The 72,089-nt window shown below is 34.6% G+C and overlaps 1 protein-coding gene across 1 annotated transcript; it reads left to right on the top strand.

Moving 5' to 3' along the window:
- Positions 1-22,253: 22,253 nt before the first annotated feature.
- LOC127851034 (bone morphogenetic protein 3-like) lies at positions 22,254-49,443 on the top strand. The gene is made up of 3 exons (XM_052384485.1): positions 22,254-23,209; positions 39,970-40,952; positions 46,357-49,443. Exons 1-3 carry the CDS (start codon positions 22,912-22,914, stop codon positions 46,546-46,548), a joined length of 1,473 nt encoding a protein of 490 aa, XP_052240445.1. The 5' UTR covers positions 22,254-22,911; the 3' UTR covers positions 46,549-49,443.
- The last annotated feature ends 22,646 nt before the right edge of the window (positions 49,444-72,089 follow it).

The following is a 72,089-nucleotide window of genomic DNA, read 5'->3' as shown; positions in this document are numbered from 1 at the left end:
CATTCAAGTTTTCAACTTCAAATAGCGGTTTTAATTACAACAAAATATAAAAGAGTAAGATAAATCTCAAAGAATAATAATGTACTAGCTTCACAAACCCATACAATAAACGTATATAAATTATTGTGAATAATAACTAATGACATATTTAAACTTCTTAATTTTTTTTATTCCCAGTGTATATATTTTCCGACTTTTATTTAAGTGTTAGAGGTATTCAAACGAAGTGAGACATAAAAATACCCGATTAATATGTTGATATAATTTATGAACCCATATAAATGTTTTACATCATTCATAAAACTAACGAAAACGACAGGTAAAGTCATTATCTTATGTATTCTTTTTCAAAACTGTCATAAAAGAAAAGTTGCTGATGTTTACATACCGCCTGCAGGGTATTTTAACTTTATGATGATTATACAATTACTGACAGCAATATTTATTCTAGTACCCGGTATATTCTTACAAGTTATACTCTACAATACAAAACATGAACATGGGAGTATAATTACACGTATAATACAGTTTGATTTACTGGTAATAATAACTTCTAAAGCGAATATTTAACTAAATTTCACTTAGTCAAGTGATTATTTTTCGACTGCGAAAATGGCAAAATATATGTGCTCTGTTGAGGGGGGGGGGAGGTTAATGCATGTGCGCAAAGTGTCGTTCCAGATACGACACTTTCCGCTTTTATGATATTTTTCGTTTAAAGAAAGTCTCTTCTTAGCAAAAATCCAGTTTAGGCGGAAAGTGTCGTCCCTGATTAGCCTGGGCTAATCTGGTACGACACTTTACGCACATGCATTTTATCACCTTACACAGAGCAAGGCCCACTTAACTACCTCAAGAACAAGAAATTCCACCTCATGCAAGCCCTTAAGTGCCCCTGTGGAGCCCCTGTGGAGAAGCCAACGAGACGTCGTAACCCTTGACCACTAAGATACGTAGTTTTACGCATTTGTAGTCGCTTAGAAAGTTAAATTTAATGTACGACCTTTCTTACTAGATTAATGTTAAAGGCTTCGTTTCCAACCCTAAGAAACTGACGAGCAGCAAACAGCATAAAACCTGAACAGACTGCGAGTCACTCGCAAGCGGTTCTGGTTTTATGCTTTTAGCACATTTAACAACTTATAAAGGTATTCAAGATCCCAAAATTGGTTGGCATGGTATGTTTCTGTACATTTGTGGATTAATTTTTAAAGAAAAAAAAACAACATATAAAATTTAGTCACTTTATCATGTTTAAAGAACATAGATTTCAGCAACATATCCGAAAACAAAGCTCTTAGCACCATTCCTAAAGTATTGTTTGCATGTTTATCCTAGATGTGGATCCAGATATCTACGTCTCTGCAAAGATAATCCCTTTTGGATGTCGCTGTAACATGTTTAAAATAAAACGCCATTCAATGAATCTCATGAAAAAGTGACGCACCAATGCCATTAATTGTAAAAACACATCTGTTATGTCAAGAACATTATTCTTTCTCGAATTCAAATGTTGAACTGCATTGCATAAATGACCTCGTACACTCCATCAAATAGGAAATATGTATACATCATTGCATACGTCAATAAAATTGCAGAAAGCGCCAACATACGTGACCTATCATGTCACTGCCTTTTATTTATGCTCAAATAATGTGCACGTAGTATTAAAATGGCTATTAATCATATTACTTAACGACAAAGTTATTAATTTTATTATTATTAAATCTGACCGAATTTTAGAATGAATACAAACCAATGAATTCTTTATTTACGTCTGATTTTTCAAGGAAATACACTATTATTGTCTGATATGTTAATTCCTTTCGAAACCTGATGGAAAACCGGATCTTCGGCTTGAATGACAAGTCAGAGAGTCGATCCGGATCTTTTTAATAAATGTATAACAGAAGCATTGACACACAGACTGAGCTGCCCTCTAAAATAGGTGTAAGTCAATTTTCAAACAGTTACCACTGTACTAATAAACGCCATTTCCGTATTATGATTTAAAAAACCGTTTTAGTTGTCTGCTACAGTCATATTCCCACTCAGCGTTACAAATCAGAGACACTGTCATAAATAAAATGGGTATTTTATTTGAACTCCTGCTAATTGTATTACAAAACAAATATATCTATGCTCCGTACACTTAATATTGTAAATCTCGTTAAACCCTCAACACATTAGACAGCTAGCATGCGAAGCGATATATTGCGGACATAGCACTGACATTAAATTCACAATTTTTTACAATCGGGTTATAACATTCCTTTTGGTTTGCAAAGTCATAGCTTTATGGTCCGGCATATTGGTGTACAGATTGGCAATTTTGTTAGAGCACCATAAAACTGTCCGCTCGCAATTTTGTTTTATGATCTGTGAAATTAAGGACCAATTCTACTATGTAGTTTATCTCGGCCGCATCTGAATATTACTACTTCTAGCAGAAAATATATTTTTAGTTATACTTATAACGTTTGAAAACGTATTATTACTAGAAATATTAAAAGTGATACATGGTAAGGAGTTATTCATTTGCTGTGGTAAGAAAATGACAACTCCTTAGGTAGCCCGGTGGAGTAAAAATAATATTTACCATGCATATGACAAATGTCTGCCACACAAACGAACATTGTCTTCACACATCAAAACCAGGTGGTCCTGTAAATATGTTAACATGTTGTGCGATTTCACATTCATAATAATGTATAGTATATGTCGATTATTAACTGTGTTCCGATTGTTTTCCTGATCGAATTTTGTTTTTGTTTTTTAATTTCAATACGATGCTGTAGATTAAAAAGGGAAATGTATGCTTTATTGAACATTTTTGCAACAAGTGACTCAAGTTCTAAATGAAAAATCATGATGCGTTTTGGTATTTGAAAACCATAACATTCAAATCTATACCGACACTGATTATAATTAAGTCGATCAGGCATCAGTGACGGAAGTAAAAGTGTATGTATGTGCGCTATTGTCAATTGATAGTTAATATACATAAACTTAATAAAACTATCGTTTATCAATAAGACAAATGGCTATTTCTCTTACACTGTACATGCTATTAACATATGATTGGAAGACACCACACACTGTCGTTTGTTGTAACAAATCGCTTTTCTTGTGCGTGAAACAACTTCGATCTACGTCGACGAATGATATATTGCAAATTTCTCAACGTTATATGACTGATTGCACGATTTTCACCCACATTGTTTCTACCGCATGGAAACTAATCGCTTTGCATCAACAGTGTAGACACGTTTGCTAAATGGTAAACAAGAAGTATATATGATCTGGCACGAGTTGTCATATCATACCATATTTTATTAAACGAGTTCAGGAATTTTGTAAGTAAGCGAGCCTTTGGCGAGCTTACTAACGAATTTCCTGGACGAGTTTAATAAAATATCGTACGATATGACAACGAGTGTCAGATCTTTTTAATCACATGCTTATTCATGAGCAAATTAAATAAATATTTACGCAAACATAATAATAAATCCCGAATGTTGTTTAAATTTCGTGACGTCATTTGACGTCGCAACGTCATTCAGCAAAATAACAAAATGCGATTGGTCAATAAACGAAAACTAAGCCAATGAAAACGCTTAAAAATGTTGTATTACACATGTGTAATATAAAATATATGTAATGGTTGTATTACATGGGAAACAGGGTATAGGATGTGATAAATAAATAAATAATAAAAAAATAATATATATATATATATATATATATATATATATATATATATATATATATATATATATATATATATATATATATATATATATATATATATATACACGTCATTTCAGCAAAATAACAAAATGCGATTGGTCAATAAACGTAAACTAAGCCAATGAAAACGCTTTAAAATGTTGTATTACACATGTGTAATATAAAAAATATGTCATGGTTGTATTACATGGGAAACAGGGTATAGGATGTGATAAAAAAATATATATATATATATATTGTTGCATTGTTTATAACGTCCTATCGCAAATTCTCCACCATGACTGTAAGGCCGTAATAGATTGGACCGAATGCATCTACAATCTTAACAGCCTCGCATATATAAAACAAGTATAAAATAAGTCTATAACACGTTATGTGCCTTTCCGTTTTGTAAAGAGATTTACGTTTCTTGTTAACGATATGCAATATGATATTTTTCAGCAATCAACCTGCAGGGGGTCGACACAGAGTATCTTTATTATCATCTGACATTTTCTTTGTAAATCCTTTAAGCGCTTTACATGGGATAATACCAATTATGGGTAGTTTGCTGTTTGAAATACCGATTGACTACGTGTTATGGGTTATCGCTTATTGTACAAAATGATCACTTATTTTCTTGTGAAACATGCACATGGAAACCTGGTAGGTAGTTTGATAGAGGTTGTCTAGTTCGTGAGATCATTTTTTAAAGTAGATTTACAGATTTCCGAAGCGCTTACATCGATTGAAAAATATCGACATAAGACAGCAAATGATTTCATTAGTGACACAATTTCAAAACTAAATATCAATTATACTTTCCCGCTCAGTAAGCTGTTTACAAAAGCAAGGATTGCATAACCATTCACATACCAGTCATAGTTTAAATGTTTGTATATTTGAAATGAATAAAAGCCAATAGGATACAGGACTCGAGTTCGTCGATTATATGAATACTATTACTGTATTGCACGCAAGGATCCAGACATATATGCATACCATTCTATTTATGTGAGCAAGCATCAAAATAGTTTTATTAACAACATATTACATAGTTAATAAAGTCTCATAAATAGCTCTTTTTCTACAATTTGAACAACAACAACAGACAATTATCACGTGTTTGACAAATGTGCACAAAATTAATTTTAAAATGCACCAACAGGAGAGAAACGTTATTATTCACTGCTTTGAGAATGAATGGCAAGAATCACATTGCCAAACAACGAGACAGAAAACTAATGCAGTAGAATAGACACGCAAATACACCACAACTTTATAACGAACAAAACTATGGTCGCCGCGTTGAAACGGTCAATCAAAAGTATTGATGTTTTAAAGCGGTTTTAAGGAGCTCAAAACCTTTGCCCAGAATTTTTCTGTAAAAAACTAATTACATTTCGAATTTAACTAAACAGCAATAAAATATAATACGTTTTGTGTTTTACCATTTAACTACTACGTGGTTATACACACACAGGTCAAAAGCACGATTAAATGAAACTAAAACGGGTATCAACTACATCATGTCTGTATTTAAAGCTTTGAAAATGCAGGAAGAAGCCGTTATAAGGTGGTCAAGGACCAAACTAGATGGTGTCATCCTTTACGTTTATGTTTGTATGTTTGTTTATTTTGGTTTTGCCGCAACTCAAAACATTCAGGTCATCGTGTGCCGTTTACAAATGATGATATTCAAATCAATAATGCATATTATAATATTTGTTGATGTTCGTGGAAATAATTAATATATAGGACATCACGTTGGGAACAGCTCTTTCAATCAATAAAATTAAAAAAGTCATCAGGAATAATATTCTAGATCGGTTCTATCAATAAGCATATACCTAACAGAAAAGTATTCACGACAGGGTATACAATAAGGTGCTTTTTCTCTTTCAACAAGGTATGAATGTGCCAAACGGTTATACACTATTCTGCAGCGTTTCAATACAATTTGATAATGTGTGTCCGGAAAACCAAACGATTTTCTTGAATCAAGAGTTGGCTTTATCTCGTGTAATTTGTTAAAGATTTTAGTAATCCAATGCATTGAAATTTTGATTGTATGGGTTTAGTTATTGCTGGTTTATAATAACTATCATATAACTGAACATTTGTAATCGGGAGATCAGGAGTTTATTTTGCTCGGGCATCAGATTTTTAATTTCCATTTTTGTCTAAACGTGTTGACGTTCGTCGAACAATGATGCATATAAAATAATAATTGTTATTAACGGATTTGAAAAATGTATTTTTATCTCACATCCTCATCATCCTTATCATCATCATCATCAACCATTGGCAGATCAAAGGGGGGGGGGGCGGACGCGGCGTACGACCCCCCCCCCCCCCCCTAAAATCGCCTAAGTCAATTCATTTGATGTTTCACACTTAACTAGATCTAAATGACCTATTTAAACACATTTTTCTTCTTTTTCGTGAACAACATTTCCCACTTAAGTTTCCTAAGCCTTGCTAAATAAACGTATCTGGGTTAAGTAATAGCCTAATATTCATTTCTGCGTTGTTCTAATGCATGGATATTAACCATATTTACATGAAAAACATATTAATTTTCGCAATTATTCGATTGGTATTTGACGGTTAGATGTTGCCATTTCGAAAATGATGACTAACGTCTCGTTGAAATAAATCACATAGGATAAAAATCCCTTATTCAAATGATTTTCAATCACTCTGACTTTTTTTAAAGATCTGTTTAAAGGCTTTTTAGATTAACGGATTTTCCGCTTTGAAACAGGACAAAATATGCATAAATAGGTCAAACCTCAGTAAGTCACAGTTGTTATCCAAACCTCTTTGAATAATAATTAATGTTTCCATACCACCCGGTATGTAGCAGGGGGGAAATACAGGAATGAACATAAATGTTTGTCTGTCTGTCCATCTGTCTGCCAGTCCGTCAGTCAGTCTGTCGGTGGATCAAAACATTGAACGGACTCGTCCCCGATAATGTCCCACGTACAACATTCAAACTTGCAGACACTATTCCTTATGATATGTATAAGTTTATCTTATAAACATAAGAGGTATCAATTTGAAACATTTATCTCATTCCGATGTGACGTGCACAACAGCCATAACTGTTGATTACAAGTATTACAATGTTACGTTTAAGGGCAAACTTACCATCACTGCATGTCCGCCGGATGAGAACCATGGCTCTAGAAACTTTTAAAATAGTCAACAACATTGCCCCTCCTGTGTTATCAGACCTTGTTGTAAAAAACTCTACAGGTATTAACTTAAGATATTCGAATTTATTGAAGGTACCAGCGGTTAGAACCACAGCTTATGGTAAGAACTCCTTCAAGTACGCTGTGCCGGTGCTGTGGAACTCACTCCCAGATCACTTCAGAACCTGCTCCAGCTTTAGTCAGTTTAAGACCCTGATCTCTACCTGGAGCGACAAAGACTGCAAATGTATAGCCCTGTGATTCTGTGTAGGTGAGCACCACCAGCACCGACGAGCTGTTCTTGGAGTTCATACTTCACGTGCTTATATGTACTTATATGTATGTTATTTTGCTTGCCGCATGTTTTTGCCAGCCATCTTAATATCTATTTATTTGTATATTTATTTTTTTGTTTAATGTCTGTACTTTGTGTATTGCTTCCCCCATTTTTGTGTCTCAGCTTGTGTATCCATTGTGTAACTTACATTCTCAACATTGTAGATGATTTACACTTGTTTTATTATATACCCTTGTTGTACAATAGTCGGTTCAAAAGCTCACATGAGCTTATGTTTGTATATGTTGCCTGTCTTGCCGACTTTAAATAAAACTTATCTTATCTTATCATATCTTGATTCCATATTTTATAGCTATTGTTCTTTATTATTTTTCATACTTACATTTTTATCAAGAGCATATCTTAAAAATCAGAGGTATTAAATTTGATCGTGGACATGTCTTTACTTTAATATGAGGTATCAAGATTAAATTCCATAAGAAGGTAAGAAGCTTGAATTGTTTGGAAATCAGTTCTTAAAACTGAACTGGCAATTCAAGTTGATTATAAAACGTCAATATTTCGGAAACAAGGGCAGCACAGGCCGAATACGTAGCATGAGAAGATGTGCAAAGTGTTTTGTTTAAAAGAATCATTTTCTAATTCGATAAGACAAGTTATGACCACACTCCAGGTTAATGGCGTTACAGTATGTTCGCTTAATTTGTTTCTAACGAAGTGCGGGTTGCCTGTCATAAAATGACCCATCACCATGGAAATACGGATTTATGGACATCATTTTATTGCACGGGAATATTCGTCATTGTACTGCTGAGCTTTGCAAATTGACCAGAGCCTGTCTACTTAGAACTGGATTTCATCATTTCTGCTTGTTTATGTATATGGAGCGGCTAATTCGGGCTATTGATGCAAGAATATATTCTTTGGACAGATGTTATATTTCTTACATAATAACATTATGTTGTTCGATGTTAACTTTAGTTTAAAAGTTTTATCTTTTATTACCGTATTTATATCTTTATAGTTTAATTCAAAGTGATTGTGCCGTATCATAAAAATGATTTTTATACCAATTTAAACCATTTTGTTACGTGTGTACAGTCATTTATCATCATGCCAGCTCTTGTGATACATTTCACAACAATATCAAAGCGCTGAAGGCACTGAAGTTGTTCGCTGTTGTCGTCCTTGATGAGCTTGTGCGCATTGCACAGGCTAATCAGTGTACACATGCTAATCTTATTTGACGTGCATTAAGTCGTGTTTTCCCTGAAAGCAGCCAATATGTACAGATTTCAATGATAAACACTAGACTGGCCAATGTCGTCTAACAAGCTGGTATATACACTCACTGCTAGAGCAGAATCATTTGTCGTCTGCTGCAGACAGGCAGCGGTAATCGTCCCTAGCAGAGTGAGTTGCGGTTCTTACCGTAGCTAAGGCTTCTAAGCACATACTGATTTGCAAAATATGCTCTGTAAATTTAGTCGGCCGCTAACGCGACCAACTAAAAACGAATACGTTGTTGTTGTTTGTAAGGCTGGTTTGTTCTCACGTGAATTCTCTAAACATCGTAAATTTAAGTTTAGAAATGTTTGGTAATACATATAAACAAAGCTTGTTTGAACGTTATAAAATGATTGTTGTTTCGGCCTCGGGGAGTTGTCAGAAGCCAGTTCTCAAATCGTTAAATTGTTGCTTATCATATTCACATACTTAAATTTTGTCAAACGTTTTGAGTTATAACAAGTATACATTTAAATATTTGCCAACCTATACTTAAATATTCGTGTATCAGTGTACAATCGTCTTTCTATACTTTGAGTATCGTTTAATAGTATTTATTTATACATTAAATTAACTTTCGTGAAGTGGTCCTTAATTTGACTTTTTTGGTAACATACAAGAATGTTAAACGAAGTGGTGATACTTATGTCTCGCTTCAAGTATAACTTTGTCATACACATACGACCTGACATTATCACGTGAGTGATTCAAGTGTAAATCAGATAATTGAAACGTGTTATACAAAGTTTGTCCAGTTTCTTACCGAGAATTAGTCTCATACATTCGTTTTGAAATATGTACGGGTGTACGTGCAAATCTGATGTTTTGAAAAATATGAAAAATAATCGAATTATAATGAAAAATCAAATTCGCTGAAACGAGTAGGTCACATGGGTTGTGTATCGTGTTATTTCTTAAAAATTTACCCAGCATTAGTAATAATATTACAAGCTATGTACATTTCCAGAAAGGAAATTCATTTCTGCGTTAAATAAGATAAAGCTTATGGAAATCGCTGCACAACTGATGAAGTTATTGTTGTTCAAAGCGATGCACCCTGTTTTCGGGTTATTTTGAGTTCAATACATTGTTCTATAAATATTTGATAGTAAATTTTGTTTTCAGAGAAGTTGGTTTTGCATTATAATTTGATTATTTTTTATTCAAAATGATGTTTTACTAATTAATATCATAGCCACACGATAACCACCTGTGACTAAATGCAAACGTTAGTTCAGCCATTCACGAACATCCAGTTAGGGTAAAGTGATCGTGAGTCGGACAGTGTTTTCCGTTTCGAATGATTTGAGCTATATTTAGAACTGTCAGGACGGTTTCTTCATACTGATACCCAGCATATTATTCCCGCTACGCATTTCAACCGTTTTTGCAGGCAAAACGGTTTAGATTTCGCCTATATATGTAGTTGACTACAGCTACTCCAGTTCGATTGTGAGTCGGACAGTTTTGATATTGAGTCGGACAGTGAGAGATGTCAGAGTAAATGACCATGTATTATATGGTTTAATACTATTTTAAGTCAATAATGCAAACAATATTTGTTCTATTAATGTTTTTCAATATTTGGTTTATATTGAAATGAATTAATCTTATTATATTAAGAAAAATTACTTATATACTTACGTTATCGACCAGTGGTTGCTACACGCGCTTCTAAGCTCGGCGACCCGGGTTCGACTTCGCTCCCGGTGCATACAAGTTCGATTGGTGATTGCCATACTAGACCAGCGAGGTTTTGCTAAATTTATTTTCACACTATTCACGAGTATCAGGTTAATATTGGGCAACTATATAGTTACGATGCCTTGCTAAATGCACTACGTGTGTTAGCGTGTGTGGACATGAACGTCTATGAAGCCCATCGGGTATCGAAAACACGTTGAAGATTGAAGATTCATTTTTCAAGCTAAAGACAAATACAATGTACAGCATAAGTTCTAATTCGTATTTATGAGTAATCCAGTTACAAAACCAAAACCACTCAAACATGTGTGTACGCGACTTTTTTTTTTATTTGGTGCATTACGTGTCATGACCGTGTGCCTGTTAGCTGCAGTTACCCGAGGGCTTCGCAAGGAGAACTCAGGGTTCCGAGCTTTGAGCTTATCAATATCCACCACATATCCGAAGGTCTGCCACGCTTAAACGATGCGCCTTTCTGATCGGCAAAAATCCCCACGTACCTTAAAATGTTGCCTTTACTAAACCCAAGACCCCTGGCCGCTTATGAAGTGGCGGCCACAATAAGAGCCTTTTCATCAGTCGAGGACATTTTGGGCTTTTTACCCCAGGTAGCGCCGTGCTTTACTCGTCACCCTATCAGGCAAAGACGATTAGGGAACATTATATTCATCGCGGCGAACAGACACCCCGATTATATGGAGCCACTTAAATATCAAAAATTTAGCCGATACGTTTTAAATATATTTTTTTTATTTATTGGCAAATATAAACAAACATAATGAATAAAACATTGAAAATAAGAAACTGTCAACTGTAGCTGCACTGTCAAATTTCACAGAATGTTAATAGATTTTATATGTATGAACTAATATCTCAGGCTCAGCTATGGAGTCTGCATCTGTTTCGCAGCAACGGAATCCGATACTGCAATTCTGCATCGGCACGCGCAGCTTTGAAAACTTTTCTGGAGACATTTTGGCCCGAAGGTAACACGACCCTTTGCAAAATTCAATACAGTTTTGAGCATTAGGGCATCTTCACGCCGAAGATACTATCGGCGCTGGCGCAGGTGTGAGTCTCCATAAACTGCAATCGCATTACATTCCTTCCTGTTCATGACGACAATAATGCAATGGACCGACTTCTAGCTGCTTCGCACCTGTATGGTGCATACCGACAACACAAAACTTGCGGATTATCACGTTCTTCATTCTATAATTAAACAGTGAAATACGACAGCACAAACTATTAACTACAAAGTGCAAACAGTGTAAAATAGTGGTAAAATCCTATTATTACCAACGTAGCCCAATTTCTCACATGATATTTTTGTATGAATTAACATCGTTAGATATTAACGAATTTCGGGAAGCGCAATGTGTAGGAATTTGGTTGACGTGCTCATTTTGTGCTGGAAATAAACTTTTAAACAAAAGTAGTAAAAAACACACACTTTGCATAAATTAATTAGAACAATCTAGCACAGACCGAGTAAACTGTTTAATGAATGGAACATATAAGAGCCATTGGACTTGTCAACATTTGCATTTAGTTCCACGTAAACACGTAATAAAATAGGCTTATTTCTGTATTTTAGACCTATCTGTAAACTTTCATATGTAAATATAGGTTAAACATTGTTTATTCAAAACTTACAATGAGTCTGACAGTGTTCGACTCAATATCAAATTGCGTTGTTTTGCTGTCCGACTCAATATCTAAAATGGTTCATGTTGTCGGTGGGGAAATTTGTTGATCAATTCAAAGAAACTACGATTAAACTTTAATTTAGTTTACAAAATGATCATAAATCTACAGCTTAAACAATGATGGAAATTGCTCAAACAGATGTCAACACTGCTAAACTGTTTCAAACGCAAACAAAACATTCTTCTTTTGCATTGTCAATTTTGAAATTCGCGCCCGTGAAGGTATTTTTAGAAATGAACTTCAGGAATGCTGGGAAGAACGCCACAACAGACAAACGACTTATATGATTGGTTTAAATATTTATTTCGGTTAATGTACACTTGTTTACACGCTGAACTGTCTAAAATCGACAGAAAAACGGGTCCAAAAACGTCCGACTTCAGATCGTGTCCGACTCACGATCACTTTACCCTATATGTTTACTATAAAAACTGAATCTGAGGTGGAAATATTTATAAGAAAAAATAATCTCGTTGTTGCATTATAAAGGTTCCTAAAAGTCTGGTTGAAGATTCAAGAATCCGAAAAACCCTTGTTTCACCTCAGGAAACCCGATACCTTATGAGCAGCATAATACCATCCGAGCAGCTTTGTATATTTAAGCGTGAACTTACAAATGGTAAGTAAGTTGGAAAAATAAAACAAATTCAAAGTCCAATTTCAAACAACTGTGTACAACATTGATAACAAAGGTATTGGCCTACATGTAGAAAAAATCATGACAAATTTTCTTAAAAAATGAGCGAAATGTGGCTCCCTGAAGTAGAAGATCGGGCAAAATGGGCCATGTTCAGGCATTTAAGGGAGAAAATCTGCTTTAATTTGCAAGCCACTACAATATTTAAAGGATTTATACAAACTTACACATGTCTGCCATAATTTCTCAGCAGGGTTTATCCGGAAAACTATTTTTTGTGGAGAAATTTGCGTTTTTAATGACCATGTTGGGAAAACATGGATACCATCTGGAGAAGAATAGGAAACCTTATGTGAGCAGCAACTTTATAATTCTTTTTCGTGACAAAAACCCTAATTTCCAGCCACTGTGTTGCAATTTGTTTGCTTTGTAGAGGCCTATAGTAAGTGTTTGTGAGCATATATGCATACTAATGTACTTTTAATGCATTATATATTATCAATAGTGCCTTTTCAACATGCGCCAGTTTTATTTCATTTTACCAACACTATTTTGGAAAATATAAAGAAAGACTTGACTACTTTGTCACATAAATTAATTGGTTAGGTACACAGAATGATGTTTTATTAAGTGTATGTGGTGGTTGTATGTATTATATTTAGTTGTGGCGTGTTCTGAGATTTGTTTCTTATATCAGTTAATAAACAAAAAACTATTTTTAGTCACAGTTTTAAAGTAGGTGGTAGTGATATCGCAATCCTTACTCATTGATTCACTTTTTTAAGAGCCTCAAAAAACTTGTCATTACTTTATTACCGAAAAAATAAGAACTTTTGTTCAACCTGCCATAGATAGGAGTTGGGTGGTGTAGAGAGATTGCTGTTGTTTTCAGATGGTTTGCGAAGTTTAGCGACGTCATTTTAAATGAGTTTTTCTCATTATGACGCTTGCCGAATTAGTACCAAAAGCCTCAGAACACGCCACAATTAAATATAATACATACAACCCCCACATAATTTTTTAATTTTTCCAATTTACTTACCCTTTGTAAGTTCACGCTAAAATATACAAAGCTGCTCGGATGGTATTATGCTGCTCACAAGGTATCGGGTTTCCTGGGGTGTGTTTGCAGTAAGAAATTCATGTTAGATGCTTTGGTGCAGTAGCTAGAATGCATGGTGAATGAGAGAGTTGGTGGTCGAGCAAGACATCGTCCTACAACGTAAAGTGCAAATGCAAATATCACAATCATGGCGGTTTTTAATTGCTTTTCTATGGAGAATATTAAACTATTTATTGATTAAAATGTAAATAAATTGAATTGTTATTCTGTTAATTCTTGTTAAATTATATTTGCTTTTTATTTCAAAACTCCATTGTTTATGGACAAAATCGAAGAAAAGTTCTAGTTTGGACATAATTATTACATCCACAGTCTTTTGCAATGACGATTTTTTACACAGAAATGCTACTTAAATAATGTGTCTTGTTCTTAACCGCCTATTAAATTTGTAAAAAAAAACAACGTGTATAGAACATTGAGAAGGTGCCACTTTTGGGAATGTCTCATACATTTGCACGACTTTGCCACTGTTTCTTACGCCCAATCTTAATAAAAGTAGCGACAGTTCTCCAAAACACGCTTTGTTTTAATAGAAAGTGTTTGTTTCTCAATGCCTAATTGATCATTCCCTTTAGTTTGATGTGTTGTATTGCTCTTTTTAGACAGGCAAGACAATTATTATGTTTCAAGTAATATAAACCGCACAGGGGGTCGAATCAGAGTATTTATACGAGGACCTTGCAACGTATACCCAAATCCTTTGATATCTATCAACATCCATAATTCCTGTAATTGGCGGCTGTTGTTTTAACTACCGGTATATTAAGTGTAATGAAAGCTATACGTCCAGGTACAGCGTTATCTCTCCAATTTATGGGTAACCAGCAGCTATAAACCAGGAAGGAGCTTTGATAGACATGATATAATAAGTTTTAACCCATTTATGCCTAGCGTCCTGAAAAAAGGACTTTGCAAACAGCGTAGACCCAGATGAGACGCCGCATGATGCGGCGTCTCATCTGGGTCTGCGCTGTTTGCTTAAAAGGAATTTTAGTAAGTAATATTCTAAATATAGAAATATACTAGACATCCCTTATTTTGGAAATAAATTGATCCAATTTAGAAGGATGGGAGAGTCCACTAGGCATAAATGGGTTAAACCAATGAACACAAGATAAGACTCATATTTAGTAGCTCTGCTTTAGCTTTCGGAACGATTGCCAACAATGCATGATTTAACCCATTTATACCCAGTGGACTCTCCCATCCTTCAAAATTGGATCAATTTATTTCCAAAATTAAGGATGTCTAGTATTTTTATTTCTATATTTAGAATACTACTTACTGAAATTCCTTTAAGCAAACAGCGCAGACCCAGATGATGACGCCGCATCATGCGGCGTCTCATCTGGGTCTTCGCTGTTTGCAAAGTCCTTTTTTCAGGACGCTAGGCATAAATGGGTTAAAATGGGTTTTGCCTAAAACTGTTAACAGTCATATTTGCTGAAACTAGTAAACCCGTAGTATTACGAGAAAGCGCATTCAAAAGCGTTGTATATAAAATAAATCAAGGAACATTACGTAGCATATAAATCCCAATATAAATACATATCTACATAAATACATACCGAACAATAGAAGATAGTTCAATGATAGACATTAATAGAACATTTAAGTCAAATCTTGAATATGAGAATTACCTAGACTTAGTTCCGAAAAAAATAAGATTTTATTGATGCCGATTAAGATTATCGATTCACCTCCTTCGTATACAGACTGGTTAGATATAATGGAAACACTATTGCTAGACAAGAAATATATTGTCTGTGTTGTAATGCCATGGATATTGAGTGCGAATTTCATTTTATATGTATTTGTTGAACACTTGTTGATTTACGAAAGAAATACATAAAACCATATTGCTATAATAATCCTTCTCAAGTTCTGTAATTATGTACCGGTATATACAATTGCTACCATCAACCAATAGGCCTGAACTAATAAAACGGTGTTTATTTGTTAAGGAATCGTTGAGTATCAGATCGAATTTTTTAACTCGTATAACCTAATTTACCAAGTGTTCATACTCTGTACTTCAATATACATTTGTTTTGTATATATTCATGTTTGTTGACACTTATTTTTCTGCGCACATACATGTTGACATATATCAATACCAACCACATGTGATGTTGACGATGTACATTGTGCAAGTCAAACAAAATGTCTGTCTGTCTGTCATAATAAACATTTGTATACATCACTTGAAAATGAAACGCGGCAGTATTTACATATTTAACATAATAAATGAAGTTAACTCCTGTCCTGTCAAAACAGTCACTTAGAAATATAAACTGTACAACAGAAATAACTGAACATATGCCTAAATTTGCTATGGATCTTCAACTCATCCTGAATCAGTCATATCACAAGAATATGTATTTTTTCGCAAGTTCATCACATACAAATAACTTTTAAAATAAATTTGTATCAATATTTTTTTTAATTATGTTTTGGAACTTCTCTAGATTATAAAGACGAGTGAGAGTTTCCCCTATGTAATGGCAGATCAATTAACAGGCTTGGTTCCACTCTCTTAAAGCTTCTATAACTGAATGTTGTATGCTTGATCAATGGTACTGCAAAGCAGCCTTCGCCCGGGCTTACTATGCGTTGTCGCTCTTGTTTCGTGTTGCATCCACTGTACTTAAACATATACAACATGACAAGTACATACAATTTTTTACAATATTATGATTGTTTAATAATTGACCAATTACACTGACGGATTGCAATGGTTTATAATAACCTGAGTTGTTATTTTAATGTGAACTTTCTATCTTTTGGCTTTTACAAAAGATAAATCAACCTTCTGTTTTCAACATGGACATGTAACAGCAAGCTTATGTCTGTTACTAACATTAAATGGAAAACGCCATATTTTGTAAATATTTTGCGATAACTGAATGCCAATGAACGATACATACATGTATACTGTTTTTTTTAATGGAATTAAATTGTTGTTTATCATAAGTCTGTCGGTAACTGTTTCATTCGCGATAGTTTTGGTTTCGGATATTGGTGGGGAGCAAATGTTTCACACAGTTCAAATGTTTCGTGCATTTGTGACCATATGGAATATCGGATCAGCTGTTTCTGTAAACACAACGCAAGCATTGATCTACAGTTTGAACCGCTTCGTACGAAAATAGGTCTAAAGCCAGTGTAATTCCAGACCGCCCTGGACAGATGCTACCCTGTCCTATACTTATTCACGCAATATTTCGTGGTCTTAATTTGCGGACATGATGACTCCTGACCAGACTGTATTGAGCTGCGCTAGTCACATAAGACCCATTTCCGCATAACGCGACTCAAATATAAAACCCCATGCCCTTTTCCGACAATGACCTGCTGCCGTGTATCAGGAAAATGTAAAAAGGCGGTTGCCTGCTGTTATAACATGAATGCGTGTGGCACGCCTTATGTACAAAACGCGTGTTTTTTAGTTAATGCAGTACAGAAGTGGATTATATTAATTGCATTAACTGCAGGAAGCACGTTGTAATCGGATTAGTATAAGCACGATAGTGTATCTCATTCAATAACTGTTTCCGTCCGAACGCGTGTTTTTCGAGCACGAGAAGATTCCATTCATCTTTCGTTATCAAGAATTTTAGATATTTTTGGGGGTTTCTCTGCTACGAGAGCAAACGTTTCAAGTTGAGGAAAGGTTTTTTGTATTGTATAATTAATTTGAAAGCTCTTAAAAATGCTATTACGAATAACCTTAAGCATAAGTGGGCCGTGTTCTGTGAAAAGAGGATTTAATGCATGTGCGTAAAGTGTCATCTCAGATTAACCTGTGCACTCCGCACAGGCTAATCAGGGACGACACTTTCCGCTTTTATGATATTTTCTGCTTAAAAAGTCTCTTCTTAGCAAAAATCCTGTTAATAAGGAAAGTGTCTTCCCTGATTAGCCTGTGCGGACTGCACAGGCTAATCTGGAATGACACTTTACGCACATGCATTATGCCCAGTTTTCTCAGAACGGGACTCATATTGATTCATGCGCTTAATGGTTAAGGAAAAAAGTGTGTTGTTTGTATTATAGGCCTATATCATACAGAGTACTTCAAACTGAATGGTGCCTTTCTGGAAATGTTGTGCCTCATGCATTTGTATATGGCGATATTGCTGATAATTTGCACTGCGGAACAATAACATACAACATAATAGTCACGTGTATATTATAAAACGTTTCTAAATAAAATGTATGTAATCAACATCAGCATTGTATGTATCGAAGAGTATCCATACGTTGAAGGCTTGCGAGTAGTTTGCGTGGAATACGAAAAGAACATTCTGCAAAAACAACAGCACCATAAAATACTTGTGTGCTCAGACTCGTCTGGACCGCCTCTAGTCGTATATGACATAAGACCCATTTTCGCATGCCGGATCTCCATCGCACGGTCACTCTGATAGTCATATAATATACAATATACAATATTTCCAATAGAGTTTGGGCATATTGATAGACCCTTACCAGTGTTTTAGCAGATGAAAAATTATTGATCAAAACTCATTTCTTTAACAGACATGACCAGAAGAGCGCGCTTTATCTTAACATATCGTGCAGAACAGTTTGCTTTTAAAAATGTTTACAGTTTAAACTTAGCAAATGGCGTTTAGAACACTTCCAAACTAACGTTCCTATATATGTTTTATACATAAAAGATCCGTTTCATATAACATAAGTATACGCATAAAGTGTAGAAATCAATTCTTCTACAATGTACTCTACAATGAGAACAAAACTCTTGTCTTATATTCAATAATGTACCAATTACGTATATAATTCTGAGCTTATATTCAACAAAACGAGCATAGAGTATAGAAATCTTGTCTTATATTAAAGATCTTACGAGGAGTTTGTTCTTTAAGTTTAATTAAGTAAGCAAACCTCTTCATTTTGCAACAAACACTTGTGAGGGACATGTATCCGAAGATATGTAGTCTTATGTTGTTATTTACAAACCTTTCATAGGACAAAGACTATACTACGAATAGTTAATGCATAGCAATAAATAAACGAACATTTCTCATTTTTACTGTTCTTGTTTTTAAATACCAGATGTTAAAAACATATGGTTTTTTAGTTGTGAGCTTTAGCTCACGACTAAATTTACAGAGCATGTTTTGCAAATCAGTATGTGCTTAGAAGCCTTAGCTACGCTAAGAACCGTAACTCACTATGCTAGGAACGATTACCGCTGCCTGCCTGCACTGCAAACGACGAATGATTATGAGCGTCTGCATCTACTACTGCAGTGAGTGTATTTACCAGCTTGTAAGACGACATTGGCCAGTCTAGTGTTTATCATTGAAATCTGTACATATTGGCTACTTTCAGGGAAAACGGGGCTTAATGCATGTAAAATAAGAATAGCCTGTGCACACTGATTAGCATGTGCTATGCGCACAAGCTAATCAAGGACGACAACAGCGAACAACTTCAGTGCCTTAAGCGCTTTGATTTTTGAAATAACCGTACAATTGCAGTACATGGGCGCGTCCTTTGAAATTCAGTGACGTCGGTGGCATCGTAAGTGTTTGATTCTTATTATATATAAATTTACTCACAAAACTGGAATATGCGGAATAATTTAAATGATTCTAAAAAGTGAAAAAAAAAACTGTGCCGTTACTGGGGATCGAACCCACGACCTCCAGATTCAAAAGCTTACTTGTTACCCCTACACAACGAAGGCTCCTTTAAGGCTGCAAGCGTAGTTAAAACCGTATGTTGGTGATAAAAAATGTCTAATGCTGGAGTATTATTTGCTTGTTTGAATACGATGCACACATTCTTTTTTCAATCTCTGACTCTTTTTTTTATGAAAATTTTCTTTTCAACAATCTATGAACAATTCCCTTTAACACGTTAACAACATTGAACCACGTTACTGAAACCCTCAAAACACAAAGTGGCAAAATATTTTTAGAAACGAATATGAGCTGAATATCTTGTGTCGTATTAAAGGTAACCAGAAAAACGTAAATATATATATTTAATTGTTGTGTTAATTTTCACTTCATCATTACGTGACAAATAATATAAAGGTAATAAATAAGGTGAAGCATTCAAATTGGAATGCTCTTCGAAATAGCGGTTTAATGCATGTGCGTAAACTGGATTTTTGCTAAGAGGAGACTTTCTTCACATGAAAAATATCATAAAAGCGAAAAGGTTCGTCCCTTATTAGCCTGTGTGGACTGCACAGGCTAATCTGGGACGACACGTTACGCACATGCATTAAATCCCTTTTCACAGAGCACGGTCCAAATGTTAATCAGCTGTCTGACAAACAACTGTCCGCCTTTTATTTAAAAGATTAAAGAAATATTGTCTCATATAATTTAACATTTAGATCATCGACATGCATTTTCAGACGGAAGCCGTAATAACGGTTATAAAGGGCACACAAAAAAATAAAAAACTGACGTGAAAAATAAACGCACACACATTCTCTTTTTACATGAATAAAACCGCAAAAGAGTTTTGAAAATTTCAGCTGACCGAGTCCATTTGCCTTTTAAAAAACAGCAATGCGCATCCTTAATTATGTTGCGTTTATGAGGCAATATGTACATAATGAGTAAATACTTGTTTAACCCCTTATTCGCATAATGGCAGCCCTTTGTAACACGAACACACCATTCGAATACTGTCCTGACCCTTACATTCCAGTAAACCAGCTATAATTGGACCGTGCTCTGTGAGAAGGGTGTTTAATGCAAGTGCGTAGTGTCGTCTCAGATTAGCCTGTGCATCCCGCACAGGCTTATCAGAGACGGCACTTTCCGTCGAAACTGGAATTTTGCTAACAAGAGACTTTCGTTAAACGAACAATATCATAAAAGCTGAAAGTGTGGTCCCTGAATTGCCTGTGCACATGCATTAAACCCCCTTTTCACAGAGCGCGGCTCAATTGTATTTGAAACATGCTAACTAATTCAACTAATTCACAGATGCACTGCACTCTTCTGTGAGGTTGAAATGAGGGTAGGGCAAGACAGCCATATTGGCATGGCCGCCGGAATTTAATCCAGTAGAATAACTGTGGTTAGAGGTTTTCTAGGGTAGAAAGATGTTTGGCAGATGAACATGAACATTTGTTGTAGTGGTTAGTTTAACACACTCTCAGCTCATTCTTGTTACGTGTGTACTTAATGTATTTAATGGTGTATTTAAACCCCGTACTTTTATAGTAATCATAAACACGCTTAGATGCCCACTGTTAACCCAGGCGTAGACATCATAACAGCGTTATAAGAATGCCATATTCGGTTGTGGTCAATTTGGTTGGCGCTAAGTTTAAGAGATTGGCGTCATAAAATCGGAATAATCACTGAACAAACTTAATAACCCGAGAGAATAGCACAAAGGAACCGATACGCTCGTATTTAACCCATTTATGCCTAGAGAAAAAGGCCTTTGCAAACAGCGCAGACCCAGATGAGACGCCGCATGATGCGGCGTCTCATCTGGGTCTGCGCTGTTTGCTTAAAGGACATTCTGTAAGAAATATTCTAAATATAGAAATAAATATACTAGACATTCCTAATTTTGGAAATAAATTTATCCAAATTTAGAAGGATTGGAGAGATCACTAGGCATAAATTGGTTAAACGGACCTTCTCACTGATTGACCGCATTTTCCTTCCAATAAAACAAAAGTTATTAGGCAAAAATTTAAATATACGGACGTGTATGTAATTAAATGGTATTACCGAGTGATTCTGCTGATAAGAACTAGTCGATCTGACACAAGGCTTAGTTCAAATGTATTTATGTATCAAGTAGAAACGCTTACACAAAAATTAGATCAAACTCCTAAAACAGATGGTAGATCTACGTCTTTAACTTCAAGAATTATCTTTTTATTTCATTTTTTTTAATTAACGAAAACCACAGCAATATAAAAGGTCATGTTATATATATTTATGTTATCGTTTAACTAACAGAGACAAAGAAAACAAGAACAAACTTTTTAAAACCATATATAAAAACAAAAGTTGAATCGATCATAATCCAACGGTTTGTAATGAGGACATGAACTATATTCGAAATCCATTTAATCTCGGCTCGGAAGTTGAAATGAAGTATGCAAAAATATCAGAAAACATGTTAACAAATCCCTGTAAGGTATATTAACACGCTATTATTTATTATTTGAACGTAGACTCACCATTTCCTGTGTTTTCAATATAACATATTTTGTTTTCTTTTAGCCCGCGGTTAATACAGAGAGGATATACCCTGCGGTTAGTTATTGGTCAAAATTTACCAATCAGATTAGATTTTACAATGAAGGGTGTGATTCCGTGGAGTTTATCGGCGCCAGTGCTCATGTAATTCGCCTTCATAATTGTCATCGAAAAAGTTAAGCGCTTCATATCTCAGTCAGCGATCTACGATAACGAGAGAAACAAAGTATGAAAGAGTTTGAAAGTAAATCTTCATAGCTTATAAAGTTTACGACGGCTGTAAAAATGTTTATCGAATGTGTTTAACATGTGAAGTAGTTGTAACGCTTTATTTTTCGTAATTTTGGTATAAAATTGATATGTTGATATGTTATTATTTTTAAACACAAACAATGAAGCCGTAGAGTAAGTTATTTTCCTGACTGAATTTGCGAAAACAATACCGCAGTTTACGATATTCGACACTAGTTTAATGAATGAACCGTAGGAAAAACAGGTGACGCCACGATTTGGAGGGCGTGGTTTGAGAAATCTGACCAATTAGAGGAGAGCTGATAGCGAAATTGGTTTAGATAGAGGTTAGGAAAGCCTGTGATATTTCAAACGTGGAAATTATACTTTGCAAGTACAGGACATAGTGGATGTGGTTTTTGCTTTTGCGAAATTATCCATATTATCAAACGTTAATACTTTTTTAACCCTTACGGATTTTGTTATTTGTGAAAGAGTGCATTATATTGTGATATACATAAGTTTGAAATATATTATTGAAAGTACATCTTTATTTGGATTTTATTCAAGTGATTTAAGGATTATTTGATAGTAATAATATTGAACATTTAAAAATCAACGGTAATGAAATAATGTAACCACATTTATAAATAAAATTCGTTCGTAAGAACAACACGTCATAAAGATTATTGAGATACATTTATAGAAGGGATTTATATTTTTCACCAGTGGAATACGCTACATAATTGGAGTTAATTCGTTCAGTTTAAAACATGAAAATGAAACGGTGTGGTAGAACGTTATTATGCACTTTATGTACGGCGATATACATGGTGGCGTGCGTCCGTACGTCCGATGAGTCGAGTGATCTGACGGTGGACAATGGCCGCATGCATGAGGCGGTCCGCTCCTTGCTTGGCTTCAAGGGGAATCCTAGGGCGGTTCATCCTGCGCGTTTGCAGAGGGACGCGCCCCAATTTATGATGGATTTATACAATCGGATCAGTGAAGGAGGCATGCCTGCCTCCAAGTTAAAAGGGAATACAGTGAGGAGTTTGCGATCCAAGATTGGTGAGTTTACATCGCACAGAAAGGCAGTATGAGCACACGATTACACACAACAATATTCTTCCGCTGCTATTGGTTCTATTACTACTAAGACTAATTCCTCTACTACTGCTTGTATTGTTGCTGCTGATGTTGTTATTACTACTTCTTCTACTTTTTCTTCTTCTTTTTCTTCTTCTAATACAACTACTACTGCTACTGCTACTGCTAATGCTACTGCTACTACTTCTACTACTACTACTACTACTACTACTACTACTACTACTACTACTACTACTACTACTACTACTACTACGACGACGACGACGACGACGACGACGACGACGACGATGACTACTTACCGATACTACTACTACCTTTACTACTACTACCACTACTATATACTACTACTACTACTACTACTACCTACTTCTACTACTACTACTACTACTACTACTACTACTACTACTACTACTACTACTACTACTACTACTACTACTACTACTACTACTACTACTACTACTACTACTTCTGCTGCTGCTGCTACTACTACTACTGCTGCTAACTGCTTGTTTTACTATTCCTACTATTGCTATCTACTTCTATTCCTGCTGCTTCTGCTATTACTCTTTCTTATACTACTGCTTATGATCAAATTATTTCTTATACAACTGCATGTACTACTACTACTGTTGCTGCTGCTGCTGCTGCTTCTACTACTACTACTACTACTACTACTAATGATTTCTAATATAACTGCACGTACTACTACTACTGTTTCAGCAACACTACATTCATTAAATTTACCACGTATGCTTTTTATAAAATTAATTAAAAAAATGTTCATCAATCTCAAATTCGATAAAGGTATTTGCAAAAATAACATGTTAGCAGACGGAACGAAACCAAACGAATGAAATAATCTTAAGATGCTATTGATAAGATCATAAGTGCAGCTTAATACGTCCGCTCGCTGTAATGGATCTCAGGGATAATCGTTCATTAACCAACCGTTGTTTCAAAAAGACTTCTCACTTATCCGACATATCCCGTAAGATACAATTCCGCAAATATAGCATTTAGCTGTTATTGGACGAATGCAAACGAGAATATTACCTCCGTTTTGTTATCAAATACTTCCAAACATATGCCTGTGACAACTGTATAAGAAATCCATTTTATCAATGTTCATATATTTTGTAGCATCCTTTTAAGTTATGTAATATCCTCTAAAAAGCATGTTATTGTTCTTTTCTTTTTTTAGAATTCGTGTGACAACTATGTCAAAGCAAATGGCTAAACACTGTTTCGCCAAAATCTATATAAGCGTCATGAATAATTGATTAATAATATAATTGTAAACATAATGTTGTGACAAGAATTTCGTTGTCACTCAATCCATAATTATGACCTATGACATTTGCGAACATATGTTTATTGACTTCGATATAATGTGATGACAGGTTTTTAAATAATTTATTGTTTTCGAAGAAATAAAAGCGATGTGTACAATCCATTTAAGGTTAATTTAATTAAATATGTCAGGTCACGAGCTGGCGAAGAAATCTATCAATCAATTATTGTATTTGTGTTATTATTCCGCAGTACCATGGTACGCCCAAAATATTCATTCGTGATATTGAACTGGTTTTGACGACAACCGTGCTCTCCGCTCCCTCCTCATGATAATCTTTTTCTTCTTCTTCTTCTTCTTCTTCTTCTTCTTCTTCTTCTTCTTCTTCTTCTTCTTCTTCTTCATCTGCTTCTTCTTCTTCTTCTTCTCCTCCTCCTTCTTTTTCTTCTTCGTCTTCTTTATCATCACATTATCCATTTCTGTATCCTCCTCTCCATGATATCCGTTGTCTCCTTTATTTCGTCAATTATCAACTAAATATATTAGCAGTTATCAATCAGTCAAAATGCTCAGATCTAAAAGTAGCGATACTTCTTATAAAACAAATTAAAAGCATGGAAAGCAAAAACCCAACAGCGTATACGTAACATTAAGCTAATGAATTGAGAAGCGTTGATGAACTATCGACAATACAGGTGCTGGCCCTCGATAATTGATTAAACGTTCGCAGCGCATACTAGAGCTTAATATAAAACTAATGCAATAAATTGTCAGAAAAGATAGTAAATTATATTGCTGGAGGTGTGAAGTTATTGTGATTTAATGACAATTTATTGCATTGAATAATAAATCAGCCTTTGAATTAACACATTGCTTATATCTGAGTCAACGTGTAAGGACACATTGCTTATATCTGATTCAACGTGTAAGGGAAACGTTAAAAGGTAAAAAAATATATACATAGATTACATGCCCTGAAAACAATATTCCAAAATAAGTAGGTTAGGTTGTTAAGTAAACCATTAAATCATGAAACATACAGTTTCAATTTTTAATTTGGTTCCGTGCCTTTGTTTATTTACAAATGCTTGACGTTGTTTTTAGAAAATGGCTGTTTCATCTAATAAATACAAATATATTATGATCGTTCGAGCTTTCTTTACAAACAGCATACAGCCCATTTAACTTCAGAAAGAACAAAACGTATTTTTTGCTAAACTTTACCTACGTATACTCTTGTCAATAAATGCTTTCTAAATTAATTTGGCATGAATGTTCAGTCCTAAATAGCATTTTATTCATATAATTTTTATGTGCATAGCACCTTTATTACTTATTAGTTTATTAAACGTTTAATGTTATTATTGAAACGAACTTCAGACTTGAAGTATAAGCGAGGTTCACATTTTACACATAACACTTAAAACCCCTGACGCCAAAATTATCATAGACTTTCATAGCGATAGAGAACAATACGTCTACTGGATTTCGTTCGAGCTCGACTTTCTTTTCATCGCGTAATTGTAATCAACCTTCAGGCAAGACGAATATTTTCAGTGTTTTTGTGCACTTCGTACAGTGCTATGGTACAAAAGTTCAATTAAGTACACACGATGTAGAAAACATTATAAGCATGTTTTGGCTTTTAATAAATATTGATTTTCCACTTAAATTTTTAAATGCCGTACATGTATGTTGTTCTATTCTAGAACAATCAAAGTCATTTTTGAATGGCATGATATATATATACGCTATTTTTCAGACATACTGTTGTATCGTGCATATTCCGTTCATAGAACATTATATCGAATAATTATGCGCAGTTTATTTATTTTAATTAGGTTTACGCCATTTACATACAATATCGAATGCGGTGATAAAAAGAGGGAGTTTATTTTTTGCGGGTAAATTAAATAATACATCAAAATCTGTTATGTATAAATTAGCAATTTGTTATAGATCAATTCATACATTATTTCACAATTTAAGTCTTTACAGCTAGCCAAGATACGTCTTCTTTATCACCTGAAACCGCATGCTATTTTACATCGGTGAAGTCACGGAATAGTTTTCATTGACTTTAAATGCATGACTGTCCATATTAAAATGTCGTAGTAAAATACTTACTTTCTACATTTAATTTATTTAAATCGGTTAAGCTTTCTTTCCATAGCCATCTGAGGCTTAAATTAATATACAATATCCCAAATTAAAATCAGTAGATAGATATTGACGCCGGCGCCAGATCGTTTCCTGATTAGGATTAAAGGCAAACTAGACGCTTGGATAATTGTGTGAACGTTAGTGTCCACTTATCAAAGAGATAAATAAAATGTTGAGTTTGTGAGAGGGTAAGATGCGTGTTTGATCTTCGGGTCGCATATCTATTTATTGCTACATAAAACGCGATTCATTAAGGAGACCACAAACTAAGGCCGTTAACGTTGGCGTTGTTAACAAACGGGCGGACAAACATAGCGGGTAAATAAAGCTTTAAAACATCATGTAATAGCTAGCATAAAAAATTGTGACATACAAGTCACGTAATGGTACAACTACTGCAGACATCGCCAAACATTTGAACAACTCAATAATTAAAAAACAACAACACGATGTGTACCTGCTACAGTTTTTTGTTCATAAAAAGTAAAAATAAAAACGCTATACACAAGCTGCTGACTGATCGAGGCGGTGTGATCGCGAGCCATTAAACTCAATGTGCAAGTCAAAAGTCATTGTGTCGTCAAGCTGTTTTGATTAATAAGCTTGTTCACTCTTTATGGACCAAAACCTTGTTGTTTCTGTTTAACATAATCGCAAATTCGTAATGTTGATATATATTATTGTCAATCAATTAAAAGCTTATTTTTAATCAATCATTTGTTTCGTCACATATTTTGTACGAAACGAATTGAGTGCATTTTATGAAGAAATATTGAAAAACGATGTATTAAAGTTGTATTGGTACGGTTGTTCTTGGGTTGATGGTTATTCGCAGTTCATTTATTTATCGCTGCAACTACCAACACAGCCGCCTGTTTATCTCTGGAAAACGAAAGAGGTCCATGTGGTCACGACCTGATTACGAAAAATTACGAGGGATATTTACAAAATAATGGGGGAATATTTACCAGTATGTCACACCCGTTGCGGAAAGATGTTAATGAGATCGTGGGAAATTTCAGCCATTATGGTTGTTCTGTCATGTGCGTATGGGTATCTGGTAAGAAAAACGAGGCCGCATAATCGTTTAGCTAGAGTAATATAAAAGGGGCACCATATTCATTGTTAATTGTTATAATATAATGATGACATTTTCTCGATAATCAGACCGTGTTAGTCCATCACATTTTATGTCGTTTTATCGCAAAGAACAATAATCATTTGATATTAGGCTGTTTATAAAACTGTGAAACAAAACATCGCCAAAACAATGCCGTAGAAATTCGGTGAACCCAAAATAGTTAAATCAAAGCCTAACCAATTATTTTTCTTTTAGATCTTTTTTCATGGCCGTCATCAAAGTATGTATGACTCAGCAATTTGAATTGAAATCTCATTAACACTTAAGTAAGTAATACAAGACGAAGAATAATTCGATGCCCACCATTTCTGGTCAGTGCTTCGGAATACGATATTATATCACGTGATCAACAGTTCTTTGAAGAATCAGTAGGTCCAAAACGCCCACGGCAATAACACCGCCAAAACAGCTTTCAGAATGAGACCCACGTTTTGGTAATAAGACCGTTTGTAATTTAACTGCTTTATTGGAAATTTAATACATCGCTTTAAACCTTGTATTTAAAAAAAATCTGGTTTTCGATTTCTAACACACACGTTTAACACCGAAAGGAACTCTCTGAAAGCGTGTTCGATAACGAGCTCTGATATTTTTCACGCAGATTATCTGTGGACTCATCTACATGCGAATCTGACCCCTTTGTGAGTTTGTTGTCCTTCTCTTCGCGGCGTTGAAAGGTGCCAACGGTGGGGTGTATTGTTTGTCGTCTGCTCGGGTGAAAATGTTGTCTGATTGCACCGATAATCGATTAGAGCACTCGATTGACGAAAATCTTACTGAAAATCTGACACGTAAACCGGTTCAATTTCAGCGTTTTACTTAAAATCGGTCTTAATTGTTTTAATTGCTATTTCTGACAACCGTACTTTACGATATAATCACGTTAACGCACCGCGATCATGAAATCAACTTGTGTTGACAGGCCACGTTGCTAATACAGTTCTGATCCAGGTCAGTTTCTTGTTTCCTCTCACTGCCACTAGAATCATTAACGTATTCGACTAGCATGCATCAATGACGCGGTTCGTCGATACATTCCCGGAAATGTAGATTATCCCATTTCACGGCGTTGTTTTAGGGCAGGTTGCTCAGATTATAAATTACAAAAATAATTTGCAAAATAACGTTGCAAACCATACAATGTGCATGCGCTATGACCATTTTAAAAATGAAAACATTCAGTTTTCCAAAATTTTGTTTCAAACGATTCGATACAAGAAAACATTCGCATGGAAACGATTGAGTTTTCTGAATATTTAGGTTTGTGTCGTCGAATTATAATACAAAACAAATAACTAGCACATGTAAAAAAAACAACATTGTCAAATTGACAAATAAAAAAAGGTCGCATAGTGTACATGTGGACGTCATACCATTTTTTCTCGTATTGGCTTAACCTAGCCCTTTTTTAAGAATCGTGCTTTGTTTCAAGTCATACGCAGCCAATTATCATACGTGCCTCCAATTTTATGAGTTTACCCTTTAGAAGTCGTAAACTGCATAATTAACATTTACAAAATCAGCAATTATTACAGTTGCACCTGTGACTGTTAGTATACAGGAGTATAAATGAAAAAAAAGACGAAATGCTTGAAATATCGCTGCTGCCGCAACACCTTTAAATTAACGAGGATTAACTGGTCTTAAATATTTCGAAACGTCAAGTTGAAATAAGAGCTATAATTATGTACACGATTATTTGTGAAGTTCGTTAGATCGCACCTGGTTCTTTAGAGTTTTCCGTTCAACATTTACGATCGACATATTAAATTGTAAATTTGTACTTTCATGGATTGACCAAATATGTTGCTGACGAAAGTTACATCTGAGCCTTGTTCTGAGAAAACTGGGCTTAATGCATGTGCGCAAAGTGTTAACCAAGATTAGCCTGTGCAGTTCACACAGGCTAATCAGGGACGACACTTTCCGCTTTATGGTATGTTTAGTTTCAAGGAAGTCCCTCCTTACCGAAAATCAAGTTTAGGTGGAAAGTGTCGTCCCTGATTAGCCTGTGCGGACTACACAGGCTAATATGGGATGACACTTTACGTACATGTATTGAGCCCAGTTGTCTCAGAATGAGATTCATTGGTACTTTTGAACGCAATCAACAGAACTACAAATAAATGCAAGGCTTTTGGCCGACACACCGTGTTCTGTCTTTTTACCATGGGGCCATACTGAACCCGAAATCCGGTTCAGTCTTGTATTTCAAAACATGTAACAACAACAAACAGCAAAAGCCAACCACGTGCTGATTTATAGACGCTTGCGATGGCTTCTGCTGCGTCATAAAACCCGCGCGTGTTTAAAATGCGATAAAGTGGTTTTACAAAATATGTATTATCATAATGCTGTCCACGAAATGAAACCCCCGCACTGTTTAAATTTGACACTTTGTATAATGTTTACAAAGGAAAGACATAATGTCAAAATGTAAGGATGACCGCCAATCTAGAAGTTGTCATCGCGAATTTATGTTTTGCAGAAGGACGAAATTAATTTAAAATCACGCCAAGAAAGACGGGCAAAACTATGTTGACCTTCTAATGATTGTCTGCAACAGATGTGAAGGTTAATTAGAGGTTGGGTTTCTTAGAACCTCTCACATTATGTTTTTTTGTTTTTTTTCGCGGAAAATGGATTTATGTTGATGTGTTTTTTCATGTTTGGTCACTTTACATTTGTACAATTCTTCGCAAGAGGGTAACCATCTGGAGTTTGACCGTTTGTGGCTTTGTTTGTTGTATAAGAAAACGTTGGAGGACAAGCATCAAATGCTTTTTAATTTCTAATTAAAACATACCAATATTATTTTATTTTTCTACCTTTCACAGTTTTTTATTTTGCATGCTTACGCGTAACCCAATACACGTGTTTACGTGTTCGACAATATAACAGTCGGTATCGCACAATTGAATGTTGTTATTTAAAGGGGCCTTTTCACAGATTTTGGCATTTTTTTAACTTATTCATTAAATGCTTTATATTGATAAATGTAAACATTGGATCGTAAAAGCTCCAGTAAAAAATCAAGAACAAATTTTAAAAAAGGAAAAGAACATTGCCCGGAGCAGGTTTCGAACCAGTGACCCCTGGAGTCCTGACAGAGTCCTGAAGTAAAAACGCTTTAGCCTACTGAGCTATTCCGCCGAGCACACATTCTTGACGTATTTTATACCTTATATAAGCAATCTTCGTAGTTTCACAAAATTTAACGACAAAAACAGAACTCTCCAAATTATTCAATCGTTTCGCGTTGCAACGCTTTATAATTTTTAGGTTTTAAAATCGTCAAAAGATGCATATAATGGCTATATTAGAGCATGGTTAATGTTCAGTATTACTGTTTCCTCACAAATATCATAACTAAAACGAAAACTAACGAATCTGAAACAACTTTTTTTCAATTTTGTCAATTTACCAAAGCGTGAAAAGATCCCTTTAAAATGAAATAGCAAAAAAAACGCCAACATATGATTCGCGTGTTGGGCTTTTTTTATTAAGAAGTACATATCACCACATTGGCGCAAAAGGTACCATGTGCATTCGTATTTCAATGCACATGGTACCTTTTCGCACCAAGGGGGCGTACATTAAGGTACGTAGTTCATTAAAAACGTTACGAAAAGCTGCAGGCATGTTGCCTTTTTATTAATATATGTCAAATCTTTCACTGTATATAACAATTCTCCCCATTAAGAAAAGTAACGATTATGAATGACATCAACGCAGATACGAATTGGATGATATCGAAATGACTCGGTGATTTGCAAAGTCGATAGAACGCACCTGGTATTGTATTTACATCGCACAATCAATCAAGCGGTGATTTAATGTTGTTACATATTACAGACAAGCCACATCAAAATAATACATATAGTCGGGGGTTAAAAAACATGCATTTTTGTTACATATGTCGCGTATCAATTACAACTTGACTTTCGTTTTTTGGTGATTTTTGTAATAGTTTGTCTCCATTCATGTATACTTACACAAGCTGACAACTACTTATGGCCGTTAAACGGGCCTTTTCACGTTTTGGTTAATTGACAAAAAAAATCAGATTCGCAAATTTTCTTTGTAGTTTTGATATTTGTGAGGCAACAGTTAACCATGCTCTTAAATATCTATTATATGCATCTTTTGACGATTTAAAAACCTGAAAATTATAAAGCGTTGCAACGCGAAACGATTGAATAATTTGGAGAGTTCTGTTGTTGACGTTATATTTTGTGATACTGCGATGATTGCTTATATAAAGTATAAAATACATCTCTGATTGTATGAGCACGGATGGCCGAGTGGTCTAAGCGATTGACTTTTACTCCAGGGGTCAGTGGTTCGAGCCCACTTATTTTGACATTTTAACATAAATATTTTCTGTTTTTTATTAATCACAATTGATCGTCCTATGAATAACATCACCTTTAATGCCGGCGATTTGTAACATCTTTACATCAAACATTTTTGATAACCGATATTGTAATTCACAGCAAATTCGATTTCTTGGCTTCTGCAACGCACAAGATGTTGTTTTTACGAGGTTTTCGGATTATTCGTGATGCGTTACATCGACAACATAATACTTATCAAATCCATTCTATTTAAAATGAACTAACCACACTTGCGTAGACATTTCAAGTTTTGTTTGTTATGTATCATTTCATAAACTGCGATTGCAAAGCGATTATTAATCGATAACTTGCATGTTTTGTTCTCGAATAAATCATATTTATGTTATCACCTATTTGTAATTCGATTGCGGTCAACTTTTCAAAAAAATGAATAAATCATTGTTCTGTTTTTAAAGGGCAACCGTAGGAGCTCGGTCGTTCACTGGCTGCGATCGCTTTGCTAATGAATATAATTATTATAATATGGATCATAACCTATATCTACAGAAAACATCTGTTGCGCAAAATTTTATACTAAAAACCGTTAGAGCCGTTTGAAAGACTTTCTCAATCAAACAGTTAAGCGGAAGTTGCTAGGCGCGATATTGTCGAGGCTTATTCGAAAACAAGTATGGTAATGAGAAAGCTTTATTTATTACCGTAATGTTCGGTTTTCGTGATTTTCTGCAATAATCAGGCAATTTGCGATTTGTGCATTATTGATTAAAGGGGTTCTTAGAAAACGGTAACAGTTTTATGATAATACTCCTCATCACCGGCTTTATAAACGGGTTAACATACATGTAAGAGTACATCGTGTTTAATTATCAATTTTTATTAAGATATTTTTAATAGGCAGATTTGAAGCAGCTGTTTAAACGTATTGACGTTTTAAAAAATAAAAAGTTTCATGTAATATTTCTGTCCACCTTATGTAAGACTGTTAGTTTCTTTTGGAATCGCATTGTGTTTCCTTCTCATACAAACGGTTCCATTTTTTAAGTGTCGAATTTGCGATTAAGAAATTACAAAAACTATAGTTTTAAGTATTTGAGCGATTTAATTCGACGCAACATACTGGCGCTAGTGTTTGAACACTGAAATCATTCACCGACAAAAATCTTTCTACACCGAGACCCAGACTATTTTATTACGTTGGTTTCATAACTCGCCTTCTGGCTCGAGCCATTTGGCACCGAGTGCGATTGAACTTAAGGTTACAGCCGGCGTCGGTGTAGCGTCTTCTACCGTTAAAGTTATGATTGTTTTTATCAAGTTAAAAGGTGTACATAATTCTTGCTGTTGAACAGTAACTGCAATAATTTACTCTATTGAAACGATGCCACATGACTTAAACTATTTAGAACTAAGACGCTCCAGTGCCCGATATAAGGAGGTCTTCGTTACGGATAAAAGTAAACCAAGTAATTATATTACAATTTTAATGACAAAATATGCTGTACTCGCAGTGTCTAAAATGTGCATTTAACGACTTGTGACACATGTTAAGTAGATTTATGTCCGGTGATCAGGTACAAATTTCAGTAGATCAAACCCTGTAGAACAATGAACTTTATCATGCTTTGCTTATAGCATGTACCTCCAGTATTACGATTTGAACACCACTAGAAAGCTAGTAAAGAAGTACATAATTCAGTAACAGCAGTAACACTGTAACAGCAGCAACATAAGCATTAGTAGTTGCAACAAAAAATGAGTAGCAAAACAATGACCTTGTCGTGATTCTTCTTTCGCTGCAAATACATAATTGGGCCGTGTTCTGTGAAAAGGAAGTTTATTGCATGTGCGTAAAGTGTCGTCCCAGATTAGCTGTGCAATCATTGACGACAATTTCCCCTCAAAGTGGAATTTTTGCTAGCAGGAGACTTTCTTTAACCGAAAAAAACCATAAAAGCGGAAAGTGTCGTCCCTTATTAGTCTGTGCGGACTGCACTAGCTAATTTGGGACGACACTTTACGCACATATATTAAACCGCATATTCACAGAGCACGGCCCATATAATTTATAGTTTATAACAGTTCCCAAAAATTAAAGAGTCGATTTAGGCAGCTTATTAAATTGTACGTGTTTTCACATATAACATGTATTTGAAAGGTTTAAGATGTAATAAAATATTTTCCATTTATTGGGTAATTAAACTTGTAATCTAATGGTATAATAAGTCATTGGGATTTTCAACTCAGCCGTGTAAAACCGCACCTGGCACAGAAGTGAAAGTCTTAATAATATAACGAGTTTTAACGTTTAAATTCATTCGCCGATTTGAACATGATTGATGGGCCTACATATCAAACGCGAGTAGCGTAAAACTCGAACTAATATGATATTTCACATTTCAAATGCAATTTTAATCCTCCTTAATCATTCTGGATTTTACACGAGTACCCGAAAGCCATTATAAAACTGTTCTAAACAAGGGCGGTGATAAATTATCGACTTGATTAATGCTAACAGATAAGCACAAAAACGAAGTGAACGTGCTCGCCATATAACTTGCAGAAACAATTAATTAAAGGGTACATCAATGCGAAGTTACGATCAGCTCCGAAATCGACAAGTCGCTAAATCGCTAACTGACCGTTGACATTATCAAAACAAATTTGATTTTATCGGGGAAAGGAGACGTTTTATATCTCGTTAAAATGTCTTAAATGACCATCGAACAATGTTTATCGACAATCTTGATGGTATCAATCATTAAATGGTTGTAAATGTATTTGTGATGCGATGTAATTGGCATGACGTTCACTTCAAAGCATGTGCTTTACCCTCAAGGGTTGAAACTATGGCCTTCATTAAACAAAAACAATTTAGCTTTCTGGACACATACTTTAATTGTATTGTTGTTATTTGTTGTTACAGCGAAGATATGTAAGTTAAATGTCTCTTGACGTTCAAATTACACATTCAATAACATAATCAGATTATGAAGCTGTTAACACAGCATTAAGGAAATTGTAGTACATGAATAACACTACTAATTGGATGAACGTTCTAAATAATAACTGAACATTGGACAATTATGTTAAAACTTGTAAACACATCGCTGCAAATTTCACATACAAATTAATTCACGACCGATAAAATGATTGTCTCTTTTAAAGGATTGTATCAAAATTCAAGGGCTCAAGGCTGAGAGCTAGACCTGTGTTCAAAAGATAAATGTCTGTCATAATGGTGAACAGTTGTAAAAGGCCCAGATTGTATGAAGTTGTCAACAGTTATTAAACTGTCAATGCCCCATCCGATTAATTCAATGATAAATTTCTCGGTTGTCATCAACACAGTGAAGGTCGAATATATTCAAACTAATGAGGTATTCGCTGACAGCAAATAAAGTCGGTGGTAATAAAACAATGACGGTAAAGGTCGTATTCAAGTGAAAATCTATTGGAGAATAGGGTTGCTTTCACCAGTCACACCATCTGTGAGCGATACAAAGAATTAGGATTCCACGGGCACATAAGCTCTATTATGGGTCAAATTATGATCTCGTTCATGACATGCCTCATTGTTTTTTCTAAGTAAATCATGTGTTAATTTGCTCGTAAATAATGATAAACGTGGACAACTGTTCTGTTACGAGACATAGATATTGCAACAACCGGCCTGTTGGTGTTTGAAGTGTAATTATGTTTGAAAACATAATGACAGTGTGAACATGTATGTACACTTCGAATACGCTTTATGATCATTTTAAATGATGCATACAAATCTACAAACATATGTACCGAAATATACAAATATACATATATCTTTTTATCAACAATTAATGCATACTTGTTCGAGATTTGCAGCTCGTTTAGGCAGTATTAAAATCATTAGGGATACAAACTTGCACTCTTTTAGGAAGAAAACCAATATGCATTTATTGGTTTACTGAATCGGTTCTACATGAAATGGCGTACTTTCTTTAATTGTATTCTAAGAGTTTGAACTCAACACACGATACGCCTTAACTGTCAATTAACCCTTTTCATTTCCAAGTCTGCATACATTACTTTTGTAAGAAGGAGTTAAAATAAGAGGCCTTCTAATTTATTCGGCTTCTGCAGATTCATTCATAGCTTGGAGTTAATATCGAGAGTCCATGTAAGGGATTAACTTGTTTAATTTGAGTCAGTATAACGCACAATTAAAGTAATCATATGCCTATCAGCTAATCTGTTAACAGACAGACAGACAGACAGACAGACAGACAGACAGACAGACAGACAGACAGACAGACAGACAGACAGACAGACAGACAGACAGACAGACAGACAGACAGACAGACAGTTTATTTTGACTTATACAATGTACATCGTCAACAACAGTTAACTAAACAATCACATAATGGTATGTACAATGCTGGTTCAGGCTTTGGTCTCATAACAATCACATAATGATATGTACAATGCTGGTTCAGGCTTTGGTCTCATAACAATCACATAATGGTATGTACAATGCTGGTTCAGGCTTTGGTCTCATAACAATCACATAATGGTATGTACAATGCTGGTTCAGGCTTTGGTCTCATCACATAATGGTATGTACAATGCTGGTTCAGGCTTTGGTCTCATAACAATCACATAATGATATGTACAATGCTGGTTCAGGCTTTGGTTTCATAACAATCGCAAAATGGTATGTACAATGCTGGTTCAGGCTTTGGTCTCATAACAATCACATAATGGTATGTACAATGCTGGTTCAGGCTTTGGTCTCATAAAAACCAATTAGGGAACCGACTGTTTTTTTTATTTAAGTATGTCTGGTGTTGATCATGCAACTGTCCCTTTCGATTAAAAAGATTAGGCCTGCTGATTTTGATAGTGGCCTTATTGTTCTCGACCTACACACAGATTTGTTGTGTCGATATTTCGTATGTGTTTTTTTATACTTGGTACATACGTTAAGTCATTTCGAGAAACTAAACATTCTCTTTAACTCATTAATTCTTTTTTTTCAAAACTCAACATTATAATTATTACATGCACCGTAACCGTGTAAATTATAAATGTATTTACGTTTCAAGCTTTTTTCTACTTGTATCCACTAATTATATCTTATAAAATATTCATTTTTATGTTTGATAAAATTAATATATTAAGACAATTTCTATATAAGTGTGGTAAACGTTACCTCGTATTTTTACCTTTATACCAAAGTAGAATAATGGGCATTAATGCATGTACCAGTTTCTAACCAAACCCGATATTTTGATGTAACCTTGTCGATTTGCACGCTCATATATTTCTTGAATTATTATGAAGTTCACTCTGTGCTTATAGTTCGTCTAACATTATTCACAGTTGAAATTGTTGCAAAAGGCCTTGTTTCAATTTCTTGATTTCACCATTCTAAATGAAAAATATTCAAAAATATGCTCGCCGTCAATTAAGACCCATTAAGACGATCGCGATACGATCAGATGATATCCCGAATGAATTGCGAAAGTAAATCATTCCGCCCATGAACTAAATGTGCAGATAAACTAAGCATTTTTAAATTTATTGAATAATTGCTATAACAGCCATAGGAATGATGAGTCATCTTGAAAGATCCTGTTTAATTAATTGTTGATCACAGTGTTTACCTGTAAAGTATTTTCAATATGTTGTTGATAACTTAATGGCCGTGAACATATGAGGAAATATCGTAAGCTGAACTCGATTGATAATTTTCGGATCGGGTACTACTTTAATGTACCCCGGGTACTCTTATGTATACTTAAATGTACCCCGGGTACGGTTAAAAACTAACACGTACCCGGTCAATTAAGACTGTACCAGAATTTTATTCTTGCCCAAAATCCGATGTCCTTAAACGCGCTATGGGATACGAAACGAAATTCTATTTAAACAAAACCTGTATTAACATTCTTTTTTGAGTATGATTTTCAATAATATAGAGGCCATTTTACAAAATATTGCTATAAATATGAACATAAGTTAATTGAAAAAAGCCGACCACGACCGATTTAGCATTGGAATTCCCGGGTTCGTTTTATTATATTTTCCGTACCCGGGTACATTTAAGTTTACTTAAAAGTACCCGGGGTACACTTAAGTAGTACCCGAGACGACAATCGCCAAAACGATACTTACAAAAACACTTTTTAAAAAATAAACTGATATTTTTGTCAAATCCATATGAACTTGTTAGCGGTGTGATTGCATTTATTGTGTCCGTTATCTTTGTTTTCAGCCTTCCAAGCACGGATATTTTGTAGTTTCTTACTGGTCAATTATACAAATGACCAGAAGTAATCATATTTTGCATTTGCGAACACCACATTGTTCGAAACTTGTTAAACTGCTTTAAATACTGAAAGTCACTAGTCCATGATATTATTTTATAATTAAATTGTGGAAAATAAATTGCTCGTTCTTTTCAGCAGAGCATGTGCCATTTTGTACATTTTATTTGAGCGAAACTATGCATTTTCAATGAAACGCATCCGAGCCCGCCAATTCCTTTGTAGCTCTCACCCCGTGGTTAGCGTGTATTTTGTATTATTAAGTAGCAATTTACATTGCTCAAAGAAAACCCATCAAATCAAAATATGTTTTCATACCATAGTCTGAATACCACATTAGAGTTCTCTTCAATCAGCGTTTGTTCGTGGTAAAGGCCTTTTTAAAGAACCCATTCATATCGGAACGCTTGCGAGCTGAAATCTACAAGAACAGTTATTAAATTATCATGGTAGGGGGCTATCTATAATAAAATGGATTTATTCTAAACGTATTGTGCGGTTTTTGAGATTTTATTCCACGGTAAATTGGCTACAAACTGTGGTTTACGAGATTATAAAGCGTGACAAATTGTTACGAGCAGTCATGACATAAAATCGTTTCGGTGAATGTAAAATTCGGATTACATGTACTTTGAACGTATAATGTCATGTGCCATACATTTATTTCTTGGTTTGATTGATGTGCCTGTTCTTATTTTATTCATTTTGAGTCGCAACCGTTTCAACGTTCTCTAAAATCCAATGAAGACCGTGGAATGTGCAGACATACTCTTTGCAATTTACAACAGCGTTCCGTCTTGTTTGCGATTTTTAATTTAAACATAAAATTAGAATTAATACACGTTTAACTCGCTTCTACGGGCGACACTTAGCCCTGAACCCGACCGATCTGTTAAATACACCGTAATTAAAACGATGTTAAACATTTTAAATGCCGATGTTGACATAACTATTACCGTTGCTACGTTGATAACAAACTTTGGCGATTAAGCGAATTATCCAAACAAACAAAACGAACTCGACCCCTCAACCAGTAGAGGAATGCACTCCTAATACTATCTAAGGGAGCAATCTTAACACTCGTTGTTCGTGATGCCAACTATTTCGTTCACCCGTCGCCTGCCACGTGACGTCGGTTTGACCATATTGTCCACTCCATTTAATCTCAGCGACAGTGGTCCTTCACCTTAATAAGAATTTATAAAAAAAAACAAAACAATCATTTTAATATCTCAGTAATTTCCGAAATTGTACGGCGTACCAGTCTTGCCATACTTTCTGCACTACATTTATATCGATACGCCAATAAATATGTCGGCATAGGCATGCGCTATTTGTAAATAATAGTTTTTTAAAAGTATTTTCTACAAATATTAATAGATTTGACGGTCAGACCTCATGGTAATGCTCGCCATTCTATGAATCAGTTATAAGTTTGTGCTAACAAATATTTTTCTGAATTTCAGAGTCGCTGAACGGAAATCAGATGTTCGTTTTCAATCTGACGTCGTTAGTGTCAACGTTTGAAGACACTGTAAGTGCAGAAATCCATTTATTCAAACGCAAAAAGGATAAATTTAATAAAAATGCAGAAATGACAATATTGTTACACAAAATTTCGTCTGGAAATGTGGAACAAATTGCAGAACTTCCAGTGTCGTTTGAAAGTTATGGTTGGCAATCGTTTGACGTTTTTGACGCGTTGAAACTTTGTTCATCAAGTAGCAGTTCATATCAATATTATCTGGGATTAAACTTTAAAATATCAAATCCCCATGGTAACATTCGTATGTTAGACTTAAAAAAGTTAATGCATAAGCATTCTGTTCCATACTTGATAGTTTACTCAAACGATACGAAAAATGTCGACATCGACGAGCTGGAGCAGTTATCATTAAAACAGAAAAATACTGATACGTTACCAGCGGAATTAAGCAGTGTAGATTCGGTTTTACCAGATATAAAACAACGAAACAAGAGAAGTGTTCTCGATAACAACGCGGATTATCCACCAATCATAAATTCACGCGCGCGTTCAATGTCAATTCTGACCAATGAAATCCCAGAAGACCCCGAGGACTACAATCGTCCTTATACAATCAGCATAAAGAAACACAAAACGCATCCCGGCATGCTCCAGACTCGGAAGGAATCCCGACATAAGCTTACGGATAAAACGCTTATTCCGTATCCCGGAGAATACGTCCGAAATAGAAAAAGGGACAAGAAGAGAAACCGTAAAAAGGGCAAGAAGAACAATCAGCTGGAACTACCAAAGGAATGGGAGGACCTACGGGCGAGAGCGGAAGAGGAAGTTGCCGCTGGCGCATGCAGCAAGAAGAAATTGGTGGTCAATTTCAACGACATTGGGTGGGGAGAGTGGATAATTTCCCCTAAGTCATTCAAGGCACACTACTGCTCCGGCACCTGCTCGTTCCCTCTTACCAAGGTAAGACACTTGATACGTATTCTATTGTTGATAAACTAAGTGCACGCTTACTCACTAACTCATTAAAATCAAAGGGGTTATTGGAGAAATCGAAAGTTGATATGTAAAAAGGAGAAGTGTAAAAAATCATTTTGGCTTTTAACCGCGTGAAGCCTACAGAAGATAACTATGAACGGTCTCAGTTTTATCGTAAAAAAGTTGCTATTTTCAGCAACACATACAGTGGAATAGATGCTTTAAACTGATGTCATGCAGAATATTTACAATATCAATTGCAGAGTTGATGTGTACGTTTGTAGACCATAACACGTTTCGCAGGTCTTTTTAATTTAAATTGGTGCCTGTGTAGGCCTAAAAACGTTTTGGACCATTTGATATCATCAGTACCCACTAATCTGCGCTCTCCATTTCCGATCACGATCATATGGTCAGGTTAATCACTTGTCATTAACATTCTTGTAAACTTATGGTCAAGTTATTCACTCCCATAAAATCAACAAGCGTCGTTTATACTGAATTCCCCTTGTCATTTTGCATCAAAGCCATACATCAGAACTGCTAAAATGAGCGTTTACCCATCAGGCCCTATCGCCGCGATCTGTCACAGGTCTGCACGGGAACTATGGGTGTCGTGCGGCTCTAATCCACGCCTAACGACCCCTTATTGTCCCCTTGCTCTTATCAGATCTTCCGCTGCTGTTTATCTTTGACACTACCAATTATTTTTTCTGGTCAGTGAACACCTAACCGCTTTCCTCTCACCGAGCCTTCTACCCTGTAATCATACTGTTCTCAGATTGATGGTGAAGGCATTTGCATGTCGCTATTGGAATGCGCTCTTGCTCTGTTCTCTTTTTCTCACTGACATCTAATATCATTGAATTTGACGGCTGCTATATTTTTATATTCTGCGTGACATTTCAGTTTACGTTTGCCCTTTAAGTTTGCTAATTAGCCATCAGGTGTAGATGAGACCTTCCCTGCGATTACACGGCAAATGACGCTGTGTTGTCTTGCTTTCTGTGACTTATGTTCAAGAACTTCTAGTTATTTTGACATTTAACATTTGCGATGTAGTCGATTTTGTAATTGTTACTGTCATTTATAAAACGTTTATTTCCAGTACTTGTACACAATAACGGACTATAGAAAATAACTAATTGATCAATTTGTGAACTAGAATTACAAGTGCTATACTTTTCTTGATTTCAGTCATAGAGTTATTCAAAAGTGACCTTTTAAGGTTGATTTAGATCCCCACTGGAGTGCAAAGTCCCGGGGGTGTCGGGTTTCACTCTTGCCTCCCCTACGCGCACGATAGCACCCCTAGAAAGTGGTCATTGAAAAACTCTCTTGTCGTATCGCCTTTCGCCCCGCGTATCTAACTGATATGATTTATGAAGGTGTTGAATATCTCGATCTGACGTACCTTGAAACCATTAATTATGCGCGATTTAACAAAACTACGCGTTGATCCGTTTTCAGTGCGGTCTCATTGAGTGATTCATGTGTCTTACGCATTGTCTTAGGCCTTGGTCTTTAATTATACCAATTATTGGTACTCTTATCTACGAGTGCGCTTGTCTTTATTAACCTCACGCAGATATTTAATGGCAGCTTAACGGTTTTCGCTATGTCGTGTATGGGCAGTTCTGAAAATTGCTTCTAATGACAGCTTAACGGGTTTTCCTATGTCATGTATATGCAGTTCTGAAAATTGCTTGTCTCTGGAAGCGGAGATATGAGGCTTTATAAATGCTTACCAAACAAAATACTTAGTTTTGCGATTTATACTGCCAGCTATTTTTCTGTTTGCTTCTCATAATTATGTACTCGTCAACATCAATACTGAGTTTCTGCATGAACAAAACAACGTTATTTTGACATTTTTGTTCCTGTTTTTTTTAATGCTGACCACAATTCAAAACAATTTGAGAAATCATATAATAATTTAAAGTTTCGTAAGATACACCTGTTTTGTGTTTTTATATCAAAGAAACTAACGGACTGATTCGCCGTTACAAAAGGTTACCGAGTTAAGCCAAACGGACGCCTAGCTAACTACAGTTTTTAAGTCGTTGACGCATCGACGTTGACGATAAAACTAACGTAGACGACTCGATAGACAAGCAGGTGTGATTTTGATCATTTTGCACTTCTTATAAACAAGTAATTTATGAACCACAATGTTTTTCTTAACGTTTCGCTTTGTCATTCGTGGTCGGAGTAATGTGACCTACATCGGTGTAATTTTATTTGACGACAACTTCTGACATAAATAAATATAATCCCGTGTAGACAATATGGCTTCGTTCAGTAAGTTTCTCTAAACACATAATCGCGGGCAAGCTGTATGTACTCGGAATTCGTTGTTAAATATCATGTGTGCAGTGTTCTTCTAAGAAATCAAAATATGAAGAGTCAAATACTTATTCATAAATGTATATCTCAGTGATTTCTTCGCCCGAATTTCAAACATGTAGGTTCATTTATCATTCGTAAAACGTGAATTGCTACTGGAAGTTTATCTTAAGAGTGCTAGAGAATAAATCTATGTAATTAAATGTATTAATGGTAACATACATCACTGGACACGATCATAAAAATATAGTTTAGAACAAAGCCATTTTGCAAATAAATTCTACGTACGTTACTGTCAACAAGTCGCTCACTAGTTACCTTGTATCTGCACCTTTATCACCTGTATGCGTGTTCCTCGGAGAACGCGTGGGGTAAAATATGAACAAATAAGTAGGCATTAAATCAGTCTATATTCTCTCCTTGGCGTTTTTTTTTAAATCAGTCTATATTCTCTGCTTGGCGTCCGAGTTATCTTTGATACGCGATAATTGGGCTACAAACATTTTCAAAATAATCGTTTACATAAGGAAAACGTGTAACGCGTCTTTATGATTGAGTTCAGTTTCATAAATAAACTATATCAGAATTTCGTGCTTTTTATAATTGAGTGAACCCGAATTATTTATAGGATTGATAGGATAGATCAGCAATTGTCAAAAATGCTTAAAATGCCAGCAGGTATTGACATTTTGTGACGTTAATTGTTTTTGTCTTAAGCTGAGTTCGTTTTAAATATTGTTTTGGTGAGTCTTATATAATTATTACAGTCTATTAAGCAAATTCTACAGAAATAAGAATATATTATGTATTACATGTATTTATACCTTTTCTGTAGCTAGTTCAATGTTGTGTAGGAAAAGAAAAACACACAGCCAAAAATTATGTAAGATAATTAAGTGAATGTGTCTGGTAATCTATTTATAGTGCTAGAAAACATGACACTGTCGTGAGAATGACACCTTTAGCACTAACTTATTGTTAAGGCGCTGTTTTTAACTAATCAGACGGTCCTTATCTCGAGGATTGTCTCGTCCTGATATTGGAACCACTTTGTTGTGGTGAAGCTCGCATTGTTGAGGTGCCTGGTCTTGCTTCGTCCTTTCATCTTGCAGTCTTAATGCACCGTGGCGGTGTAACGATTAATTTTTCAAAGAATGACTGATTACGGGAATGAAGATAGTTCAGGACTCTGATTAAAGTTTACTCTGAGTTCTTATACATGCAGTTTCAAAGTCTGCATTTGCTCATTGTGTTCATGTTTGATCAAAGTAGGTTAACTTGAATGCATAATGACCGCAACTTAAAACATATCAGGACTCTTTCAATTTGTATAGCTTTCATCTTAGCGTTCTTTCATTAAAGTGATGTTTTCGTTGCGCAGTTGACATAATCTATGCTAAGCATCTGTTTGACAACGGGAGCAAATGTCAATCTAAGGGTTTATGTGACAGGCAAAGTGCTCATGTCGAAGGCTTACATGTTTGTCACCAGTTTCATGATTAGGATCGCCTTTCAGAAATACTTGTCACTTGTTTTAATACACACGGGCATTGAAATACTTGTCACTTGCTTTAATACACACGGGCATTGAATTGTTGCACGTGTTTCCGTCAAATTCTCAATGGATCGCTTTCAGACGTTGCTATTTATGTCGCACAGTTGTATTAGGATACGGTTTTAGGTTACCGATTTTTAAAATGCCACACTGCGTCACATTTGCATGACCTTTTAGACCAACTGATTACCCCCTTAAGTTTTATCAAGCTAAAACAATTAACGTCACACTATTATTTGATTGTGAAGATTTTGTCACATTATCAAATTCCATTTCATATGTTTAAAGAGTATAACATTTCAGTTTAAATTTAAACTGCCTGTCGCTTTATGTAAATTTAAACTGCCTGTCGCTTTATGTCATTAAGTTGTACATTGAAAACAAACTCGAGTTTGGTTCCTCATTGTGATATTAGGGTCGGGTCGAATATTTAAACGTAAAAAACATCTCTAACGCTCATTTTTTCACTGTCTGCCTTTACCTCTTATTTAAGATTAAATTACCGAATTAAACCATACGGTTTAAGTCGTTCACCTTCTTCTGTTATAAATAAATTTCTCATCAGCATGCTTTTCTCTTTCTGATATTAAAAGGCAATGTTGATTTATTAAACGCTGCGATTAAACAATAATTACATTACTGTTTCAATGTCGTGACACTACATGTATTCAGTACTAAGTTGAAAGTTAAAAAAACACGTTGGCTAATGTTATCGTGATTATCACTGCGTACCGTATGAAATGCAAACGTCGATTGTGCAGTATCACGGGGCGAGTGGACGAGAGATTATCGCCTGATCCGCCGGCCTCAAATAGGTGCGAGTGTTTGTTTTACAGGCGTCAGGCAGGCAACTGCGCGGCTTACCCTTCTACGTTCGCCATTATGACCGTATTATGAGCTTTCTCTATCGCAGTACAGGCGGAATTACAAAGCGTCGCGACCTTCTACAAACATTTTGATCTGCAATCGAGACCGTTGGCCGCAAGGTCATGTAATATAGATGTAACGTTTGTCGTTGTACAACAGAACATAAAATACCGTACATTACACTACTCTCTTAAAGGATGATTATTTAAATGCTTGTTATGATAACCTTCTTGGTAAACTGCAGCGGCAATGAATACTTTGTTTGTCTCTCAGTGTAACCCACGTCGACAAGGAGAAGATGAAATTCATATTAAACGTGCTCAGTAATTAACATTGAATCCAGCATATTTATGTTTCACGTACATTTAGGGGATCCAATACGACCTTTCATCTCTACATGCAATTATTGACAGGACTTCGCATAATTGAAGGATCCCTTGAAATCGTACGCTCTTGTTGCGCAGTTGCATTTTTATATTACTTTTCATGTTTTGTTGGCAACATAGATTTGTCAGCAAGCGAGGCACTTGTAAGCACTGTTAGAAAATTCGATACTGACCTTTCTTCTAATTTACATAATAATAATGAATCTTACTAAATAACATTTGTTCTACTTTTCAGAAGATGAGACCTTCCAACCACGCCACCATACAGAGTCTCGTGAACGCCGTTGGTATCAACCCCGAAGTGCCGGCGCCGTGCTGCGTCCCTGACAAGCTCTCCTCCATCACCCTGCTCTACTTCGACGAGAACGGAAACGTCGTCTTGAAGAATTACCCAAACATGACAGTCCAGAAGTGTGCTTGCAGATAAAATAGTCCTTGAAAAATACGCGTACATAGATATTTTGAATGCCGATCGCGCTCCTCAAATGTGGTTTGATACGGTTATTAGTGTATATCTTAACCCGGAAGAGGAAGTGACGTCAGGTCATCGATTAAATATGGCGCTCGATGATCGCAACGGCAGCATGCAAAAGCCAGTATGGTAGCCCACCTCATATCCAGAACGTCCATCTCAAAAGGGAACGCTCAGGGATAAATATTTCCATATTTTGGTGGAACTTGTCGTACTTGAATGTGACAAATTCAATCAAGAAAGCAATCGCACAAAATTTAGTTTCATATTTGTGTGACATGAAAAACTACGTGTTGATAGTGTATTCGTATGAAGAAAGATGGCAGTTTATAATTACTTTTCTATGAAACAATGATAGATTAAGCTGTGCTTGTATATTGTTTACTGTAGATTAAAGGATATGAAGCGCGGTGGTTAAAACAATAAACGTATGTGGATCGCTCCGGTATCCTCTCAAACTGGCGGTCATTTTTAAGCGTGAACAAAGAACTCTCCTGGGAAGAGATTAGTTTAATATGGCGGGAAATTCAACAGAGATGACTGTTGAATTTTTTTTGTATTAAGCGGAGTTATCTTACTGGTTTGAATGTTGTTTGTCATTTTATTTTGTATCGATGCTGTACAAGAGTAAATGATAGCTTCGTGTGATAGTCTAATGGACAAATTGTGTACTAATAACTAAACTGTCTTTATTTTTTAATGCGCTCATCTATTTTGAGTTGATTATAAAATGAAGACTCGATAAATGCATATAAATATATCATAAATGGTAAATTGATTGGTAAATATTGATGATTTAAATGAAGAATGTTTAGACAAAAACAATAAAGATTATTCGATCATATAATACATATCGTGTTACCGTAAGCGCGGATAATCCGAACGCTGGTCATAAACCATAAGACACTTCAAAACATGTGTTTTTTTACAAATATTTTAACTGGCTTTTGAGCATTGTTCTTCAGGGGTTTTCTTATCAATACCGCAATAGTTAATGTCTATAACACTTTGCATACGGGGCGTATAAAGACACAATTGAATTTGTAATAAATGTTTGTTCTGTTGTATTTATGTTTTAATGTTTGTGCGTGTTACTTTGTCAAATGTAATATTACCAAATGTTTGTTTAACACATTTTGACTGAGAAAATAGGTACATAAAATTAAATTCATTAAATGACTATATTGCATTATATTTGGCATTTAGATTTGTGTAAGTTGGTGTGGGACAACACAATCCGCTGAACATAAATGCGAAGTAATTTATTTTTGCTTGTTGTGGTGTCTGATTGTGTGTGTTTGCTTGTTGTTGTTTTTTAACTAAAAATCTACCTCAATGTCAAACGATTCGCTGTGAGGATAATTATAATGCTTTAGCAATTTCATTTGTTTCCACTAATATAGCCAGCCAATATAGGGTAGTCAGAGTTGCAAAACTTTGAATATGTCTTAACATTTTTTAACGATTTTCAATCTCGCAAGAATATACAATAACATGCAGATATCTTTATAATATCTTAAATATGCCTAGCGTCTAGAAAAAAAGGCATTGGCAGACAGCGTTGACCCAGATGAGACGCCGCATGATGCGGCGTCTCATCTGGGTCTGCACTGTTTACTTAAAGGAAATTCTGTAAGAAATATTATAAATATGGCAATAAATATACTAGATATCACTAATTTTGGAAATAAATTGATCCAATTTCGAAGGATGAGAGAGTCCACTAGGCATAACTGGGTTAAATTCGTGAAAATAATGTAGCCAAAACGGCATCAAAATATATTGTTTCTAGTAACTTAAGCAAAAATTACCCAAAACTCAACCTGGAATACCAAAACAAACAACAGTTTTTGTCGGCGCAAAGATAAGGGTCAGTTGGGTTGGTAGAAGCAAATACAATTGTGTATGTCTTATGTTCTTCTCTTTATACTAAGTTTCAAATTTTATTGTCCAAACCAAGTAGATGTAACTATGTTCGAATGACTGACGTTTTACCGAACAAAGGATGTGACTTTAACCCATTAATGCCAAGTGAGCTCTCCCATCCTTCTAAATTGGATCAATTTATTTCCAAAATTAGGAATGTCTAGTATATTTATTTCTATATTTAGAATTCATTTAAGCAAACAGCGCAGACCCTGATGAGACGCCGCATCATGCGGTGTCTCATCTGGGTCTACGCTGTTTGCCAAGGCCTTTTTTCTAGACGCTAGGCATAAATGGGTTAATAAACGTGGTGTACGGATAATGTGGACACTAAGTTATAATAGTTATTTGTAATCTCGTTTATATTTGTACACTTTTCATGATTTTTTTCTTAACCGAATCATAAGAACCAGATAAAAGTCGCATATTTGTTTAAATAAAAATTTGTATCATTGCAGTAAACAAGAGTAAATATTGTTTAACTACCTTTTTAGAAATAAATTGCGCATTTATCAAAAGGTCAACATCATATACAAGTCAGAATGGCTAATGACATTTATTTATTAATAATTGAATACAAATATTGAGACCTCATAGCAGTCACATTATATATAACGCAACAATGACGAAATTCTTGACTTCATTAGATTGTTCTCACCCTTATCTATTTGACACTCGACATTTGTGTAGACAGGGAAAAACGCGAATACACATGTTATTATATTTTTATATTGTTGCTTTGAAACTGAATTTGCGTTTTTATGGTAATCATATGGCAAATATGCGTGTTTTCCTGTATATGTGTTGATAACAATCAAGCCAGTTGAGCAATAATGTAGCACACATTCTCTTTATTGTATGTTTATCTTTATTTTGTATTACTTATTTCATGTTATAAATAAAACTACTAGAATACACAATGCATGATCGTGTTTTGGTTTCATTGCCACACAGGCAATGCCATAGTTCCTCAAAACTTTCGGCACTGCACAACATGTGTTACCGTTTCCATACAAATGGCATCATCAGGAATTATAAGTTCATGTTTATATGAATATAAATATGGTATCACAGTTGATTAAACCAGTCTGCAGTATGGTATCACAGTTGGTCAAAGGCTTGCCAAAACGACAATATTGCACGCGAAATTAAACATTTGTATCAGTTCAAGAATTTTAAGATTGAAGAACCCTTGACCGAAGATAGGTTTAGATGCCGTGTCGCCAGTGATGTCTTATTCCATGCTATATAACGTTCCTTGTCTTTCACTTGTGTTGAAAAACAGCACTCATACGCTATCGATAAATGATGAATTAATTTGGTAAGTCGATTTCTTTTACTGTGTGTGTTCTCTATTTACTTGGACATAATTCTGTATGATTATTTGGTCTGCATATTTAAAAACGCATCATCTACACTTCCAGACTTTTCAAACGCAACACGTATTCAAATCAATATAGCTCCCTTAATTTCAAACGGATTTTGTTGAAATTTGGACCCGGACTAATTCAACACATATATGATAATTAATGTAAATTTAATTTAAATTGATCAACATTAAAATATCAAACATAACAAAATAAAAATAAAATGTTTGAAAAAGTAAAATTTATCGTACATCGTAAAATAATGATGTGAAAAGTAAAACGCATTAACTCACACGTCTTAATGACCGACCGGCTTGTAACACTGCGATTATATGAGCCATATTGTTATTCTAATTAATGCTATGTTTTCCTGGTGTAAAAACCTACCTAGAATGATGAAATTGAAATTAAATTGAATATATATAGCGCGCTGTACTACACTTGATGACTTTTCGAACGCAGCATTTTTCAAAGTTTAATATCTCAGTAATGAGTTAGTATTTTGATTTAAAATTGTATTTAAAATGTGATCATTTGACTACAGTATGTACAAGATCGAATGCTTCAACAAGTGGGAACCGTAGCCTGCATCATGCCGATTGCGCTGTTGTGCTCCTGAAATTTTATACGAGACATATTGATTTTGAAATTAATTTTATGTTTTTTTGGTGTATCGACCCATCTAAAATGAAGAAATTGAAATAAAATTAGAATCATATCGCGTTTCACCATGTTCACGTGAAAAAAGATGAAACCACACATACCCCAAGTGCAAAAGCGGATGAATGATTTTATCGTAATCTTGTACAGAATATAGTCAAATGATCACATGTGAAATATTAAATAAAACTCTTAACTCATAACTGAGATATTCAAGTTTGAAAAGTGTTGCGTTAGAAAAGTCTCAAGAGTAGACATGAATCGTTCTGAACTTCAAACGAGCATGTTATGTATGTGTTGGTTATTGTTTTAAATCTTTGGGGAAAACAGCAAACATACAGGCTATTTGTCTCATTCGTTCTACCGGTAATGTGTTTTGTTTATTTCAAGAGCAATCATAGATGAATGATAAATTGCATTAACTTTATGCAATGGAAAACCATTATGTGAAATACCATTCATTTATTTCACTGTTATGATCTCTATTCCACTACCACTTATACCATCACTATTAATCTTACTTCATGGACGATTTTTACTTTTGTGTCTGCAATGAATTACACGAAAATCTAACAATGACAAAATAAAGAAAATTTCGAAGTAATTTTCGAATTGCGTGCATAGTAGTACGCGACCATTTACCAGCCGACATATGAATACCCAGTCCAACGTTACCTGATGTTATTTGTAACGCGAAGATATTTTTATGTATACATAACATTCTTAAATAAAACAGGGTTTCTGTCATCATCAAAGTACACAGCTGAGTGCGATTATATTCTAATGAGCGTATTTCATGTCACTTTCAGATACTTGACATGTGAGGTAGAATTGATGATGACAAAATGGTGCAATTATATAGATTATTCTTGCTATTAAGAGTAAAAGACTTCCCTAGAAGTATATCTTGTAGCGTCTATTACGTGCCTAATGAATATAAAAGAACGACGGGGCTAATTGCGAAACGAAAACACTTAACACAAATATAAAGAATTCTAGATTATGTGTTAATATATAAACGTGAATGGTAAAACATTGATCGCCATTAGCGCAAGACATACATGTAATTAGCACAAATCTGTCCGTATCTAACACACCTCGCTCTACCCAAACGATAATCCTTCCTCTAGTGTCCGACTGCTAAAAATATCCTAACACTATAATTTATCAGCGTCAATTAAGCTACATAAAAAATGCGCTTATCTGAGACAATGTACAAGATAAGTATTGATGCAAAGCATCAAAGGGCGTGATGCAAAGCATCAAAGGGCGTCGGGAATTTCAGTGTAAAAGGCACTCAATGAAGTTACATGGAACGATTTTTTTCTAATGTAAATATTAATATATTGGCCGATTATTTTAGACAAAATAGAAAAAGATACTGGTATAACCATTATCTATAATTTTGTGTTATTACCCCCAAATAACCATTAGTTAGGCTGTTGTGTTATAACCCCCAAATAACCATTATCTATGATTTCGTAGTTCATTTTATTTACATTGGTTTCCTTTTTTTACTGGCATCCGTGTGCAGTTATCATTAATGGAACAGAACTGTGTAGGTTTTAAAAAATCTGCTTCATCTTGTAAGCGTAATTTAATATTTTTCTCAACTTCAAGGGGAGATGATTCTGAACTTATTCTTACGTTGCTCATTTACGATGGGGTTGAGTACTCATTGATATGAAAACACTGTAAAAGTTTGAAAAAAAAATGAATGAAAACTGTAAAATGCATAAAGAAGCTGCATTTCACAATACTTTGAAATTCAGTAAAAGATCATAATAGATTTATTGCTCCGATATTCATCATTTTCAATAGGGTTCGAGTAATACTGATATAAAAACACTTAACAAGTTTGGAAAGATTCAGATGAAAGTTGTGAAATCTTTTAAACAAATGAAAATTGTTTATTTTGTCAAATTTAATAGAAAAAAATTCTAGACTTGGGAACAATCGGATGAAAATTTCGGACTTCGAACAACGATTTTAAAATTTCTCAAATTCTAAGGAAGATAACTATTGACGAAATGGTCGGATAATGCTAAAGGGCCCATACCACCTGGATAGTAATACGTGTCGCGCTTTGCGCTCTATATGTGGTTCTTAAAAAAAAATCCGAGGAGTGCTTGACTTTAGGGAAACGGGTTGCTGGGACACAGCTCCTCCTTGATAAGCGGCTGCTTTCTTTATCGCAACTTATTGTTTCAATCAATAATACGTGTCGCGCTTCGCGCTTTATATGTGGTAGGGATAGTACATAGGGCCTATGATAGACAACCATAAAAATACATGGATAATAGATGTGTTGTTTGCATTTATTTGTTAATATAAAAACACGTGTATTTTTTATAAGATATTTAAGTGATGTAAGAAATTTTTATTAACGTTGTCACCACGCGGCATCCATTAATTTTAATAAAAATGTGCAATTGAAGTAAAATGGATTTTAAAATGTCTACATAAAATAAAGCTTTATTATATTTATTAACCTGACTGAAAAAAATGTCAGCCGCCGAACTGTTCCGTTCGTGCCGGAATATTTTTTATTATGTTTTGTTTTTATACAAAACCAGAAAGTTTCGCGTATTTGCCCAGTCCCTGTGATCTTTCCCCTGTGATCAGTTGTGGATCAGTTATTAATTAAAACAATTAGCTTTGCATTATTGGCAATAAATGTTGAAATAAATGTTATATGCACAAATGCAGTACTTATTTACACTAATTTACACAAAAACATCGCAAGATATTCTTAAAACAAAAATATATTCATTGATCCGTAAAATAACTTCTCCTCCCATAAGCGAAATAAAAATGCATTACATACTAGTCGCCGCTCTCCAGAGCGACGCCAATAATCATATTATAATGTGATATTTATGTTTATAGCTAAAAACTATATGTGTGTATCCGGAAGTGACCAATGGGTTGTGGATCCTTCCTGACACAAGTCGAAAACAAAATTGGTGTAAACGAACGCAAATAGGATCACAAGCTAACAAAATACAAAATTTTAAATATTTTTTATTGTTATACCCCAGATCCAAAGTAACGGGTGCCTATCCTGGAATCACCGTGTATGTCTGTGTGTCCGGATGTCTGTCCATAGACGCAGATTTGTCTTGAGTTATCTTACATGTTGCAACGTATAACATTCAAAACGTTTATGAAATGGATCTTGTACAATGAATTTGTGTATGTTAGACTTATATAATCCTTAATTTTATATTACACAAATTACAAAAGTTACTCCAATTTTCATGTAAGAATTTTTATTATTACTATACAATACTTCAAGAGGAAATATTCCCGTCACTTAATCCAGGGAGTGTGTGTGTGTGGGGGGGGGGGGGGGGGCGGGGGGCATGCGTAGCCTGGAGCTTACTGGGGGACTTAAATGGGATTATTTGGAACTTACTTCAAAGTTGGCGTCGTTTTCGTATTTTTCGTGAAGCAGTAGTGGATATCATCACCCGGTAAGCCACGAAATCGCATAAAGTAAAGGCAAAAATAATTAAAAGCAAGGTCCCATCATCTTTACCGTCGCCATGATTGAATTGCGTTAGTGTTTTATTAACTGCGAATAAATGGTTATTCGGGTACAAGCGGTCTACCTCTAGACCACAAATATTCAGCCGAGTTGTCGTTCCGTGCCCTAACATCCGTACCGTTTGGGAAAGTGATGACGGGTATTATTGATTGCTAGATATGCATGATTTTCTTTATGAACCGAACGATTCAATCGGTTGTCTTTACAAAATTATCGATGTTCAAATGGATACTCAGTTCGGAGCCCGAAGGGCCTGTCAACCATGCTAGAGGAACAATATTGATTTTATTACATCACCGCAAAAGAAAACAAAGTAGCGTTTAACATTTTAATGAATGCTCCGTCAAAGGATTTTGACGTTTATTACAAGTATTTATTTTCCCGTTAAAATAGCTTGTTTTTTTATGGCATTCGTATATAAAATAATATTTCAAAAGAAACGACGCCATCGGCAACATTGAGTCGGCTGAACTTCGATAAAGATACAAAAAAATTGAAATTAGGCAATACGTGTAAAATAACTATATGAGCACACGTACTGTCCAAAACATCGTATATTTCTATTACTTTAAAACATATAAAGAAAATAATGTTTGCAGTGCATTAAGGTTCTTTTTTGTCAAATACTATTTTATTATACTATTTGTATTGCAATGAAACGTGTTCGTTACCGGTATTATTTATTTACATATTTTATCATTTTATTTTAAAACATAACATTTTAAAAACTATTTTCGTTTTACATTCAGGAGTCTGCAAAACGTTTATGTTACATGAACATCGACCATTTTTGCGCTTTCCATATTAACACACAACGACAGTAGATAAGACTACCGGTATATTAATATGGTTTCTATGATGTTTATCTGTTCACCGTAACCTATCAATATATGGGCATTGTCGTATCATGTTTTCCATGAAAATCTTTGCATGTAAATCAGCATCACAAAATACATAATATTAACTGCTAAGTAGTGTTACACACATTTATTTTACATTTGTAAACATACACAGTAAACCCAAATCGGTGAAATATACAAAAGATTAATCGTTTTGCGTTCCGAAGTCAATATGTTGCGCGTGCAACATATCATAACTAGCCGTCAAAATTGTCGCTTTGGACAATACATCCTCAACGTTGACATCTTGATGGACGTTGACCACTACTGAAGTCGTAAATTACTCTTAATTACACACTAATTATGTTGCCGACAGCGACTGCTTTAAACAGCTGCCGTAGCCCACTTGTCTAACAAACAAACAAGGATGTAGCGCGTGGCATGCCAATATTTATGATAACATTTCTATGTTAATGAAGACCAAGAAATACATTACTCCGCAGCTGAACTATACAATTTACAAATATAAGATTAACAAATGTCATGTTTTACTATTTTCTCAGCTCTTGACTTTGAAATTGTCAAAGATACTGACTTTTCTACGCAACGGATCTATTAATGCGGAAGACTTAAGAATATTTGTTCTGCGCATACATATACAATCCATAATATCTGTACATGTTTATGTACATCATTACCACGTGTTTTATGAGAAGCTGTATATTATTGGCTTATAAAATATAATAAAACTTATTGTGTGACTAAACATTATTTCTAAAAATATTTGAGGACTGTACCTGTTTTTGCTTGAAATGGGAAATATCATATTATTGTCTCGTCTCTCAATTATTTATACATTTTATATAAGAATACATTGGTCAAGTTGCACATCTGAAAAATAACTTCTTACATTGACAGTGTACTTCGTGCATTTCCTTTCCGTCCAATTTTCTCGCATACAAGGTCAACTTGGAAATATTTTGGAGGAAAATAGATACGTCGCATAAACGGTCTCAGTCAACAGGCAAATATTGTCAAAGCTAACACCATTTTCGATGTTTGAAATATTGTAAAAGTGTTATTCTGTCAATATTGTGTCTGTTTACAAGGGTTCAAAGTTCAAACCACGTTGGCGTCGACTGACAGGGATTGGGGAGACACGAGACTGCAAGTCAAACATGGTGGTACAACATGTTTTGCAAAATTTGACAGAATGGCCTATGGCTGTATGTGCGTGATAAGTTTGTCGCCAATTCACTACCAGATCTACAAGAATGTGTCCACGTCAATACGAGTAGTTTGTTTTCTTGGAAATAAAACAAGAACACATTATGTATGTAATTATGCGACAATGAAGGTCGTAACGTGTCTTCTGTACTGCAGCGAATTAATAGTGTATTAGACAAAATGGCACCGTGTTTACTCTAAGCAAGAGTGTTTATTCCTTTTAAATTATATCATTGCAAACAATAATACTTCAGAACATAACAGGCAAGAAATGTTTGTTTTATCACCTTATTTCATAACAGAACAAATATTAACATAAAATAATTAAAACTGGGATCACCGCTTCGAAACGGTCCATGTAAATAATTGGTTGCTTAAATCAATTTTAGGACTTGCCGAACCTTACACGTACCACATAATTAATCACCAATCAAACTCTAGAAAACGTGCATTAGTAATGCATGTGATAATACTATATGAATTATATATAAACAAAGTTACCAAAGCGGTATCTGAACACGGGTCGTTATCTTTCTGGGCGACAGCGGCTCTCGGAGAAGTTTCTTCCATGGTTGGCGTCGAAATCGGACATGGGATTTATAAATCGTTCAGCCGTCGCACGATCAAAAACAGTTCGGCGATCGAACGGTGCCTGTGTTGAGCTCCCTGAACTCAAAGAACCCTTCCCGGTCGTCCTTTACTGGCAAGTATGTGTTAACACAAGCTTCTTTCGCCGTCCAATCATTATTATTAACTGAGGAGCGACGTCTGATTTTCTCCATAATATCGAAATAAGGTAAAACATTAACCTTTCGACGGCAGTTTCTTTTTTAGAATTTTGTGCAATTCTTCAATTGAATATTTTATATTAGATAATGAGGGGCACTTAATAAATTTGTTTGACTAAATCCACGAAACAGCCAGTCGACGAATGAAAATGTACTGTTTAAGAAAATTATATAACCACGGACTTTAGAATATACGCTCCGAGGTATAACATAATGGAATATGCCACGTTAGGCAGCCATGTTTCGCAACTCAGGACAGACATATAGTAAACTGTAACCTTACTCGGTTTATTTTTGTGGCGCCAAAATCATACGGGATGGTTGTCGTGCAATGGAGTCACGTCCCCAAAAATACGTTCTAGAAACAGCTGAGCCAAAATGATGGCAGGGAAGTATGTCAAACACACTTTATTTTATTGTTCATACGAATTGTCTTTATTTACATTCAATCATATTTGTCTGTAAATAATCAAATACAGACAAATTGTACAGAAGCAAATTAAACCCGGTCCATACAATCAGTCACCGAAAAGCACTCAGTTACCGAAAAGCACGCGGCGTAGTTGATATGTAGTTCTTCTTGAATGCTCTAAGCTATTATAAGAACATAGGAACAGCTCAGAGTTCTTCTGTGTAACCCATTTTTCGGCGTAGCTGTATACGTAGCAAGAGGCATCGATTTTTTTAAAATGGAAATATTTGAATGATATTTGGCATTGATGTAATACTACTTAAAAGAAACATAATGATGTCTTTCTTTTTTTATTTGGATGAAAAATGAATTTTTTATGATTTTTTTAAAACACGTAAAAAAAAAGGTGATTTTTTCTGCTGTTTTTTCTGCCAAAAATCTGGTTCATTGCCAGCAAACAACTGACATTTGCATTTAACCAGCTATTTTGGCCATTTATAGGTTATTTTTATATATGTGAATGCCTTTTTAGACATAAAACACATTAAAACATATTAATAACAAATATTTTTTATTGGTTTTGCACTTTTTACTGCACAGTTTATGGCAAAATAAAAGGGGATAACAAAAACACAAGGAAACCGGGACTTGCGCCTGCCTTTTGCTTAGATCTACCTGCTCAGTTCAGTTTCTTCTTCTTTAAAAATACCAATGGCTGTGTCTCAAGGTCTGAAAAGATAGAAGAATAAAGTATAATAAAAAAAATCACATACTTCATAGTACTTTAACCAGCAAACCAGAATGACCGAGCCCCCACATAAATCCATATACTGGTAATAATAATAATATAGAACAATTTTTAAAGGAGAAAATGTCCATATTTACATTTCGCATATACCATTACAATGATAATAATGGTGTACATTATTTTTTGTAAACAATAAACAATATAATTAATAAGCTTTAAATTCCATATGACTTGTGTATACTTTGAAGTGTCATACAATTGGAAAAAAAAGTAAAAATTGCCAAATACAGTCTTGTTTTCACTGAAATATAAATTGTTCTAAGCAAATAATGATTAAAAGGGCTTTTTACTACATATATTTTGGAAACATCATCCAAACCTGTTAAACAATGAATTGTAGTTTATTCTTATACAATTGGGAAAAATAGAACTATTATAAGACTTATAATGTAACTTTTTTGAACCTACATGAAAATATCCATTACTTAACTAAAAACAACTAATTTTTTTTATTTCAAATTAAGTATTAAATTTGTAATTTGATGAAAGTCAAATAGTCAATTGGTAATTTCTGAACAGAATTTGGGTAAAAGATGTTTTTCTATAGAGACTATGTCCAAATAACGGTTTTAAATGAAGCTGAAAAAGCCCATTGATGGACAAATGTAAGTATAATGTTCATAAATCTGGAACCTGAAAAAAAAATTTGGCCAAAAAATTTGTTTCAGCCTACCTAATACATGTACTATGCTTGCTACTTTAGTATACAAAACATAAGCTTTTTAGCTTCAAAACAGTTATAATGACATTTTTAAATGCTTTCAATATCAATGCTGATGTTTGAATGATCAAGATGATACATGTTTAACAAACATTATCTAAAAAGTCTGAATAAGGTTAAAAATACAAATATTATTCCGCCATTTTTCCTGAAACAAACTTGTTTACGCCTCATAAAACAAGGGGAAAAAATGAACATGTGCTAGAACTACGGAGTCTTCACGCTAACTATAAGCCCGACAGTCCGGGTCTGGTGAAATGTTATTCGGGCTACTAGTAATTAATAATTTATAAAGTCGGGCTATTGGATTTTTTAGCCGTTTCAAATAAAGCATAATAATTCGGGCTAGTGGTTTAAATATATTACCGTGAAGACTGTGAACTATGGGACCAGAAATATAAATACATATAGAACAATGTCTAATCTAATTCAGCATTCCATTAACTGTAACAGCATTCTAACTGTAACATGTAACTTAAGTTGATGTCTGCTACATTCACCTTCAACATCAATTTCCAGATCTCCATTCTTATGTTCTTCTGCTAGGTTATACACATAAACTGCTTCATCGTTTCTATATATACAGTTATACCACTCTGGATATCCAGGTACCATGGATATGACTCTGCCATAAAAAGGTTTACGTTCATTATTTTCCATTTGGTAATGAATTATTTTTTTCCCCAAGTACAGACAATTTTCTGGGTCCCTATGTATTTTCAAAGCACTCCGAATTAATGTTTTCACATTCATTGTAAGTTTTTCAATGCTATATTGTTCACCCTTTTCACTTATTTGGAAGAGTTTTTTGTCTTCTTGTTGACCTAGCACAAATTTTCGGAAATGAAGCTGACATTTCAAAGCTTTCTTTTTTTCAGTTTCTGACTTAATTGTCTGCAGCTGGTTATCAACAGTCTCCTCATACTGCCAAAGTCCATAGAATAACATTTCATCAATAATTTTTTCACGTTGAAGATATTTTTCATACTCTTTCTTCTCAATAGCTTCTCTTTTCTTTGCAAGGGACTCCCTTCTTGACTTTTCAATGTCACTTATCCGTTGTTTGTACCGTTTCCTAATCTCTAAACCTTCCTTTCTGGACTTATCAAGGTACAGCTTTTTTTTCTCATCAGGCAAGGAATTTAGCCATTCACCAGTTTTGTTGAGACTGAACATAATGTAACTTTCATTGCACAATGTTGAAGCAGCTGGTCTATACCGTGTCAGTTTATCTAAAAGAGAAAATACACGTTCTGGGAATTTGTTATGGCGAGGTACTGATACAGTTTCTCTTGCCAAAGATTCTTCTATGGAAGAAAATTGTCCACCCGGCAAATGCTCACCTGCTGCTTTCTGTAGCAACCTCAACCATGCTGTGAATATAAACTGCAATAATGCAGATGTTTGTGCATCAAAATCATCATGTTGTATTAGTCTTTCATACACTGCATCTTTTTTTACAAGGTCAGGAAATGGTGCATCTGTGCCAAACATAATATCAGTACAGTCCTCTTTGCCGCGCTCCAAAAATGAATTTAAGGACTGATACACAATATTCGCCTTTTCTAGAGAACAATCTTTGTCTTCCAAAGCCCGCCAAAATGGAGCTGTCACAAGTTTAGAACAAATGCCAAGAGCCTTTAAAACTGCCATATGAAATTGTTCTTTAATGTCAAAATATACTGCTTTTTGTAGCCTGTTCGATGGTTTGTGTGTCTTTTCAAAGAATTCGCGTATGTCGTTCTGCAAGTAAAATACGATTTCTGCATCATAAAACAAGATGTTAAATCTATTTCCACGAAATGGGACCAGTAATGAGGCACTTTTCTTTTTTCTTTTCTCGTCTTCATCCTTCTGATTCATGAAGGTTTTAAATTCAGTATAACATCCGCTTTTCTCGTCTGCACCTCTTGCTAGACATTTACATGCTGTTCTAACAAGCCTTATACTACTGCTTTCATCTTTCTTGGTGAACATCTTTGTTTCAGGATTGGCTCCTGCTCCTATTTCAGTTGTTTGCGTGTTTTCTTCATATTGTTTTATAACTTTGTCAGCCACTTCAGCAAAATTTACCAAGATGTGTAATCCACAGTAAAAATTATTCATTCTAGAAATAGATTCTTGTTCTAAATCTGACAAAGAGTTCCAGTTCGAATAAACAGATGGCAAAATTTCTTCTCGATATGCTTTCAACAACTCATGAAATTTCTTTTCAGTAGCTGCGCGATCAGACATAGTGTTTTTAATTTCAGCTAAAATTTGTTTGCCTACTGATGTATTTGTGCAGTCATTTATGTCATTTATTATTAGCTTCAAAGTTGCAAGACAATTATCAGAGCTTTTGTTTATCATGTCTTTCAGTCCAATTACCCATTCTTTTTCACTAGAATCCCTCACTGAAAAGACTTCATAGCAGCTCCCACTCTTTCTAGTTTCATCTGACTGAAGAGTCGTGTCCTTTTCGCGCCCTAGCTCTTCCGATATATGCATGTAAGCAACACCTGCACGTTGATCCCCTATTCTGTTGATGGTTCTTACAGATGGCAATTTTTCAACAGTTCTTCCGCAAAACTGGGCCACATGTTTAATAACTTTTTTCACATGATTCACCCCAACCCCCTCACTCAGCAAATTCATCACACACAACTGAGTGTTTGCTGTAAAAGTGTTAGTTTCTGTATCAAAAGTTTCCACTTCAGTTTTTTTCTCATCTTGAATTAACATCTCCACATAGCCTACATCCTCTTCAAGAGCAGCGTTTTTAGCCTTTTCTTTCTCAATGTCACATTGAAGGCCATCTCTTTCTTCAAGCAATTTACTTTTGTCAATTTTAAGTTTTTCTGTCACTTTATTTCTTTTTTCCAAAGATTGCTCTTTTTGTGCCAGGGATTTGTCTAATTTATTCACCTTTTTTTGCAAACTTTTAACTTTTTTTTCCAGTCCAGTTTTATCCCTTTTACTCCTTTTAAACACATCACCAAAGTTTTTTCTTCTACTTAGGAGTTGTACTTGGGATGCAAGTGCAGAACATTTCGCACGTTTCTTTCTGATCAGCTGAGATGTTGAGGTAACCTGCCTTTTTAATCGACGTTTACTGGCTTTCAGGGAGGCATTTTCTTTTTGGAGGGCTGATAAGTTTTCTTTAAATGTGTTCGCTTCTGCTTGTAATGACTTAACAGTTTCATTTAAGGACTCTACTTGTGACTGTGTAGAAATATCTTCATATTCTTCAGACTTGGTTTTACGGGCTGACACACCTGTTGATCCAGATGGTATCTGATGAATGAATATTTCATTAAGTAGTTTCTTTTTCTTTTCTCCTCGAAGAGAAGACAGACTTTTTTTTCAGATTTGAAATTGTTCTCCTTAAAAATCCAGCATCACACTTCAGTAGACTGGCAACTTCTTCATAAGTACATGGTGTTTTTGCTATTGCATTACATAATTCAAGAATATTTTGATTTTTTAGAGTTCCAATATCATCCAAACTGAAAGTAAGGACACAATATTGTAAAATTTTGTTTTTTACAAATTCAGCTGCCATCTTTATTCCGTGAAAACTTTGGTGGCAATAATTTCTCCTGTCACAATTGTTTGTGTAGCGACATCAACTCCTGTATTACTTACCTCCAGCAGAATGTACTATTAACAGTGTGAACAAATAATATACCAAGTGTAACAATGAAATTTTTTAATCAACAAAAATAATAAACAAATGTAAACAAGAGATGTGTTTGTCAGAAACACAATGCCCCCTAATGCGCCGCTTTGATTTTTTTTACCTTGAAGTATTACACATGCATGCAAAATATCAAGTTACTTCAATATTGCAAAAGTTATGACAAAACTTTAAGATTTCTTAAAGTTTTGGACAGACAGACAGAATGACAGACAGACTGGCCAAAAACCTTGTTTTAAAAAGGGGGCATAAAAAGATTGTGATCTCTATGTACCTTGTCCAATAAACAAAAGAAACGTTCCAGGTTAACATATAGTTACATTACCAGGGCTTTTTTTCAGATGATTTTATAGCTGTAAATGGGTCATATTCCCAATGGCTAATTTTTTCTCCCCAAATCCATTCAAAAAATTCCCAATGGACAGGTTGACTTTTAAAATTTAAAAAGAAAATAAAAATTTCTAATTAAATGTAAATAACCATTTTACTAAATGATTTTCATTCATATCATTCTATTTTATAGTTTAACCAAGAAAAGCATTCTTTTTTACTTATGCAATTTTCCAATTTAGTTGTGAATTGACGTTGAAATTCCAAATTACACATGTAAAGGTCATGTTCCAAAAGTAGTGAAAAAAGCCCTGATTACCTTACTATTGATTTGGCATTATGTGTACTTATAGGCTAACAGAAATCAATTATTATTTCATGTTTCCAACTCAGTATTGCTATATTCATAGTATTGTTATTGTGAAGAAAATGACTTGCCTATTGGAAATACTGACATTCTAACATGATAATAAAACCAAATATGTAACTTAAAGATATCCTACATGGTTAAAATAAACATGACTTTTTTTTAGATGTCATAAAGTTAACAACACAAGTCACAGATGAATTATACAATAATATCAATCATTAAAAAGCCAATTTTCTTCTTAATAATATCTTATTATTTTATATAACCCTCTCTGAAATGTGTTCATATAAACATATTATTGATTAAAAAAAATCAATAATCAAAATCTATATGAAAATGAATATTAAGTGAGTGTGTCAGGTTCATATTGTTAATAATGTACTAGTGGTTGGCTTGATTAGAGTGTAATAAATAAAATTACCAGCATACCTTGCTGGAGGTAGGGTCTTTTGAAGACGACTGCCTTTTTCCAGTTCTCTGAGGAAAGGTCAAAGGTATACTCTGGCTCTGTGTAGTGAGATCAAGGCTCTGGCTTTCAGGCTCTGGGTCGCATGTTGGCAGTTCTTTGTTGCTCTATAAAGAAGAACACTATTAACAGTTCATTGTTTTTACCATTCAAGGCTTTTTTAAGCCTGTTGGGGAAGGGGCCTTAGCCTTCATATTATATAGGAAAAAGTGTGTGAAACCCAAATTTGGGGATACAACTCATGCAATGTTGGTCTTAGAGGAATGAAATTTCCAGGTGTATGTTTCTTTTTTTGGGATAAGTGCATGAATATCATGAAAAATTTTGAGAGGATGTAGCCTTTTTATGAAAATTTCTGAGGGATTGTAGACTAGATTAGGCTACAGCTTTAGAATTAAAAAAAAAGAATGCTCTTCAATATCTTGTGATATCAGTCTTCTTAACCCTTTGCATGCTGGGAAATTTGTCGTCTGCTAAAATGTCGTCTGCTGAATTTCTAAAATTAGCATTTTCTTGGATTTTTTCAAAGAATAATATCAGAATAGCAAACAGTTTGGATCCTGATGAGACGCCACATTCTGTGGCGTCTCATCTGGATCCAAACTGTTTGTAAAGGCCTTTAAAATTCGGTTCCCGCACTGAAAGGGTTAAACTCAATTATGTGATATCTGTCTTCTTAAACTACATTTTATGATATCTGACTTCTTAAAGAATAAAGGTATATATTTCAAATGCATAAACATTAGTGAATTACAATAATGATGATTAATTAATGTTGATAATAAATGTATTTCAAAATGACCGATACATTGCCATAAAATAAAATTACATGGGGTTTATGTTTCAAAATGTCATTCTGCTGAAGTGTCATTTATATACTAAGAAAAATATTTATTGGTTAACATTGCAAATTATTTTTTATCTAGTACCTGATGCGGAAGCTCCAACTTTGCAGCTATTGCAGCCAAGTCCTGTGTAAATTGACCTGGCTGCGGTGATACACGCTCACTGTCAGACCCCGGACACTCACTGTCAGACTCTGAGTCAAACTCTTGAATTTGCGACTCTTCCCAATCCGCAGACTCTGACTTAATACTATCAGACATATGTCTGCAATAAGAATAATTGAAATCAAAGAAATAATATATCTACATAATACAACTAAAATACAGTGACTGTAGCGAATTGTTGTTCACATCCGACGTTAAATAAAGATTCTTGTATCTTGTATCATTAATGCTATATCCGAAATACTTGCTGTCCGAATTGTGCAAGTCTGTATTTTGTATTATCCTAACATCTATTTACAGATATACGAATGAAATCTACCATAACGATATAATGTCGGCATAAATATATCTTTCGATAATGTTTAGCACGTACAACACATTTGTTGGCAACTTTACAGAGGAAAACAAGAACAATTGATATTTACGTCGTATGAATTTTCAACAACGGCGGCCATCTTGCCATTCATGAAACGGGTCAATAGTGGGTCCATACATTAGCAAAAACCAGCAGAATCACGGCATTTTGCAAAGCAATGAGTGGCATAAATGGAAAGGAGAATGATTAACCTACAAAATAAAAGCAATTTTTCTACTGGGCAATGTATCTTACCTATTTTTCTCGATCTCGGAAATTTTCTGAGGCTTTCTTTAAGTCTTCTACGCACTTGTGTGGAAACGAAAGTGCTTTGCCCGCGAACTTAAATGTATTAACTTTTATGATTAGTGGTTATTTTAACCATATCCAATCGAAAACCACCTTTAAAACGACGTAATTCCGACCCCCTATCGGAGCTATTTTTATGAACGAGATTTCGCGCAGGAATTTTTCAGTAATAAATGAGCCGTACGCAGTTGCCTCCCTTGTGCCCATCGCTAGTATACGCCAGCTTTTCACCTTACCTGACCTTTGTAACTGTACAATAAAATTCATTTCCCGTTGCTAGGTCAGAATGAATACACTTCATTTATCCCATAGGCTGATTTGAGCATACGACCAGAACATTGGAAACATGTCTGCGTCTTTGTTACACTGTTTTACTGCGTGTTCAGCATAAAACAATTTTATATCTAATGAAAAGGCTTAATAGATTGAACAGTTTTACACTCAATCTTGACATCAATACAGTTTGTGCTTGCACCTTTTATTCTCAGGGGATTGCCAGCACGAGAACTTTTGTACTTAAAGGCTATTTTCTCATATTTAGTACTAACTTCCATATTCCTGTCAACATGTTAACATGTAAAAGTATAAAGAACAGTGGAAGCGAGGCCTCACTTTAATGCATTGCATTTCAATCCGCGAGGTATCAGGGTCAGTTCGCGGTTAGTGTGTGTGAATGTCAGAGTTTATATACAGGTCATCGCTGCGACTTCACGACTACCTTATGTGCTGACCGGAGTTTGCGGCCAGTAAAATAATCGTTATATAATCGACGCTATAGCGTGAACTAGGTGAACTGAAATTTTCTTTAAACCAGAAAGATGTTAAATAGAGAATAATAGGTTAGTGTTGATTATAGATCAGGTTTATCATGCGAGGCTTAGAAAACAAAAAGCACGATCCCACTTTTTATTCAGTAAACTTTTTTTATTTAAACAAAATAAGTTTTCATGAGTGTTTGTCGTACTTTGATAATGACTGTAGTGTAACCAAGGTCAGTGTATTACTCCGCGTTCCAAAAATAACCGCTGATCAAATAATATATTTTTTTTTAATCAGAATATCGTTCTGTAACAAAGTGTCGAGCGTTATTAATTACAATTTTAATCATATTGAATTGCAAATCTTAAAGTTTTATGATATCAATATGACATTAAGTTGTTATATACAAGGAACTACATTTGTTTACAACGTAGCCTAACACCACACACAATTCACTTTCGATATCAAACTATCAAGTCGATCACGAGGTGCACAATATTTGCTTCTTTGTTATAATATGTGGTTATTTCGTGACGAAATAACAAAGATTACTTGGATTTAAGCTAATAATATACATTTTGAATGTTGAAAGTGGCACCAAAGAATTGTGAGGCAAAGTTGTTCGAACTAGAGAAAGACATTTGCTGGTGAAGTGACTGGGTGGGGCGAACATAAAGATCAACTTGTTCGACGGTAGACAGTGGTTGTCTAGGCTGCATTTCGGCCATAGTTTCGGTGCATGAAGGTGAACAAGAGGAATCTGTTGGATTGTTACATTTACTGGACTGAGCAAGAATGAACACTTGCTGCTGTTCAACAGATATGTTGGAATAATTGGTTATGGACTGGACATTTTTGTGCCCTGTTATGGCCATGGTTTCACCGGGTGGAATGTTTGCATTTCGAAGTTTTTGGACCAGGAATTTGCGAACTGAGTGGTTCGTTATTCTCTTGTGCCTGAGAAAGCCCCCTCATTTGGTGAAAAATAATTCGCGAACTGTTCAAAATTGTGAAAAAATGAGTTGCGAACTACTGAAAATTGTGAAAAACTAGTCGCGAACTTGTACAAATTGTGAAATTCAGAAATCAATGCATAAGTATAGTAAAAGCATGTTTAACACTTAAATATTATGAAAATGTCCTTAAATAATGTAATAAAATCATATCTTCCTCGTATGAATAGTATATTCAGGGGTTTCACTGGCCCCAAAAAAGTTGTGCAACTTTATCGCGGTGTAAAAACCTCTGGTTATTCCGACTTTATTAATACATGTAAGAACAATCATTAAAAGAACCTTACTACATTAATGAATGATTGTATTGACTATATTTTTTTTATTACTTTTAGAAGTATGTTTATTAATTCATAAATAACCACAAGTACCTTCATCAATCTTAATAAGCTTTATTTTTAGCTCACCTGTCACAAAGTGACATGGTGAGCTTATATGACCGTGTGATGTCCGGTGTCCGTTGTGCGTGCGTGTGTGTGTGCGTGCGTGTGTCCGTCAACAATTTGTTTGTGTAGACAGTAGAGGTCACAGTTTTCATCCTATCTTTATGAAATTTTGTCAGAATGTTTATCTTGATGAAATCTGGGTTGGGATTGTATTTGGGTCATCTGGGGTCAAAAACTAGGTCACTAGGGTCAAATAATAGAAAAACCTTGTGTAGACTATAGAGGTCACAGTTTTCATCCAATCTTTATGAAATTTGGTCAGAATGTTTATCTTGATGAAATCTGGGTTGGGATTGTGTTTGGGTCATCTGGAGTCAAAAACTAGGTCACTAGGTCAAATAATAGAAAAACCTTGTGTAGACAATAGAGGTCACACTTTTCATCCAATCTTTATGAACTTTGGTCAGAATGTTTATCTTGATGAAATCTGGGTTGGGATTGTATTTGGGTCATCTGGGGTCAAAAACTAGGTCACTAGGTCAAATAATAGAAAAACCTTGTGTAGACAATAGAGGTCACAGTTTTCATCTGATCTGTCTGTCATTCATTGCGTGTCCCAAAACTTTAACCTTAGTTAAAGTTTTGCAATAACTTTTGCTTATTGAAGATAGCAACTTGATATTTGGCATACATGTGTAACTCTAGCAACCCTAGCAAATCTTATCTTATCAGTGGAAGATCTAAGAAACTCAGCTAATCTGCATAGTGGTTCCATTACAAGGTATGTTAATAAAACATCTTGATTAAAATCAAATAAATATAAATGCAGATTGAAAGAAAAATAAATTCTCTTTAATATGATATAAATTTTAATAATATTTAATTTATATTCGCTGCTAAACAATCTTTATTGGATTCAAGTACAACGTCTGTGTCCCATATCCTTTGTTTACTGCATCTTTGAGTATCTGCGCTGACCCCTTATTGTTTACAACACATTTGCGACCTGACAAGGTTATTTGAATATTAATGATGTTGATATATTTATGTTCACCAATTAAAAACGTTTCCGATGATATACGCGAAATTGTGCTATGTTAAGTCTATGCGACGAAAAGTAGTCCAAAAGTCTATGAAAGTTTCTTCAGAAAGTAATGTAATTTTTTTGATTTCGCATAAAATCACAAAATATAAGTTTTGATCTTTCTTTTAGTACCAGAATTATAAATCGGAAACGATATTAAGTATGTTGCATTTATCATTAAAAACCAGAGGTCGCAATAGTGGCGCCATATTGGAAAATTTGATTAAGCTGATAGCATGATCGATAACCGTGATTTCTTCAAAAAGTACTTTATATAAACCTAGAAAAATGATAGCAATCAAATGGTAAATTATTTTTTATTTTAATTATATCAGTTTTAGCTCGACTATTTTATATAAAATATATATAGTGGAGCTATCCTACTCACCCCGGCGTTGCATGCCGTCTGCGTGTGCGTGCAAATGTTAAAGTTTTCGTACTACCCCAAATATTTTCATTGTCCCTTGACATATTGCTTTCATATTTTGCATACTTGTTTACCAACATCACCCCAACTTATAAACAAGAGCAGACAACTCTATCAAGCATTTTGTCATAATTATTGCCCCTTTTATACTTAGAATATGCATATTATTGATAAATCTATGTTAAAGTTGCGTACTTCCCAAATATTTCCTATATCCTTTGACATATTGCTTTTATATGTTGCATACTTGTTTACCAACATGACCCCAACCTATACACAAGAGAAGACAACTGTATCAAGCATTTTTACATAATTATGGCCCCTTTTACACTTAGATAATTGAACATTCTGCTTAAATTGCCATAACTTCTTTATTTATGATCACATTTTATTATTACTTTGACAAAACAATACTTACCTGAATACCACCCAAACAATACCCCACGCCGCTACCCAGAATCCCTTCCCTCCCCCTCCCCCAACCTCCCCCACCCCTCAATTTTTTTTTTAAATATCGTCTTAAAAATGACCACACCCCGCATTAAACCCCCTCTCAACCCCCCCCCCCCCCCCCCCCCCCCCCGATTTTTTTTTTTTTTTTCCTTTATTTATTTTTTAAAGATCGTCTAATAAATTATTGAATATGAACAATTTCCCCATGATGGCTTACGTTATAATGTTAAGCACTCAAATAGTCAAGCGCGCTGTCCTCTTACAGCTCTTGTTTATGTTGATTTCCCCTTATTCATTACAAACAGACGATCAAATTTCATTCAGATTGGTGTAGATATTCGTACCGAGTTTCAACAGTCTGCTGTCAAAATGCCTCTATTTATTGCATTTATGTTGCAAAATACGTAAAACCTAATGCAAATAAACACAACCAAAGTATTTTAATGTGTTTCTAAGTATATATTTAATGTCAAATGACCTATAATTGTAATGTTTAATGTGTATGAAATACTTGATTTAATTTGTTTATTTCGAACTCAGTACGTTCGTAGCATTGACTAGCATTGTGTTTTTGTTCTCATTAATTTTTTTATAGTTTAATTTGTTGACTCTCGAACATTTTTTCTTTATTTTAGAAAATATTTATTAAAAAAAACAACAATGTTAATTGTTCTTTTAAATAATGAATAATGCCTTGTTACAGTTTAATTTCAGTGTTTTTTTTCACCTACAGGGGAATGTTGGCGGGGCCCGTCCAAATGGGAAAAACGCGTCGATTTTTAGGAAAAGGGGAACATTAAAAATTTACTCTTTTATATGTAATGATATTTATTATATGAATACACATGTATGCATGAATGTAATATTCACAGCTGAATGTCTTTGTCCTATTTCTTAAATATATATACCAATGATTTTTTCAACATTAGTTTCAGACAGTTCAGCCTTCATGCACAGTCTTTGTTTTCCTTGCCATTTTGAGTCTAATTGGGATTTTTTAAATCGATAAAATGGTAAATGTGAGCATTTTTTATCAATAAAATGGACCAAATTGGAATGTTTTTATCAACGAATATTGACACAATATACCTAGATACATCGGGCCTTTTCCTGGCCATTTTGGGAAAAAAAAATGCAATTCATGTTAAATTAACTGATTTGGGAAAAGCTAACTTAATAAAACTCTTTATAATAATTCAAAATCATATTAATTATAGTTATATACTTTATTAGTTGTTTATGAAATAAATTTGAGATATATCAGTGCTCAACATTAACCGAAAAACCAACTTGCTCTACCGGGCCAGTACTTCCAAAATCTACTTGCACTGAACGTAAAGCAACTTGCCCAAACATGAAATATCACATCAACTGTAAACCTCATATTGTTTGATAAACCAAAATGATACACCACAAAACCTTTTTTATTTTTGAACATTTAACAAAATGATTACAGAAATTAAAGTCTAAATTAAATGCTCTTTGTTCTTTTTTGCACTTTTCCGGGCGGACAACTAGATTATAAAATAACTTGCCCAGACCCAACTTTTACTTGCCAGGGGCAATAGGACAACCATAAATGTTGAGCCCTGTATATTTATCATACATGTAAGACAGTTATTTAAAAAAAAAATAGTTTTTTTTGTTTTGTTTTTTGTTTTGAGTTTTTTTTTCTTCAAAATGGGGGAAGAATATATACTCTTTTTTGAGGGGAATGGGGCTGAATATCGGCCCCGAAATTGCCATAAAAAAACACTGAATTTAATTGTTGTTTTCTAATACATTCAGATTCGGTACTGACTACAGTGTTTTGTATGTTCAAAGTTTTTGTAACTGATAATTGGTGGTTAAGGAATTTAGACAAATAATGGTTTACATTGAAGGATTTATTTTTAACAAATCCTAGAATTTTATATTTATATTACATTTAACCACATGAGTTTGAAATTCTATCCATAAAGCCAATCTAATGGCTAAATAATAAAAAATATACCGCTATATAGTATAGTCTATATATTATATAGGGGTATATATTTTTTAGCCATAAGATAAGCTTTATGGATAGAATTTTAAACTCCTGTGATTAAACATTGAAAACTAAAACTATATTTATTTTAGCACAATTTCATTGTTCTTTTCACGATCAGCTGAGGATATTACACAATGGCCGAGTTCCCCGGACCATTCTGTGAACAGCAGAACATAACCAATTGTGATCTGCAAAATGAGAAAATTAGCAAATTTAAACTTTATTTTGCACTATCAATGGACTTGGACTACATTAAATGTTTAGTTTTTTATATTAGTTACATGTTGTGTTGTTTTGTTGTATTTTGTGATGTCTTTATTTGAGAAAAAAAGTGGAAAAAAAAAATAAAAAATTTGTGTATCCTCATTATCAGGGATCATATTTTTGTCGGTTTTGTCGGTCCTAGCATACATGCCATAATTTTTTAGGTCCAAAGCGGGACATTCCATAAAAAATTGTCGGGACATTTGACCCAAAAGCAGGACACCTAAAACGATTTATCATTCCACCTTTACTGTAGGCAGTATT

This window comes from Dreissena polymorpha, chromosome 11 (genome assembly GCF_020536995.1).
Source record: "Dreissena polymorpha isolate Duluth1 chromosome 11, UMN_Dpol_1.0, whole genome shotgun sequence".
NCBI lineage: Eukaryota > Metazoa > Mollusca > Bivalvia > Myida > Dreissenidae > Dreissena > Dreissena polymorpha.
Note: the sequence above shows the minus strand (reverse complement) of the source record. Positions and strands in the feature narration are given on the sequence as shown.

Coding starts and splice junctions, on each gene's coding strand:
- LOC127851034 (XM_052384485.1), top strand. CDS start 22,912: ATGAAAATGAAACGGTGTGGTAGAACGTTATTATGCACTTTATGTACG. Junction 23,210..39,969: donor GAGTTTGCGATCCAAGATTG/GTGAGTTTACAT, acceptor TCTGAATTTCAG/AGTCGCTGAACGGAAATCAG. Junction 40,953..46,356: donor GCTCGTTCCCTCTTACCAAG/GTAAGACACTTG, acceptor TCTACTTTTCAG/AAGATGAGACCTTCCAACCA.